The 62,024-nt window shown below is 35.7% G+C and overlaps 2 protein-coding genes across 19 annotated transcripts; both read left to right on the top strand.

Moving 5' to 3' along the window:
* Positions 1-4,502: 4,502 nt before the first annotated feature.
* On the top strand, positions 4,503-32,680 carry bark (protein bark beetle). Of its 3 annotated transcripts, none has more exons than XM_070107330.1 (13): positions 4,503-4,739; positions 15,290-16,310; positions 20,850-21,028; positions 21,090-27,352; positions 27,413-27,624; positions 27,687-28,042; positions 28,303-28,428; positions 28,650-28,676; positions 28,797-28,894; positions 28,971-29,214; positions 29,818-29,944; positions 30,015-30,236; positions 30,892-32,679. In XM_070107330.1, exons 2-13 carry the CDS (start codon positions 15,687-15,689, stop codon positions 32,008-32,010), a joined length of 9,597 nt encoding a protein of 3,198 aa, XP_069963431.1. In that variant the 5' UTR covers positions 4,503-4,739; positions 15,290-15,686; the 3' UTR covers positions 32,011-32,679. The 3 variants fall into 3 exon arrangements, with proteins under 3 accessions (XP_069963431.1, XP_014096974.2, XP_036214601.2); XM_014241499.3 differs by having other exon boundaries at positions 15,273-16,310; XM_036358708.2 differs by lacking the exon at positions 28,650-28,676 and having other exon boundaries at positions 15,273-16,310; positions 30,892-32,680.
* Positions 32,681-35,295: 2,615 nt separating this feature from the next.
* Reph (Regulator of eph expression) lies at positions 35,296-60,233 on the top strand. Of its 16 annotated transcripts, none has more exons than XM_070107328.1 (6): positions 35,296-36,151; positions 40,017-40,350; positions 48,608-48,695; positions 50,365-50,702; positions 50,806-51,393; positions 54,006-60,233. In XM_070107328.1, the coding sequence occupies exons 3-6, from the start codon at positions 48,686-48,688 to the stop codon at positions 54,222-54,224; spliced, it is 1,155 nt and encodes a 384-aa protein (XP_069963429.1). In that variant the 5' UTR covers positions 35,296-36,151; positions 40,017-40,350; positions 48,608-48,685; the 3' UTR covers positions 54,225-60,233. The 16 variants fall into 16 exon arrangements, 8 of the variants coding, with proteins under 8 accessions (XP_069963429.1, XP_069963430.1, XP_069963427.1 ...); XR_011395597.1 differs by lacking the exons at positions 35,296-36,151; positions 40,017-40,350 and adding exons at positions 37,181-37,523; positions 51,466-51,648 and having other exon boundaries at positions 54,423-60,233; XR_011395598.1 differs by lacking the exons at positions 35,296-36,151; positions 40,017-40,350 and adding exons at positions 37,181-37,523; positions 51,466-51,656 and having other exon boundaries at positions 54,423-60,233.
* Positions 60,234-62,024: the final 1,791 nt, after the last annotated feature.

Genomic DNA, 62,024 nt, shown 5'->3' with positions numbered 1-62,024 from the left:
GTTCAGTTTGTTTCTGCACCAATATAAAATACAATACGTCAATAAGATGGAAATCAAATCGAAAATCAACTATTTTGAATTAACAATTTAAATTTTAAAACATTTGACCGCTGAAATGCTAAGTATTAATCCCGAATTTTCGGATACCGAAATACCGATACCGAGATATCAGATATTATTAAGCAACAATTTAAATTTAAAATTATTGACCGCTGTAAATGTTAAGTATTAATCCCGAACTTACGGGATCCCGAAATATCAATCGTATGTTATAGTTTTAAATCAATTGACAGTCGAAAAAGGTCTAGTAATAATCCCATATTTCGGGATCCCGAATCACCAATCCCGAGCTATAAGATATTTTTAAGTAGCAATTTAATTTTAAAACAATTGGCAAACAAAAAAATTTTGGTTTTAATCACGTATTTTCGGGAGCCCGTGATATTAAAAAATAAAAATCCTAAGATATAAAAAATAATTGTAAATAATTTACACATATTCATATACAATACAAATATGTATGTCATGAGTATATATATATATTTTTTTTAAATTTGCAAACAGCCACCACTTAATCACGTACGCAGTTTCATCCAGCACACATTTATTTCTTCTGTTGACTTTACTCACACCCTGTCACACCAAGGCACGTATAATGTCATCAACACAATTAAAGTGAATTTAATGAAATAAAAATCCATCGTGCTTTGACAAAACTTGTGGTTTTTGCGAAAATCACTTGCACATGACGAATGTCAAGCAGTTATATGCAACATACATATATATACGTACATACATATGTATATATTCGAATACAAACACATAGTTGAATTGACAGTCAGTCCTTAAGCCACTTAGTTATTTGTTCATTTATTCACGTTTATCAAAAGGCAAAAAGTATTGTTGAACATATAGAGTATAGACTTTATTGACGGTTTCTCCCGCACCGCAGCGATGTGCTAGGCGATAGCATCTGCCACATGCAACATCAGCAACTGGCAGCGTACGAGTAATAATCAGCAGCAACAACAGCAGCATTGAATCAAAGCGACGTGTCATGCATACAATTAGTTGTGGAGTAGCACTTAGCAGTTATACATGTAGATGTCTGTATGTGTATGTGCATATTCATAAATTTATTAATGCATATATGTGCGAGTGTTAGCCTAGGCATTCTTGAAACTCGATGATCAATACCGTTTGTAAGCCACTTGCTTCAATATCCCACACTCAAGCAACAAAACTTTATACGAAATAAGCAGAAGTGTATATGTGTATGTGTGTACGTACGCATTAAGTTTATATTTAAATTTTATAAAGAAAAAATTTTATTAAGAAATAATAAGCGAACGATCTGCATATAAAGTGCTTACTAATGACAAGTACAAGTACAATACTTGGAAGCTCACCGAGACACACACCTATTATAGAGTTTTAATGCTCATACACATATCATATATGTATATATAATTTGTAAAGATGTATATAAGTATGTGCGTTAAAAATCAATATGTTTGTATGATTATATACACACTTTTATGTAGTAGTGCAGCCGTAAAGTATACGCCACACGTTCCGGTACTTAATCGTGCAAGTACGCGTTGCGGTTAACTCCTTTCCTAGATTTTGCAACTTTCCAGGTAAATTTTTGTACGATTTTTGCAAATTTATGCGTGACCTGTGGCTTCAAAATCAAAATAATTGGACTGGGCCGCAAACGCACTCTATTGAGTTATGTGTCAACCGAATTGATAGTAGAAGAAATCAAAATTTAAATTGAAAAAAAAATTAATGTAAATAAGTCGACTATAGAGGATTTCAGCTTGGCATTTCCGTTGTCGGATTTGTAGTTTCATGACGTCATACTGGCTTAGCAATTGTTTTACAACCTGTTTGGGCGCAAACCGTTTGAAAGGTTCAAATAAAGCTATTGTGGTATTTGTTGAACAATTTCTTGGGGATCTCTCTTCCAAAATGATATATAGAAAAATTTTAGACCAGTTTAAAAACAAAATTTTCTTCCTGATTTGACAACTACCTAAACGATACGTCCGAGTTCCCTACTAATCAATTCCCACAACAGCCGTTTCTGTGGTGCCGGAATTTGCTCGGATTTTATACGGTCAGGTGTTGTTATGTGGAAGATTTAACCCACTTTGAAACTGGCTTAAATATTCGCTATGACAAAAACAGCCTGCTACTAATTATTTTGCTTTTCAAGTGATCGCCAATTGAGAAGTCTTCCTAATGTTTAAGTTGTACTCGACTGTAGTATATATAGCATGGTTTTTCAGCAGCAAATCGGTATTCCCTTTCGTCTACCTGATGTCCAATAATGTGCTTAGCAGTTTTGAACTGATAGTAAGAAACGTGAGTTCCAAACTGCACTGAGTATCTTGACAGTATTTGGAATGGATGTTACATCTCTGAGTCCGATCCCTGAGTCTGAGTCCCAAATGATGATCCGGTTAAAGAAACATTCATAAGGTAATTTTGCTGTCTGTAGGTCCCGAAGGTACCTGGTACATTTCCAGGTTGTGGAACCTAATGCTAAGCACAATAAATTCGTATAAACTTATCTTGCATAAAACACACACTCTAAGGACTAGAGTTGAAATACTATATACAAAGCTTTACTCGGAATTTATTAGTCTATTAATTATTTTTTAGTACCACCTTGACTGCAGTTGGCTTTAAATGAGATCACCAAATGTACTCAATACTCCGATTTATAATAAAAGGATACTTAAAAGGTACCTGATATTCAAATAAGTTGATCTTGAAGGTTCAACCTGTCTTGTTTTAAAATAGCTAAGCAAAAGTATGTATTAAAATCAGTATACATTTTCACGAATGTGTCTATATGGATCCCATACTCACAAGTCTGAAAATGCGTAAACATCTTAGAACTTCTTTAAACAAGTTTAAGTGTGAACTACTTATTTGGTATAGATATTACTGGAAGTAATGAAATCCTGCGCACTTCTCCCGCTAAACTTTCTAACTTCCAACCTTCTTTGATTTTAATCGTCAGTTGGATTTCAAAGTATTCTCAATTCCTGAAAACTAATTATTTATGAGTAAGAAGAACTCACAAATAATTTTTTTGTCGTTTCGCTTTTCTTTTCTTACTTGACTTAAGTTATTCTACCGCTACAAATTTTTTATGTATTGTCTTTTTATACAATTTCAAACAGATCACAAAAACTATACTAAAATGTGTTGCCTACATTTAGGCGCCAGATTTAGTATTAATTTAAAAATAACGGAACTTTACCGACGCTATTCTTTTATATAATATTAATTAAGGAGTTATGACCTTCATCTAATCGCATATTCTTATTAATTATCGTAATCATATACAAGATTTATCCTACAGATCGTACTAGTGTTTTTTCAAGTTAGGTCCTTATAAGCTTCTCATTTTATGTAACGAAGGCCTCCTTTCTTTCTTTAAGAATACCAACTGATACAACATTAAAATTATTCGGTCTATTTTTGTTGTTGTAGCGGCTACTGAAACCCTGCTTAGTGGTTAGAAAATTAGTGTTTTCGAGGTCATCTAACGGAAGGTACGAGAAGTGAACTGTTTAGATAGGGTTGAACCAAAGCAACTCGATATATTTTATTTGAGCGAGCTTAGATGTACTTATCTTTTCATAATTTACTGATATCAGTAGGGTACCTTGGCCGGGTAAAATTCGAAACATTTAGAGTAATGCAAAATCAGCTGTCTTGGTAGCATTGGTTAACCTCTCTACCACTGTCGTCACGCATATTTTTATTTATATAATTTATAAGACTATATTTACTAATTGTCGTCTCAAGATTCCTAGTTTAAAATTATTGTTGCTTTTGTACAAGTATATATATGTTATAGGTTTGTAGTAGTCTCGAGAGAATATTCGTTATTAATTAGTAGGATAAGCTCTCTCAAGTTAAGGTTAAGGACATTTTCTATAACGTCGAACCATTTTTATAGGATTTCTTAAGCTAGATATTTTTTTCAAAACTCTTTTCTAAAACTTATAGAAATACCACAAATTCATATAAAACCGATCGTAAGGTAAATGAGCAAAAGTAAAGAGGAAGATTAAAAAGTTTTATGAAAGCACACATCGCTTACGATCACTAAATACAGCCACGAACCCAAAACTCGCAAGTAAAACTAAAACGCATGAAACACAGCTCTCAAAGCGCCAAAGAAACAAGTTAAGACAGCGCAAAGGTAAACAAAGTCTATGGAACACCGACTCGCAACACAAGCGCAACATGTGCGGGGAGCTAAAGCCGTTAACTGTTAACGCGATTCAAACACACACACATACAAACAAGTGCGCGCGGAGGTAAACTTTCAAAGAGCGCGCGCGCATAATAAAGCTCGCTCAAGCTACTTAGTTAGCGGCACAGTGGTGGCATTTGTCAACGGCTAGCAGCTAGTTAGCTAGCGGGCCAGCCGTATCGTCTTACCAGGTGTATGCGCGCGACACTCTCGCAGCGCCAGTCAGTTTGATTCTTGGTGCTGAGCGAGTTGGAAGCGTGTTGGTGGAACGACGGTCGGTTGAACGGTTGAAGTGTTGCATATAGACATTTGTGGTCACTTGTGGGGACCGCGCCTATTTTGCCAAATAAAATACTCGAAAACGTGCGAATTGCGCGCGGCCGATGCGTTAAAAGTGCGCACACGCTTGAATGAAAGTGAAAAGTGTGTGAAAATCACGGAATTTATGTGGAAAAATGTGGGTTTTTAACAAAGAAATGTGCTGAAAATTTGGCCAATTTTTTTCCGTTTTATTTCCCCAGCATTAGTGAAAATGTACATGTGTGTGTGAAAGCACTTGTTTGCAGTGGTATTAGTGAGTTGGTTAACATAACTTGCTAGCCAACTGACGTTTCTTACCCACACTAAGACGGCTGCAAGAGAGCTTATGATATGGCGAAGTCTTACAAAATATGGGAAGACGGTTGGAAAAAAGACGTTAATAACAACAGCAACAATAGCAACAACAAAAGCACATAACAATTTAAAGAAATACAGTAAAAACAACAAATGAGGGAAAATATCGAAGTTTAGCGCATAAAAATGTGAGAAAACAGTGAAGTTGGTGGAAGTTTAAGAATAAGTAGAAGAAGAGGAAGAAGTGGTAGAAAACAACATTTAGGTAATGGGTTGAAAACGTCGCGCTGCGTTGACAAAATACTGTTCTCTTTTGCATATAAAGCGAATGCGTGCAAACAGAATTGGATTATATGACAACAACAACGCAAATAGCAACAATAGCAACAACAACAACAATAGCAAATCACACAAATGACGGCAACACCCGCATATGCAAAACAAACACAATGAATGCGTTTTCAGTAAACACTGATTCATCTGTTGAGATTTGCGATAAAATAAAAGAGAAACAAATAAAAACAAAAACGAGTTTTATTGGAGTGAAGCTCGTAAAAAATGAACAATTAGAAGGGCAATAATAGAAAAAAATTGAAGTTGACCAAAAATATTCTGAAATAAAATTATGTAATGATATTAAGGAAAAATTCTTAAAAAGTAAAAATAAATTAAAATAAAATAATATTATAAAACAGAATAAATTAAAATGAAATAAAGTAAAAAAACAAGAAAAAAGCACTAAATTCGTCTGCACTGAAGCAATAATACCCTTCACAGGTGCATTATACTTGTATATATAAATAAATCTTTATTCTGATTTTGATCGCAAAATTTGTATGCCAGCTGTTATATGTAGTATAGGTCCGATGTGAACAATTTACTCAGAGATTGTACAGTTGCCTTAGATAATAATCAGTGTCAAATTTCGTGAAGATATCTTGTCAAATAAAAAGTTTTCCATGTAAGCACATGATTTTGATTAATCAATTTGTATGACAGCTATATGCTATAGTGATCCGATCTGAACAATTTAATCAGAGATTGTAGCGCTGCTTTGGATAATAAGATATGCGAAATTTTGTGAAGATATATTGTTAAATAAGAAAGTATTCCATATAACAACTTGTTTATGATGGATCAGTTTGTATGCCAGCTATATCTTATACTGGCACGATATCGGCGGTTTCGCCATATGAGTAGCTTCTTGGGGAGAAAAGAACGTGTGCAAAATTTCAGATCGATATCTCAAAAACTGAGGGACTAGTTTGCGTATATACAAGTGGACAGACAGACGGCCGAATCGTCACATCTCATCACGCTGTTAAATTATACATATGTGTATATATTCTATAGGGTATCTGACATAGTAAAAATAATAATTTGAAAAATTTATTAATATACAGAACGGTTCATGAAATGGTTTATTTGAAAAAATATATATATATTATATTAAAAAAGGCAGAAAGAGTTCACTTATACAGTTGCCTGAGCTGAATGATGAGTTTGGCACACATACTATTTAAAACAAGTGGCAACTGTTAACCAAACATGGGCGAAACTGATAAATGTCGTCCTCTAATCTCTATTAGTGGAATATAATAATCTCTTTTCATCCAGAAGAAATCTTGTTTAAATTGGGTGAGAATTTGCTTGGTCCACAGAAATTTGACAAAAAATTCTGTGAAATCGACTAAAACTTTTCTTAAGCTCTATATACTAAATATACTAAGTAAATTTTATTCATTATATATATGTTTATCGGCCGATATGGTTACATCTCTTCTTATCTTTTAGAAATGTTACGTTTGGCATCGATTATAAATGCATTCCATTCACAGCTTTCCTGAACTCTCATATAGCAAAAATAATTTTAAATATAATATCTGAAATCTAGAAATATTGATAGCACATCTTTTGAGATTATATACATTCGGCCAAATTTAACGATTTCTATTTTTTTTTTTTAATAATCTCATAAGAGAGTACTTGATAATTAATCAAAAGGCACTGCTACCACTATAAACATATTGCTATACGAAAATCGCTTCCAACGCAGAAAATTTAAGTTATGTAAATCAAAGATAATTCATAATTATAAAACAACAACAAAAACATATTGCATTCACGTTGCGCCTTTCTACAAAGTGAGTTTCTTTAAAGTCAATGCCTCGATCAAAAGGCGCCTTCGCCGCAGAGGCGCATTTTCCCTTCGAATGTTTTTGGGGCCAAAGGCAACGTAGCGCGAAATATGCCGCAGGCATTTATATATATACAAATATATATCAGATGTTTACATTTATATTCACTGCTTTGGACGCATTAGCGCGCGTTCAGTGCGCAATTAGTTAGCGCATAAACTAAAATCCATTGTTAATGTTACTGCTTATGATTCAGTAAATTTTTCCAAATGCGGCAACATTTCCGCACGTTCGTTGCGCTATTGCCACTGCAGAGTTTAGCGTTGCTAAAAACTAATAATGCACACGGCGATGCGCGGTGAAAGAGCATTGGCATCGCGGCGATAACAAGTGGCTGCACACGCGGTCGTGCGCAACCGCAACGGTGCAGCGTCGTGTTACTCAGCGCGCGTGCAGTTTGGGTGGCGGCACTGGTGACGGCGACGGTGACAAAGACCCGGCGGTGTAACAGATGTTTTGCGCGGTTTAATTGTGCCCAACTAACTGTAGCCAATAAACAGTCGATGAAGTAGAGAAAATAAAGAGGAATTTGTTGAGAAAAATTGTGAAGCTTTGCATTGCATTGCAAAATCAAGTGCGGTATATTTATATGTTTTAAATCTTAATTTTTGTACGCATAAAGTCCAAAGCAATAACTCAAGTAATGATTACTATTTCATACGAATGCTTCCTCAACATCGAATTTCGAAAAGAAGTTACTTGAATACTTGCCATTCTTCATATTTTTCTTCTAATACACTTAATTCTTAATTTTCCATTCGAAGTGTCTTCGCCAGCTTCTTAGCCAGCTGGTCATGCACCAAAAAGCAAATTGCATTATTATTTATTAAGTTGAAATTGCGAAAATGCAGAATAAAGTAGATAATATGGATACATAAGCGCATTGCACAGCTCACTGCATTACAATAAAAAATACAAAAACAAAAAATTGCTATAGAAAGAAGGAAATTAATTGTATATGCGAGCATATGTACTCACAAAGCCTGGCTAATCATAGTAGTTGTTGCAATTACTTGCAAAAAAAAAAATAAAAACTTACTGAGTGCACATTACTGAAGGAAAAGCTAAGCAAACGGAAATAGAATACATTAATATACATATAAAATATTAATTTATATTTAATATACGCATGACTGTGTATGAGATAACAATATCAGCCGCTAAAAGCGTTCTAAGCTAAAAGCACCCTGTAACAGGTGTAATGCGTTTAATTTGTATCAAGTTTAAAACGAATTCATGTATTCTTATTAGTGTGTGTGTATGTGTAATCGCAATGCCATTATGATTAATCATAGCGCAAATAATAAAGAAAAAACGCTAACTTCGGCTGCATCAAAGCTTTAATACCCTTCACAGTTGTATTTCTTATAGCAATTATATGGTATGTACGGGTATAACTAAATCTAAAAATGTAATCGGCAGCTATATGCTATAGTGTTTCGATATTAACAATATGTTTGGTTTATAGCTTTGCCTTTGAAAATAGTCCATTCCAAATTTCAAGAAATTATCTTGTCAACTCAAAAAAGTTTTCCATACAAGTATTAATTTCTGATTGGCTAGTTTGTATGGCAGCTAGATGTTATAAAGGATCGATATCAGCGGTTTCAACAAATGAGCAGCTTCTTGGGGAGAAAAGGACGTGTGAAAATTTTCAGATCGATAGCTCAAAACCTAAGGTACTAGTTCGCATATATATAAACTGGATAAATCGACTCAGTTCCTCACGCTCATCATTTATATAAATACTTTATAGAGCCTCCAACATTTGTTTCTGAGGCTTACAAACTTCGTGGTAAACTTGAAATACGCTGTTTAGGGTATAAAAAATGTTGACACAAAAATTACGCACACCAATGACAATAATTAAATAAATAAATACAAGTGACGACAAGGCAAAGCAGCAACAACTTTATAACAACAACAGCATCAACGGAAGTCGGAAAATCACTCTCTCACACAGGTCAGCAGCGATCAGAATAAGCAGAGGAAGTGCAAATTGCTGTGGCAACAACATCCAGCGGAAGTTGGCTACCAATTGCTGAAGCTAAGTGAACGAGAAAAAACTACGGAAAATAAAAAAATTAAAAAAATATTTTTTTTCAGCCACAAAAATGCAGGAAAAGTGCACTTTGTGAAAAGAAAGAAAATTTTCTTTAAATTATTTGGCTTTTCAATACATTTTTACGCTGCATGCATATGTATGTACACATTTATTTCTGCATTCCAAAGCGTATACAACACACACATTCTGCGGTCAATCACACAAATAAATAAAGAAACTATCTATGCGCATATGGTTTATTGAAAAATAAACGAAAAACAACTATTAGACGTCACCTTAGACAAGAAAGCTTCGAACTGTAGCGTATTGTTGTTGTTGTTGCTTGGCTTAGTCATACATTTAGTCGACGTTTTCTCAATGACGTTTTGGGTGATTCTTTAGAACTCACGTATGAATTTATTAGTGTATGTTTGTATAGGTATGTATATACATATGTATGCATTTGTGTGTGCATATGTCCACAGCGATTACCTCATTTCTCTTGTATGTATGCACTCGCTAACATTCTCCAAAAATGGCTATTATCTTTCACTCACTTATAACTATACATGTACTTGGTAATAGTTCTTTGTATTGTTGTTGTGCAGTTATCACTTCCATAACGGTATTGTCTACTGACCGTGGCTACACATTCACCTTTGCGCTAATGGCCACAACAAGCGCGTATGAGCATGCTTACATAAATGTGTGTGCCCAGCGTGTGCATATCGGCATGCTAGGCATGATAATCCCGAATTATAATTTTTTTCGGGATTTACATAAAAATGTTCAATAATTAAAATTTAGCGTTCTCCCATATCTTGGGTACTAATGGCAATTAATTGTACATAAGATCTCTTAATTACCTAATATAACATAACTAATAATTATTTATGCCTATCATGAATTTTGACCCCAACCATTGACCAAAAAGACATATACTTCTCAACAAGGTTACACTTCGATTCAAATGAGACAACTTAGACTTAAAATTCTTAAATTATTGTCATTTAGGTACCTAAACTAAATCCCGAAATTTCGGGGTTGACATTGACTACTAACTTGACTTATTTTCAGAAATCCCTAAACCATCACAATTTTAATCTGCAATACAATCCCGAAATTTCGGGATTGACATTGAGCACTTACTTCACAAATATTTAGAAATGTATTAGAAGTTCCTAAACCATTACTTTTTTAATCCCGAAATTTCGGAATTGACATTGACCGCTAACATGCGCATCGCTAGCATTCTACATACATGCATGCACACAAAACCAACTCGATATTGTCAATAAATTTGTTAAAATATATGTGGTTATTGAATTTTATTTATTGCTTGGTGTGTGCAACGGCTTTTGGGCGGTATCCGCTGCGGGTCAAATAGGTGCGCACAATATGATGATTTTTACAGTGTGACAAATTCAAATATGCAATGAGCAAATTTCAAATAAAGAAACTGCTGTGACGATTCTCTCTTTGGGGCTAGGATACCTAACTATGATTCAGTATACAGCTTTAAACGGCTCGAACTAAAATCGGTCACAGTTACTCATCGATATCGACACATTAGTTTAAGTAATAATTTTATAAATATGCTGCAATTGCTTTATAGCATGAGCCTGTCAAATGCACCTAGTTAATTTTCAATCCTTTAAAGGGGATTCTATAAGCTGGATCTACAATATGCTTTCTTACGAATACTTTATTAATAATACATATATATGCAGGAAGCTATATTGTTTCAGACGAGTTTCTAGAGTCTCATATAGGCCCTCTTTAAAAATATTATATGATTCCGATTCTGAGGACTGGCTCAGTAGCCGTCATTTTCTATTAAAATTTAAGTGCAAACAATTTTGTATACGCAAATATATGTGTGTATAATAAAGTCTGAAAGAGAAAAACTCGATTCTTTTTTTCGTACTTCCAGAATAAATTGTCAAAGTTAGACCGCTTAGGATTCAAGATTGGTTTAACCTCGTAAAAAAAATATATTTTGTATAGGATTATGTTACTTATAATTAGTTTTAGTTAGCTCATATCGTATTAACCCGATATTTGTTCGAGGGAATCTGGCAATGTGTGGTTTAACTTTAATTTTAACCGATTTTAAGCAGGCTTGGAACGGGTAACGGATTTTATAGAAACTCTATTTTATTGCAGAAATGCTTTCAAGCGTTTTTAACCTCTGGCGTAGGCGAACACAATTAAAGGGATTTTTCTTAAACAAGCCGATCTTTTCTTTCATTTTATGCCATCAACATGGCATATTAAGTTTGCCACCAAGTTTGTAACACCCTAAACGAAACGTCCAATACCCTACACAGTGTATATAAATGAACAAAGCACTAAATTGTGTTGATTTAGCCATATCCGTCTGTCTGTCCACCTGTACATCTGGCTGTATATATGGGAACTAGTCGCTCAGTTTTTTGAGATGTGAGCCTGAATTTTTGCATACGTGCTTTTGTCCTCAAGAAGCTGCTTATTTAACGAAACTACCGATATCGGACCACTATAGCATATAGCTGTCCCATAAACCAATCTATTAAAACTTTATCCTTGTATAGAAAAATTGTTATTGACGAGATATCTACACGAAAATTGAGAAATTTTCAAGACAAGACTACAATCGCCGAACAAATTGCTTAAAACTATATCATATACATATGTAGCTGCTATACAAACTGACCGATCAAAATCAAGATAAAGAGCTGTTTGTAACCTTTTATGCTAAAAGAAATGCACCTGTGAGGGTATTAAAGCTTCGGTGCAACCGAGTTTAAGATTTTGTCTTGTTTTTCACCAATATTTATCCCGCACAATCCCTCTGTAATTTACAAATAAAATAACAAAATATTTCAATGTGCAACGAAAAATGTATGTTCTGCCTCTATAAGCATTTGCATACAAATCTACAAGCGGACAAGAACATATACACACATCCACACAAACAAAAAACCAAACAATAGTGCCAGTGTTGTTGTTGTTATGCAACGTGCGGCAACAAATGTTCAACGCGTAGTTAAATGGTCAACCGGTTAAAAAAGTCACCATCTCCAACAACATTTTCCCTTTCACTCTCTACCCCTCTCCCACTACTCTTTCTCAGTCATTTAGTAGGTGTGTACAACAGCAGCAAGTTTCAGAATGACCGTTGATGGCCGCACGCATGTACTGGAAATTAACAAAGCATGCAGTTGGCCATGCAACACACAACTTTACAGTTATTCAAATGACATCAATAACAACAACAAACAGTCGCCACAGCAACATCATAAAAATTATAAATTTTAGAAAACAAAAAACAGAAAAACCCGCGCTTAAGAAATACGAATAAGAGTAAAAACTAGGTGAAAAGCGATGAAAACTCGTGTGGAAAGTAAAAAAGAAGAGCTCCAGAAATAATATTATCATGAGCTTACATATGTGTGTGTACCATATATATAATATATTTTCGTGTGTATGTAGCTATTAGTAAGATAGAATTGACTTTTTGAAACATTTTTAATGGCGTTTTTTGTTGTTGTATGCATCTGAAGCAATACTCATCGCTCCGGTGTTTGTTGTATCAGTTGTTGAAACAGTTATTTTTTCAGTCTTTGCTTTCATCGCGGCATCATTGAGAGTAAACAAAAACATATATACGCCATCTCATGCACATGCTTACTTATATATGTGAGTTTGTATGTGTTTAGTACAGTCTTGAAAGAAATTACATGCCAATAAATTTCTGTTATAACGGTAGAGAAATTAGCCCATAGCTCACAAACTACTAAACTTTTTTATTAAACTATGTTTATTTGCAATTTGCTTTATCTTTGAGCGTCACAAACACTCACTTCAACTGGCAATATATAACTAATCAATATGAAGTATTTTTAGTGGATCAGGAGATAGTAGTAGGCATGAAATGTGGCCTACAATTGGGAGCATTTTTTATTAAAGCATATGCACACACCATTTCTAAGCAAAGTTATTAACCTAATATAGCGATATTAAAGGTATTGAAATGGTTGTGATCTACTATGAGTAAATATTTTGAAGTTTAACTTCTTTATGACTATTCTTTCATTTTCTTGACTTTAATAATATAGTAGAAACGCCTTTTAACTTTAATAGGGTACGTAGCTATATATAAGTCTTGGAAATTTGCCTTGGGTGATTTTAATAAGACAAAAATCTATTATATAAGTTGCAAAGTCAATAGTACGATTGAACATAATTTTGCCATTTGGTGTTTTAGACAAAATTTTTTTCATAACAGCAGAGCTTAAGCTAATGAACTTATATCTTTGGTTAGTTACACTTTGTCATCAAGTATTTAATCCCTAATGTCTTTGAAAAATTTCAAATTTAGACAGCGATTACTAGGAAATAGAGAAATACTAACAATCTAGATATAATTATTTGATGGAAAGACCACATTATAAGCACCTGACTTACTCATTGTTTAAGCAAATTATATCAATGCTTTAAGCGCCATTAATATAGCTGATACCTCATTTCATCCAAATATCTTCGATGATTTGGTAACACTTTGCGGCCAGTATGCGGTAGATGTTCCTCAAATTACACACACTTCTTACAACTAGCACAAATTTTGGAATCCTCCTAACCCTACTCATCCAATTGGAATAGGTAGCTTTCCTATATCTAGTATATACGTACACCTAAAAGTAATATGACCTTGAGTACTGCTGGTAGCGATTTGAGGCAGAAATGTCAACTTCTTCTTCTCCTGGCCCCATACCTGTAGTGATTTTCTATGATAACTATCTGTCAAGGTTCTAATAGTTATATTTCGCTAAACAGACTTAACTGGGTTTCTTGACTGCGGTTCGTTTTAATTGGAACTAAAATAGAGAGTTCACGACCCGGGACTTATCTAAAGTTGATATTACGGTAGTAGAGAACTCAAAAGATACAAATATTTTCTACATAAAAAAGTGGTCTTCAAAATTTGAAAAATTCTAAAAATGTTTACGGTTTTGTGCTGGAGGTTTAGAATTTTTAATGGGCTGCTGCTATATAGGCACATAATTACAAAGTTGTGAATGCTTTTGGCCCAAAAAGGAAATTTCAATAATTTCCCTACTATTACTTTCTACATTAAAGGCACTTACTTACTTCAAATTATTATTACTCTATTTCTTACCACTCAACTACCGTTATTTCTGTGATTGTTATGCCAAAGCTATTAGCAACAAATAAGTTCTAACAAAACTTGATGGTCTTCTTCTGCATTTGCTACTTCTGCCACTTCTTTTAATAGTAAGTTTGTACCGTTATAGTATTTGTTGTTGCATTATAAAAACAAAAAACGCTGCTTTATTCAGCTGTTAGCGACTTTGGGGCCAACTAGTCAACAATGAAAGTAAATGGGAGTGATTCCCGCGCGCTCAAATTATATATTCTCTCCAAATGCCCATAAGAGTTAGCCGCCCAAGCACAAACACACATATATTTGTAGTTGTGCATAAAGAATAACAACAAACACACTGTGCGCCGCCGCCAGTTGGGGAGTTAAGTTTAACATTTCACTGATTGTTGTTGTTATTTGTATTTGCTTTTGTTGTTGCTCAAACGCTTGTATGGCGGCGCGCTGTGTGTTTCGTTGAATTTAGTTGCTCGTAACGGTTCTTTGCGTATAGACGTGTTTTCTGCTTTTTAGACCTATTCACTGCCAAACGCGGCAATACTTGGAGTGCTTAGTTGTTGTTGTTCTTTTTTTTTTTGTGTAAGTATAACGTATTGTTGTGACAGTTTATAGTGGAGTGTTGGCGCATGAATGAATGACCGCTTGCGTTGTTTTTGTGGGGAGTGGGGCGTAAAACAGTTAGTAGATAATGTGGAACGCCACTTTTGGCATTTCAATGTTTGGTCTACGATGACTAAATCGAACAGCTGATAAGCGTTTATCATTTTATATAAAAAAATAAAAATGTGTAAGAGAAATATTGGATACACACATACACATGCATATTAGTACGGGATTGTGATAAAATGTACGCCAAGGTTAATAGCGAGCGATTTGGAAAGGAAAAAATTTTAAATTAGTGCCTAAAATTATTAATTAAGTGTAATTGTTGCAATTAATAAAAAAAAAACATATATTTTTTGGTTTAAGAAAAAAATTAATTATAGCTAATTATAAGCGCAGTGCTACGATAGACTGCATGTGTAAGCGCGCAACGCTATGAAAACCAAAAGTTTTTATGAAAATTAGCTTCAAAAAATTAAAAAAATATATATATAATAAATTCGAAACAACAAAAAATGTGCAGTCAAGTGAATCATGCGCCCATAAAGAGGACGCCGCTTATGAATATGTGCTGCCAGCAAGTGTAAAAAATGCAAATAAAATATTGCAGCAATAAATTCCAAGAAGTGAGAGTAAATTTAGTGCAATAAAGCAGCAATAAATACAACAAAGCTAGTTTAAGACTACCACGAACGGCATAAGTAATACTGCGAAAATTTTCAATAAAAAAATACAAACAAAAAACTATATATACAACAAAGAATAATAACAACAACAAAAATGTGCGCTGCTACACGCAGCAAACACGTACACAACGCGCTCATGCCACCACACCGCGCGCAACACAATGCGCGTCCACCTGGTTACGTGAAAAGACACTACAGTCGACAACATGCCACACTGCCTTCACCACTGACTTCTTGCTTATATGCCACCACCCTCATATTCAGTATTGTTGCACTATTGGGTGCAAGCGCCTCGGCACAGTTGCAAGGCAACACACTTGTTGGCGCTGCCAACGCACGCGGCGCTGACGCTGCTAGTGATGTGAGCGATGAATTCGAATTCGCCAGTCTCGATGGCGCCGGCACACAACTACTCACCCCTCTGCAGCCAGCGCCGAGCACAGTGGCGCCGCAGTGGCCTTTAAAGGTGGTGGATATAGTGGAACCTGCGCCAGCGCAGCCAGTGATGTCATCGCCAGCGCTCTCGGCCAGCAGTTATACTGAGTTGCAGGGTGGTGAAATCACCGGCGAACGAACATTGCGTTACAGTGAGAGTCCTTTTGTGGCGCGCCAGCACATCGAGGTGGCTAAGGGCGCGCGTTTGATTATCGAGCCGGGTGTGCGTGTGGAATTTGCGCCGACTGTGGGTATAACTGTGCGCGGCATACTGCATGCAGTGGTGAGTAGAGTTTAAATTTTTTATTTTGTTATTGTTTTTTAAGAAAAGAAAGTTAAAAATGTGAATATATAAGGGAAATATGGAAAATATTTTGTTGTGAGCATTTTTTTTTTATAATAAACTTGGTTGAATATTTTTCAAAAGTACTGTATGATAGTACAAAATTTACCTTAAGTTATCCGAGTGTAAACAATTTAAAGGCAATCTTTATATAGGCACTAAAATTCGTTAAGAAAAAATCATTCAGAACTGAATATTTTTGTTGAGATCAACTTTTTTGAGATGAGACCGTTCAAACTTCTTCCAAATGGCATACTATCCTTAAAGGCCACTTCGAAAAATAGTATAAATATAAGCTGAGACCTCAGCTTAGTGATAATAAAAACTTATGCAGTCCATAACTTTAAATCTTTTTTCTCTAAAAACAGCTGACAAGTGCTTCTAAATCAGCGAACCTCGCATCCACGTGAAATTTATACAATTATTAAATATTATTATCTTAGAAGCGTTTTTACAAATTTATTATATCTAAAAAAATATTCTGTGCCACAAAATTCAAACAATTTCACCTGTACTTCCACCTGTTGTCATACAATTTTCGTAAAGCTTAACTGTTCAAACACAATCCGATTATTCATACGCGCCAGTAATACCAATGACAACAAAGATATCGATTCATACATGAAAGTGTGAATAAAGTGCAACCAGTCACTAAAGGCAAACATTGACAAAGTTCCACAAAAAAAAAATTGCACCACTAACTGGCAAATAATTTATTGAATAATCGCAAAAGCAAGTTGGCGCTATCGCTAACCGCTTATCAGGCGATAGGACGGCCGATAAAAAGCAGTGGGAATACACACATACATTAATACATAAACATTTAAATAACGGTACATAGGTACTAGTCATGTGTGAGGAGAGCAGATAAAACTTGGGGTTGACACAACAAAATTAACCGTGGTCCGAGGTTTGATAAATTCATTTATATTAGACGTATTCGATTGGTCGCTCGCCGTGGTGCGGTCTGCTCTCTGTAAAAAAATTTCAGATTAAAGTAACAACAAACTTATCCGGTTAAATATTATGCAAAGGAGTATATAGATACCTCTTTAGAATATTATAAACCCTTGCTATTTCATCTCTACTTCATTATACCAGTGTATGAGATTTATACCAGTTGTTTGATCGATTCGCAGCTTTCCACGACTTGACTGTAAATGTTTCATGTATTTCTTTTTCGAAAATTTTAACCGGTCCAAAGGCAAATTTTTGTATTAGTTGTAATAAACCTGATTTACCTTTAAGTAGAAAAAACTGCATGCTCTAACCGTACGCACTGAATTTTTTTAATAACACAAAAAATAAGTTAGGTATCTATGTTTTCTCAGATTTACCGGTTTAGACCATTTCTCATATTTTAAGTGCTGGGGCTTTTGGCCCATTGTAGCATACATATTGAATTGTATATGATGCAAAACTGAGTGAGGTTGACATAAATATTACTCCGACTAAATAAAATACTTCCAATGGGATGAGTTCCTGCTGAGAAGGAGAAAAATGTGAAATCCAAGAAAATAATGGAAATTAAAAATGAGAAAACTCCGTACTGGTTATGATTGCTTCTAACGAAATGTTATATGCTCTAAGCAAATATTAAAATGACGTTTTATTTAACAACAAAGGGACAATGTCGAACGAAGTTCTGTATAGTAGTTGAGACTAAAGAGCTGAGCGATTGCAGAGCTTTCAATTAATACAATTTTGTATTTTTTGTGAGCTGAATCCTGATAGATGGGCTTAGCATTATAATAATTAACCTCTACTGGTTAAGTAAAAGGTTAGCTTGAAATCAAAATGTGCTGATTCATATATACATATATGTATGTTCACCCCAGCTGCTTCTGAGATTTGTGGGGTGCGCTTTTTTTAACTGACATTCATCTATTTAGTTTCTTAACTTCTAAGCTGCGTTGAAGGACTGGTGGAAGTTATAACTATATTTTTTGAAATTAGCCGTTGAGGGAGGACCTGTGTTAGAAAAACATATTGCTATGATTTTTTATATCGTCACCAATGAAATTTGAACCCACAACGCTATCTTCAGATCGTTATCGACGTATCACCATATCAAATAGATTAAAATTTCAAAACCTTATACAAATTCGAGAATCACAAACAGAGCTTTCAGTTCTACAGTTATACATACATTTGATTTATTATCTCTATAGATAATGCTCAAAATATGGGGTAACTTTGTATTGCAAGCGCAATGTGGCCCGATTGATAATGAAACATGTAAGCAAACAGAACAGGTGCAAGCGATAAAGACAACATTACATACACACGCTTACACAAACAATTTGCACGTACTGCGTGTGATACTGCGAAAAAGGTAAACAAAGCGCTGTTCCAACAAAGCACAAGCCCATGCAAAGCGTGTCTGCGCACTTGCGCACGACGATGTCAAAAGACCAATTTTTTGGGTGGGGTAGGCCAAAAATGAAAGCAACAACAAGAACAAGCCTAATAAGGCAGTGCGTAAAGTAGATGCGATCAGACAATTGCTGAAGAGCCATTAAGCATTTGGATAGCCGTGGCTTAGGTTAGGGTCAATGGCTATTTGACGCAAGCGCAATTTTCAGAGTTGTCCAATTAAAAAGTCGCAAATGTCGACTTTGGCTTTGAGTCACGACGTTCATTACGCTTACACGAACACACACAACAATAATAGCAAATATTATTTGACCGTTCAGCGCACAAACGGAAGTTGCTCTGATTGTCTGCTATGCGTTTGCTGTTGTTGTTGCTGACGGCGGCGTCGTTGACTCTAGCGTTGACTGTGACACGCCCCGTCATACGCCGTTCGGTTGCTTTACAACGTGCCTATGCTTTATTGCCCATTTCGTGGCCTATTAGCGCGCCTATCTGCTTCCTTAGCTACATTTTTGTGCATTAAATCATTTGATGCGGTCGCTTGATGCTTCTTTCATTGTTGTTATTAGTATTTTTATTTATTTTTCTGTTATTAATTTTGTTGTTATTTTTTCACTGGCGAATGTCTTGACAGACGGCCACTGGGTCGCGTTGGGTTAATTAGATTAGTTGTTTGCTCGGTTGTTGGATTTTTGTTGTTGTTGTTCTTTACATAGTTGTATTTTGTAGGAGTTGGTTGATGTGTCAATGTGTTTGACGCTTCAATTTAATGAGTGAATGAGTAAAAGCGTATGTTTGTATGTATGGTTGCATGAATGAAAGGCAAATTAAAGTTGACCCTTGTTGTTATTATTTATTTTTATTGTTATTAGCTGTTGTTCATGACACAGTATATGAAAATTTATTTAAATTAGCAAAAATATAGCATCTTAAATTATATAACAGAAAATATTGTAATATTAACTTTTGAAGGTGGAAAATTATCAACAATTAACAGCATTATATTTATACTATGAAAGAATGGTATCAAAAACATTTTAATTTAAAAAATTTTATTTTAATTTAAAAAAAAATTTATTTGAATTTTTATTATATTTTTTGTTGAATATTTTTTGCTTTTTATTTAAAATTTTATGTAAAAATTTAATTTTTCATTTTATTTTATTTTCATAATTCAGCTGATTTTAAACAAATTATCAAAAATAAATTTTATTTAAAAAAAAAAAATTTTTTTATTAAAAAATTAATTAAAAATTTTTTTTTTTAATTTTTATTAAATTTTTGGTTGAATATTTGCTAAAAATTTTAATTTTTCATGTTATATATATTTTTCAAAATCCAGATGATTTTAAAGAAATCTTCAAAAACATTTAAATAAAATTTACGTCGGCTAAACCGAAGCTATAATACCCTTCATTGGTGCATTTCTACAAGTATAGCATAGAACTTCATTTTGAATTCGTTCGGTTAGTTTGTATGGCCTGTATGCTATAGTGGTCCGATCTGAACAATATGTTCAGAAAGTGTACCGACACCTTAAGTTGTAATCTCTCCAAAATCGTGGAATTATCTTGTCGTATAAAAAAGTTTTCAATACAGAGACTTCAGTTTGTATGGCAGCTATATCCTTCAGCTTCTTGGCAAAAAAGTACGTATGTAAAATTTCATATCGATATCTCAAAAACTAGGAGTGACTAGTTGCATATATGCAGGCAGAAAGACGGACAAATATATAAATTTAAAGGGTCTCCGACATTTACTTCTGGGTGTTACAAACTTCGTGGCAAACTGTTCAAAACTTCAACATTTGGCTCAGTGTATTTTCTTCTACTAAAGCTTACTTTACTTTATTCTTTGAGTTAGACCTACTGGCCTACCATTAAACTCCATGTCTTACTGAAAGATAATCGAGCAATTATCTCGAAGCTTTGAAATTTCTCATAAAACATATGGTATATATATTAAGGCGTTCTTCAACGGTAGTGTTAATAGCCATCAAGCTTCCAATCTATTATACTATCATCCAAATGTTTAAACTATGGGTGTTTTTGGTTTCTTGCTTATTTTGTCCTCTATTTTATACTTATTTTATTTATGTTCTAGGGAACACCAACATCACGTATTACATTGATAGCACAAGCGAAGCCCATAGCTACCCAAACAGATATTATAGATGCCGAGGTGCGAGGCGCACGCCTAGTCGATGGACCAACACCTTTAGAGGGTCGCCTACAGCTCTATCACAAAGGTTCATGGCGCGATGTCTGCACAAATTCGAGAAAGTGAGTAGCTTCAAGATTTTCCATATCTATAACAATATATATTTTCTCCCAACTCCAACAGTTGGACGCTCGTGGACTATGCGGTCGCGTGTCGTCAAATGGGTTATGCTGGCGGACGATTTTGGAATTGGGTTGAACGCACACCAGGCTATCACCCACGTTTGCTGTACGAACATCCGCGTTGCAAAGGTGGCGAAAATTCGCTAATGAATTGCGCCTGGACATCACGTCAGCTGGGCTCTGGTGTATGCGACTATCACAATGATATCGGCATACAATGTCAACCGCTGTACAATGCGCCACGCGATAATTGGCGTGGACTCTATTTTCACAACGCGCCTTCAACTAAAACGCTCGGCTATAACAATATCGTTTACACTGCCTTGTCACAGTCCACATTACGTTATGTCGATATCAAACTTGCCGGTGTTGGGCGGGACTATAGCGTCAAGTCCGCTTTGGAAGTTATTGGTCTGCCGCCTGTCATGCAACATGTAGTGATCAGCCATTCGGCTTACACTGGTTTCAATGCCACCTTACCGCATGGAGGTTTCATCTTGCAAAATGTGACTGTGCAGAAAAATAATGGTATCGGTGTTTTTGTCAACTCCAGTCAGGGTATGGTACAGTTGGACGGTTGCAATATTATGGGGAACGTAGCGGATGGTGTAAAGTATGTGGGACATGATTTGCGTGCGAATGAACGTATGGATCGTGCCACCATTTATGACTTTTGCACATTGCCTACAACCTCCGGTCAGACCTATCCCATATCGCTGTCCTTCACGCAAAAATACTATGCCGGCTCGGAAAAAGTGTGCGGTAAATACTTCTTCACACGTCCAGGATATTTGCTTACGGTGCACTTTGAGTCCTTTGTGTTGCGCAACAATGAGACCGCCACAGTGGAGATCTTCGACGGTACTTCGGAAACGGATCGGGTGCTTTTTGCGTGGAAAGCGCGTAACTACACGCGTCCGCAAAGTGTGACGAGCAATCGTGAGAAGCTCTTCATGCGTATACATGCAGACGCTCGTCAGGAAGTGAATGGCTTTATACGAATTACCACAGATGATACACGAGCATATGACCTACGTATTGCGAACTCTATTGTCGAGGATAATGGCGGACGTGGCATTGCGATCGATAATATACGTTCCAAACTGCATGTGCATGGCAGTTTCGTCTCGGGCAACGGTCATGTGTCGGGTGTGCATGTAACCAGCGGCGCCGGAGATGTGAATATCACGAGCAGCAACATCACACTCAATCAGGGTGGCGGTGTGAACATCACTTATTATGGCGGCAATCGTAATATATCACGTAGCGCCATACAAGCGAATAAAGGTTATGGCTTGGCAGTATGGCTGAACGATACAAGTGCACCGGACCGTATAGAGTATATACCCTTCAACCAAACGACGACAGTGGAATACTCACAAATCGGCGGTAATTTGGAGACAGGTGTGCTGCACGGGAATTACTGTCTACCCATTTGGGTCAATATCACGGGTAACAGCTTCAACGGCAGTTTACACAACGATGTACTAGTGGAGTCCTGTTGGCGTTTCACTGCCAACAAACAGCCGAATATGCAGTTACAAATCGGACACAACACCTTCGACTATAGCCAGAAAAACTCGATCTTTCTCAGCCCTGCACTCAACCTACAAGGCAAAATCGAGTTCAATCACTTCCGCCTGGGCTCTTATGGTGCAATTTTTATACGCAATGACTACATATTTCAGGAGTTCAATTTCATGCCTGTTCGTCTGCTTATACAGAGTAACTTCTTTCGACGTAACAGCGGCGTTTATGTCGTCTCATTGGGCTTATCGCCCTACAGTACACGCGATCTCCAGTCGCTACTGTTTACACGTAATTTCGTGCGAGATAATAAGATCACTGAGCCCTTTGGACCGCTGATCGAAGGTAGTGAGGGTAGCGATGGTTCCGGACGTCTCAACCCGCGTTGCCGTGTCGCTGCTGCAGTTGTGGTTGCCTCCAGCAATGTAGACATCTTTCGCAACATACTACACAACTTGGACTCCTCCTATGAGGTGGGCTCACAGCTGAGTGATCAGAGTCAGATAATCAACGCCACCTACAATTGGTTGGGTCATTCGGATGAGAATAAGATATTTGCGCGTCTCTTCCATCGCAACAATCGTTATAATTTGGCTAAGATACAGTATATACCCTATCTCTTGCATAGCTCCAATCCGGGTTCTACGACAATGATCACAATGTCTACGCTGGTGCCACGTTTCTCGCAAGAGGGTTCTGATTTAATTGGCGGTGAAATTGATGGTCAAGAAATACTCTCCACTGGCACTTATCGTGTAACGAACGACATCAACATACGTCCAGGAGGCAAGCTTACGTTGCAACCCGGTGTTACGCTCAAGTTTGAGCCCAGTGTCGGTATGATGGTCGCAGGCAAATTAGAGGCGCGCGGGCGTCGCCCAGACGATATATTCTTTACGCTTAAGCGTGAGACTGTTATCGCCATGGATAATTCAACTGACGTAGAGCAACTTGATGTTGATATTATTGATGTTGAAACTGAGTCGATTATAGAGAAGAATGAGCCACCGCGTGTTCCAGTGCGTCTCGTTGGAGGAGCTGGTGATTACGAAGGTCGTTTGCAAGTCTACTTAGATGGACGTTGGGGCACAGTCTGCGACTACGGTTGGACGGTGTTAAATGCGGCGCTTGTGTGTCATCATCTCGGCTATACCCTCAATCCACGTGATTGGCGACTACACCGCTCACAAATGCCTACAGTGGGCGTGACAGAAGATGTGATTGTATCGAATGTGCGTTGCACTGAACATGATCTCGATATAACCAAGTGTCGCGCAGAGTACTCAACACGTGGTGAGTTCGAGAATTCATGCACACATGAAAATGATGTGGGTATGCGTTGTTATGAGGGCGCTTGGGCCGGTGTACGCTTCAGCATGTTAGCCGAACGCGCTGACCTACAGTATCTGACTATTGAGCAGGCAGGGCTCTTCGATTACACCACAAATATTTTCAAGCCCGCTATACAAATGGACTTTGCACGACATAATCTAGAGAATGTGCGTGTGGTAGATAATTTGCAAGACGGCCTTGGTGTTGTCTATGCAGACCTTTATGGTGGCAAGTCGGTAAATAATATTAAGAATTGTGAGTTCATAGGCAATCGTGGTAATGGCATCAGCTTGAAGCAGTTGGATTTGCGCATACAGGGTTCGATTATAAAAAATAATCGCGATAGCGGCATCTCACATGATCCGGTCATTTCGGCGATCGAACAGAGTGAGCTGGGTGGTTGGTTTCAAATGGCTGTGGACTTCAACACCTTTGAGGCTGACTACGATCCTTATGTATTGCCACGTGATGAAGGACAAATTGACTTGGACACCTGGCAAAATAAATATATACGTACAGCGCCTGTGCGTGGTGAATCGATCAGTCGCAAAATTGTTGTGCGTTGCCCCGCCGGTTATGTGCTGGGCATACAACTGCTTAATCCCGTACAAAATCTCTCCACGGAGCACATCACAATACTCGATTCGCAAACGGAAAACAGGCGTTCTGCTTTGTGGGTACTCAAACGTGATCTCAATGTATTTCCCACAACTAGCAGCAGTTATGGCATTATCATCTACTACGAGAGCGGTACGAATGCTTTGGGTGGTGCTGTACTGCGTCTCTCTACCGTCACAGCACCAATGCAAAATATACGCAACAGAGTGGTAAGTGGTCCGGTGCCCACGCTTAGCATACGCTCCACTAAGATACAGAAGAACTTTCGTGGCATCGCGGCTTACTACTACAATCGTTATGTGGGCGATAACGGCGAGTATTACCTACGTAAAGCAAATGAGTCTATCAAAATTATGAACTCGGAAATCAGCTCGAACTTCCGCGAGGCTATATTGGTTAAGTCACCGTTCTGGGATGTACAATACAGCAACATCTCCGAGGTTACTATACATGTGAACAGCACGATGATCACACAGAATGGACATGGTATTAGGCAGCTCTCGAAAGATTTGCGTTCATCGAATAATCTATTCCATTATGTAGTGCAAGATACGACAGTCGAGGATAATTCCTTCGGTGGCTTTCAGGTCGCATTGCCTTACGTTTGGCAGTACAACGAGAATTTCACGCATAGCGTCTACTTCGGTAATAGCACCTGGCAGCGCAATCGCAACTTTTTCGTCGACGTCAGCGGTCATTATACGGTCTTTAACATAACCTCAAATGTATTTCTAAACAATCAGTGTCCGCGTAGTCTGATAACACTCGACGGCATGGAGAAGCGCATCAAGTTCGATTATAATCGCATCGAGAGTAACAATGCCAAATTTATTATGGAGCTGCGCGCGGACAGTCTGAGCGAGATACTGGGTGAGGTGCCGGCGCTGATCGCCTACAATACCATAAATGGCAATAGCATCGACTCGATGACGGGCAATTTCCGTAATGCGCCCATGCGCAATTACCGTCCACGTAAAGTACGTCCGCAGAATCGTTTACCCAGCGCCGTTGTGCGTTTGGACGGCATACAAAATGTGAAGCTGTTTCGTAACTTAATCGCAGAGAATCAAATGGACTACAATCTAGTGGCGGGCGTACGTTCTGCGCGCTTAAATAACTACTTTTATGCTACGGAGAATTGGTGGGGCTCGAAGGATGCTAAGTACATTGAGTCGAAAATATTTGACTTCGATACGTGGAATGATCACGCGGACGTCATTTATCAGCCTTTCCTCATTGAGGACACCTTCGACGCAAGTGTCTCGCTAATCGATGAACACGACGAAGTTATTGATCTCAACAATTGGACGGGTGGTCGTATATACAAAGATTTGTCATTACCCAAACGTCCTGAACCATATCGCATACTCTCCGATATCACTGTCATGCCCGGTGCCACAGTTTCTATACAGCACGGCGTACAACTTGAGTTCGAACCGAATGTAGGTATACTGGTATTGGGCACACTCTTGGCTACTGGTTATCGTGAGTCTGAAATTATAATGCGTCCCTTTGTGAATGCCTCGCATGAGTCGTACACAATGATTACAAAACGTGCCATTGAAGATCTCAGTCAATCGCAGGCATACGATTCCATACGACTTTGCACAAGCGCACAGAACTGTACGACAAACCCACAGCTGTCCTTAGGCGGCATCAACGAAGGCTTTCTCGAATATTTCAACCACACTACACTGCAATGGGTACCGATCTGTGATAGCCGCTTCACCGAACGTAATGCGCAGGTTGTTTGTCGTGAGCTCGGCTTTGATCCGCTCAATGTCTATTATGGACACGATCGACGCATTGAGTATCACACAAATTCACTGACACGCATTTGGACTTGGGTGCAACCGTTGGAGTGTCGTGGTGACGAGTTGCGTATGGAGGATTGCGCTGAACGTTTAAATGGACAAGTTTATGGACGTAGACACGAATGCCGCTGGGATGATGTTTTCGTATTCGTGAGTTGCAACAGCGCGCCCGAAGATCTCGTTTACTGGGGTGGCATACGTTTTGCGAACTCAGACTTTGAGGAGAATCAATATGGTCATCGTTTTCATGATAGTCTCTCACATGGACCCATCAATAATAAGCAGAGTCATTTGGAATATATACGTATTGAGAATGCTGGCATTTTGCATAATCAGAAATCGGCCGCAATACAAGCGATACACAAGAATCCGACAATACGTTCGGTGACTATCGTGAACTCCGCACATCACGGTGTCAATTATATAGCACCTAGTGGCACTATGAACCTCAACTTCTTGAATATCAGCAATGCTTTTGGCGCTGGCATCAATATACTCTCGTTGACCGGCGAGGGTCGTGAAAGTGATGAGTCCAGCTTTACACCACTTAAAGATTTGGATATTCCTTATAAACTTTTCTCGCTCGTTGATATCTGTGATCCCCAAAAGGTGCTCACCGTGGAGGAACGTATTTTAGTCTATTATAAGTATGATAATAATCCAGTGAATTGTGTGAAGATATTCACTTCACTTTATCGTGCCAAACCGATGGGCTTCCGTTTACTGCAATCGAATTTATTTAATCACTCGAAGGAATATGGACGCACCGATGTAATACGACTCTTCGATGGCGATATCTATAATGTGACTTCACGTTTTCTTGGCAAAATCGAATGGGACAGCGACAATCAGCGTAAGTTCTTCAAGACTGAGAGCCCCACTTTGAGCTTACAGCTGATTGCGAGTGGTGCGCCAGAATATCATGGTTTCATAGCGGAAATTGTAACGGTACCGATATCGACTTTGGGACAATGTGAGTACAAAAGACTTTAAATGCAATAAAACACTGTTTTTATTATTTTCTTCTTGGCAGTCCGCGATGCTCAACACAATGTCACCTATACACACATATCGAACGCTGTGAAGGGTGCTGTTACTTATTCGTCCGCCGGTGAGGTTACACCCACTCTTACGCTCACCTCGAATCGCATCCAGGGTAATTGCCATCAACTATATGGTAATTTTTCCACATGCAAGTCAGCGCTCAGCATTGATGTGCAGAATATGCATTCACTTTATTTTATGGTAAGTCGATAGTTACAAACGAAACTCTCTCTCTCTGCTACTAACTGTATTACTATTTCCAGAACAACTTGATAATGCATAATCAGGGCGGTCTGAGCATACGCGCCGACTCACGCGGTTCAGCCACTTCACTACGCGGTTTCATTCATCACAATCTATTCTATGGCAATCGCAATCGTCCGGCATTGTATGTCGAGGGTCGTCAGTCGTCGCCGTATCAAGAGATCGAGTTGTATCGTAATTATTTTGCTCAGAACAAAGCTGGCTTCGAAGATGTCATCAAGCTGCGTCAAGTTGTCTCGAATTTTAGTTACAATTTCGTACATAGCAATGTAGGTGGCCGAATTGTCGAGATATCGGGCTTTGAGAAAGTTCGTTTGCCCATCTATCAGACCACGTCGCACAATGGTTTTTATAGGTAAATGACAGAAATGAAATTTTGATTGAGATTTCGATCGTAATGTATACCTTCTGAGATCATCAGCTAGTTTTGTAGTTACGCCACAATATAGGCAACAATTTACGCTAGGCCTTAGGTAACCTCTCGTGATATAGTCGTAGATATACATATATAGATATTCTCAGAGGGTACGAACTTAAGTCTTTTAAATACTACAAAAATTCATACACATTGCATAGTTCTTGCGGGATTATAAACAAAAATTATTTTCTTCATAGCAATGTTGCCACAAACTGGATGGGTCGCGCTACAATTGTCGCCGGCACTGCGGGTCAACAGTATGTCGACAATATATTTGAGAATCCCGAAAACGATTATGAAATGATAACCGTTAATAACTCAATGTAAGTAAATTATACCTCCTTTTGTACTATTATACATATCTCAAAAGTTTCTTTGATTTTTCTAACCCCCAAACAAATATTTATGTATAAGCCCACTTTGAACTTATCTATTCTATTTTTTAACCTCGTTTTTATAATAACTATCCACTACATATGTACGTGCCTGAACTATGTATGCATGCTACGTAAAAACACACACTCACCCGTTACTCTAACTGTAGTTTGAATGTTGATTATGTGATCAATAGGTAAGTGAAAGCAAATTGAAAAAGAAAAAGCAAAATAAAATATTCTCATTAAAAAAAAAAAAAAATTTTATAACTTTTTACTTTTCTCTTTATTTATTATTCTCTCTTTCCTCTCATTAGCACCATTGAACTGTGGCGCTCAAAGATCGATGCTAGACACAACTATTGGAGCTACAATAATACGATATCGGTGCAGTCGCGCATACGCGATAAATCAGGTATGCATCCCAACGTTACATGAAGTTTTGAAAATAATACACAAACTACTTTTTTTTTAATATCCGTTACTTGCAGATGATCCTTTGCTGCTCGAGGTGCAAGCGGTGCCATTCCAAATGAACAATCTCACCATACTCGATGGCAAGTGTCCGCCCGGTTGGTCGTTAGTGCATGATACTTGCTTCATTTATGTGGGCGCACCTTTGACCTTCCATGAGGCACGCGCTTTCTGTCGCAGCGAGAACTCGACGATGCCTTTCATACGTACCGACAGCGCAACGTTGTGGAAATATTTACAGGGTCAAATGAGACACTTAAAGTAAGTAAAATGTAAACTTTTCGAAGACCTCTATGTAATAAATTTTTAACTTTTTTGAAGCTACAAAGTGAATGCTAAGTATAAACTTTTGTTATTCTGCGAAAGTTTTCGTCTGCCAGTTTTGAGCAGAACTCTTGAACAGCTATTTATCGCCTGCTTTTCTCTTTTTTCGAACGCTTTTTTGAAACAGGGCAAACTAGTGCTCATTTCTGTTAGAGAAAGCTTACGTAGTCAGCTAGTTTTAAGAATATTCCTTGAGAAGATCAGACACAAAAAAACCATTCCCTAAGCTACGGTCTTGGGGCTCAAAGGTAATAAATCGCCATTGTCTAAGTCCGTACTCCGTTGCAACTTCGATATATTAAGATATCACTGGATCTACTAAAACTCAGCAGCTCTTCAATAGATTCACTAAATTATACAAATGTTTGAAATTTTATATCAAGATTGACGACTTTTGTAATCCTTCATCAATATTATAGGTATAATAAATATTATTTTGAAGACGTCACTTTAGCTGGAGAGACATAAATTTCTTTTACAACTTTAGTTTGCTCTTTAACAAAAAAAGAACAATTTTCATCCTCAAAACCTTATTTACAGATACCCCGAAAAGGTGTGGATACAAGATTTCGATCACATCGATCGTTGCACGAGTTTCGCTTTCACCACCACCGAGGTTGAGGATTGCAGCAATGAGATGGGTTTCATTTGCGAAACAGATCCAAGGGTATGCCGCATTTTAGAAAAATTTGGCGTTTAAAGATATTTCTCTATCAACTGCACTTTTCCTCTTTCAGGTCATTATCGATCCGCTCTCTTGGCGCGCCGATATCTTCGCGATCAGCATCATTTCTGCTTTCATTTTGGCCATAATATTACTAATTTTGGTCGCCGTCTGTTGGTATGCCAAGTCGAAGCATCGTCACGTGCAACGTTTACAGCGCAGGAATAGTATACGACAGAGCTTACGTAGCTTGAATAGCATTGATCCGCAGGGATCGTTGCGTCGTCGAAACTTTGTATGATTATATGTTTATTAATTTAATTTTATTTCACAATTTTTTATTATATTTTATAATTTAGTTTAAGTATAGATTATTTTTTTATTTATTCACGATTTTAAGTTTGTTTAAGTAAAGTAAGCTTTAAGGGACCTCTATAAGACTATTTAGAAGATAGATTAATTTCGAATTTAATTTCTCACAAATAATAGATAACAGACTTCTGTAGAGCTACCTTCTACATTCTAGAAATCTCTCGAACTCAATAATCCCTTAATAGTTCCTTGAGATCATGTCTGTCAACTATTTCTGGTTGAAACTTTGTGGTAATGTCTTAACCTAACATTGATATGTTAGTTGGTATCTGAGCAGCTCTCTCTATAGCTTCCTGTTTCATTAATTTCTCTAGTCCCAAAAAGCGACGACAGATCATCAGGTTATTGTAAGGCGCGGCATAGCACTGAAGACTGGTCTGAATAAGGGTTAGCTCACACAGTTTGAAGTTTAATGTATTTTAATTTTTAATAATTCTTGAGACTTGTTACGTAAATTATGGGATTATACTTTAGACCTTATTTTGTATAAATCTATATTTCTTTCCATTAAGTTTTTATTTAACCTTTTATTTCCCTCACTTTTACTTTCTTCCCCATGACTCTCTTTATTTTATTAGAATATGTCCACGTCGACGGGCACGCTCTCTAAACAACTGGGGCAAGACTATAAAATGATGGCCAACGGCTCTATCGATTCAATGGACAAAAGTGTACTCAGCTCTGATGGCAGCTTTGAGGCGTATGAAAATCAAACGGCGCATCCCAGCGAATATCAAAAACCGAACTACAACGAATATGTGAGTCAAAACGTGTTGAAAAGCGCTAATAAATCAAGTGAACCATATAAAGTGGCGACGATTGGCTCGATTTCGAAAGCATCCACGGCGCGTGGACGTACACGACCAACAGACACATTCGAGCTTTCCTACCGCAATGAAGGCTTCCGCGACAACTCTACTTACGCCAGCACGCTGAACAACTCGGTGGCCACTAGCATAGCCGAAGATACGCCCATCATACACCAGACCGATGTGGAGGATGGCAACTCGGATTACTACGGCAATGCCAGTACATTACCCTTACATAGTGGAGGTAATGAGAGTCTCTCATTCCTACATGAGCTCAAACAAAATCTACCACCACCCGCCTACAATAAACCGAAGGCGCAGGGACACAGTAGTTTTCTACCAAGCGGCAGTGGGAAAGGCAATGGTAAAATGCGTCCCACCAGCAGCTCACAGCATAGCAATGACTCACATACGAGTACGTTGCCGTATGAGCAAAAAATTGATAATTTAAATTTCACACCCACCCCTCAAAAGGCTGAAGAAATGCCTTTATACCGGCATGAAGCCGCCGATATCAGCGGACTGCCAACACCGCCACCAGACATGCGTCGTCCGGATTCCTACTACACCGCAGTGCGTAGCAGTAAAGCCCAACCTCAGTTGTCCCGTATGGCAGCGGCGCCGCAGACAACAAGGGCGCTGGTTTCGGCGAAGCAGCCGAGTGCGACGACACAGAAATTGACTGGCAAGAGCCCAGTGCAGGTTCACAACCAAAATGGCAAGCGTCCAAAGACTGTTTATCAAACTGCCAGTCCGGAGCCGACGGCATATCATCGCTCCCGATCGGAGGCGCTGTTAGAGACAGATTTCGACGATGAATCGCCGAGCATGGTGCCGCTCAATACGAATAGTCGCAGCTATAGTCAACCACTGGAGACGGCTATGTAGACGTTGCGCGGTGCGAAGTAACGAAGTAACGAACAGCCGACGATATCGAACGTAGTTTAGTATATAAAGTTATAAGTAACGCATCATCACAAAACACAAACGATAAAATCACACATGACGCACCTCTTTTTTACCGTTATCATAATTTATTATAAGAAATATATGCAGCTAATTTTTAAGCGCTTGAGAAACAAACTAAAAAATAACTTTTTTATAGGATAAATATTATTATAAGCCTTTCGATCTGCATACGTTCAACGACTCTATATGCCTTAATGCTACTATAGCTAGCCGAATTACTGTTAAGCGAGTAAATAAAGTAGGTGAGAAAAAAAAATTAAAAATATTTGCGCTTTTGCGAGAAGAGATTAATATAAAAAATCAGATATATTAAAAATAAAATATATAAAAATTAAAACAAAAAATAATTTAATGTTAGCTTACATATAAAAATCACTTTCGTTTTAATCGAAAACTCATTTCAGTTCTTAAGTTACTATTGATCCATCCATTAGACATAAGTGGTCCTATTTTAAGTTTATATGTATTAAAGTATAGACAGTTCATGTACATACATTAGACACTTGTAATTAATTAAATTAACGACTTTTTATTAATTTTATATAAATTTACTATTGCTAAAATAATATGCCTAGTATTTTGTTTAAAATTACAACAGTGTTCAATAAAGTGTTTAAAATGAATCCAAAAAAACTGCTTTTATTAAATTAAACAATTTTTGATTCCAATTTCACCACAGCACAAATTAAAACTACTTTTAGTAAGATAAGGTAAGAAGACAGCGACTCTAGCTACCTACCTGCCTAGTAAGATAGTTTCAAGGCCAGTGCAATGTTTCTCAAACTGTGACAAACGTTAGTACAGTGGCGGCAAAATGCAAACAATTTGGATATATAAGGAAGTCTGTTTAATGGCGATAATAAAACGGCTAATGGGAAAAATTTGCTAAGTCATAGTCATTAGAGCTGTTATGTTATATGCTAGCAAATCTAGTGGCATGGCGTTTACGAGCCTTAAGGTTTAAAATATTCAGCCGAATAAATAAATAAATTATAAACCCGAAACTAAAACTGCAATATCCTACAGAAATAATTTTTAACAGTTTATCCATTGCAGTAAGAAGACTTTTCGGCTCCAAAAACGAAACAAATACAAGCAAAAATACACAAAGACATTATTGATATCGCCGGACTAATACTTCATTTCAAACTAGAACGACTTCGACCAAATATTGCATTAGAAGGTACTAAGTGAGTTAGTAACCATCGACATATGAGCTATAAAAACCAAAGAAAACTACGAATTCGATCACACAGATGCTCAATCAAGGGTAACCAATAGTGGAATGAACGCATTTCACTAGGCTTATATACTACATATAAGATTATTAATGATGCTTTAAACATAACTACATATAATTAGTCGATACTTTTGGTCTAGATCTTTCAAACCAATTGTTGGGGTGTTATGATAAGAAGACACAATTACAATATTTTTACAGAACTTAGAAACAGTTAATTATGTTAATTCAAAAAGGTCAACATAGTATGCGAGATTATTCATTTTAATTATTAGGAGTCTAAAAGCGATATTCATAAGCGCCAAGGACATGCACTGTTATTCAAGAAAATCTTCTAAAAAGGATAAAATTATCGCCAAATTCACTCCACTTTTGAAAACTTTACTAATATAAAATATGTATTATCATTAAGAACAGACTCACCTGTTTAAAATGCAGAATTCATTCGTTCTCCGCGAAGACAACACAATATTTCACATTTACACAATATTAACTGAAATGAAAAAAATTCATTAATAAATTATTTGATTATTATAAAAAACAAAAAATAATTATTATCCTTATCTTACATACATTTAACTAAGAATTATTTTATAATATGTTATATTTTTATTCTGATTTTCATATCAATTATAGTAATTTGGATTTTGTAAAATCATATGTAGGATGCTTTTTTTCAAATTAACCGCTTTTATAACGGAAACTTGTTAGGCAGTAACCTTCTTATTTGCGCACCACTGTACAGTTTAAAAGCTACTGTATTAGTTTACGCCCGCTTTACCTCCAAACTGTCAGTTTGGCATTCAAGTATTTTCCGTGCCTTTTAAACAAACCAAACAAAATAAAAAACTAAGCCTGGAGATTTCCATATCGGTGACAATTACTTACGATTTACTGTGTATATAATCATACTGCTCTACTTTGGACTAGAGTGGTAAAGACAGATTTCGTTACATTTTATGACAACCAAAATAAAGAAAATTTCGAAAGGTAACTTGTCCCAGTTCCATCTAAGTATTGTAGAATCGTATCACTACGAGTAGCTACTAATCTTTAAGATGTATGTGACTACCCCTAAAAAAGTTTATAAAAATTATTTATAAGACTTTCCGGTCTGTGTTGTAAGTAGATCCGACTGAATTGAGAACGAACAAACTATCACCTCTCATGTTAGCATAGACTCTGCCGGAAATATTCCTCCTACAATCACTAATTGGGAACACCTGACAAAAGACAACCACTTCGAACAATTTTTACCAACCGAATACCAAAGTTATAGAAATATATGATCTAACCATAAAAAATACGCGAAAATCTATATTTGACTTTTAAATATAAGCGCTGTAATGATAATATAATGCTTATCGTAAAAATTTCCAGACAAGAACATATCAACGTTCTAAATATTTCACCTCAACGTACGTTTAATTGGATATCTATGCACTGAGAGAAATTTTTCCAATTCTGTTCTGAAAGGAAAAAATACTTTTTGAAGCCCCTGTATTTTGTCCATAGCACCGCAAAAGTTGCGCACGGCGTCAGCTTGAGAAAATGCAGTTCTTTATTGTTTTTTAAGTATGCGAGAGAGTTGTGGCTGCATGCACCCGGCGTAGAGCATAAGCATAGCGTAGCACGACCAGAGCAATGCTCGGCGCTGATGAGCGCCATAAAGCACGCGCCACACACTGCTGGCGCTGTTTTACAATGAAAGCGTAAAATTGTTTTTTTCTTTTTGTAAATGATTCTCTTTTACACTTCCTTACCACCGGTAAGAGCGCTTACGTTGTCTGCAAGCGCGCAGCCAAAATAAAGTGATCTAAAGAGCGCACAATGTTTTTTGTTAATTTACTTTGTATATTTTTACTTGCGCTGTCGCTAAACGGCCGCTCTACACAATTCAGCGCCGTAGTTGGAAAAAAATCTCCAACAATATACTGTTCATACTTCGATTCCGCTGCCAGTCATCGGTGAAAACAAAACGCCAACAGTACCTACTATCACTACCAGCACGAATAGTCCGTCCGCGGTACTACTACTACTACTACTAATACTACTACTGGTCAATATAATTTGTACTACCGCAGCGAGTTGCTTGTTGACTTGTCCCACTATTCACCTACCACCCGCGCGCGTTGCGAAACTGGAAAATTAGAAACAATAAATACTAAGAAAACGAGCCTAATTTCAACGACAGATAGTCTGCAACGTCGTCGAAAAAACAAGTATTCCGGCAATCGCGCTGCCTATTCGTGGGCATTTATGTACTTAAACTCGGGCCGTAGGCGTTAAGACATCAAAGTGCGCTTGAGTGTTTGATACCAAATAGTATGATGTGTAAAACAATTGAGTAATATATTTGTGTGTGTATGCGCGTGTGTTCATACGAAAAGCGATAGTAGTGAGCGCGATTCCTAGTGAAACCAGAAAGTAGTCAAACCACCAAAAGTTCGAGTAGCCGACAGCGCTACGATTCAGTGAATGCTGCTGGAAGAGGAACAAATAAAACTAAAAGTAACAAAAAAATTAAATCAAACAAGAATTACTAAAACCGCTGCGGCAGTGAAGGCGGCAGCAATACAGCCCACAACAACAACAAACTTACGAGTAGTAAGCGTAGTAGTAGCGACAATCACTCTAGCCACAGCAGCCGCGACACCAAAGTGCTAGTACTGTTGCGGCTGTTGTTGAAGGCGGAAGAGTGTGGTAATAATAGAGAATAGGTGATGTTTTCGTGACCCGCGTTAGACGCGTATATGCGCTGCGTACAGAACGAGCACGATAAAAAAAAATTAATAGCAGTCAAAGCTAGTAAAGATTAAGGTACGGAATAAGTGCAATAAAAATAAACATAAAACATTAATACAGCAAGTAACAGCAATAAAAGCAATTAAAGCTAGCGTTGGCCAAAAAGTTAAGCCCGCGTCGGCAGCGCAAAATTAGTAAACGTAGCCAGCAAAGAAAACAATACGAAAAATAAACGAAAAGTAGTAACTTAAGAACCAAGAGTAGTAGTTAGGGCAACAAGAACATCAAAAAGAATAAGTCAACTACGGCGCTCTGTAGCGTTAACGTAGAGCGTAGCGTTGGAGCAGCGCGCACAGCGAGCAGCGGGTAAGTACTAGTTTAAGCAATGTAACGTTATGTATAAAGTCGGCGCGCTACGCCGGGATAGGATATATGTACTACAGGCGGAATGCGCGCTGTCAGTTTATGTTTATTGGTGCTTACTATTTTATTTATTTTACAACGTTATCTTTTTTCCAGCTTCCGCAGCTGAATGCGTATTTGTAGTGTTCATTTTTTGTGCTTTCACATACAAATTTAATGTATATGCACCTAGCTTTATTAATTTCTTATAAATATTTTTGGCAATAAAAGCAGCGCTATAAGGCTTAAGCACGCGCCGCATCTTACAAAATGCAGAAAGAGCCAAAAAAGAAAAAAAATAACTTAAACTGACGCGGCAGATCAGCGCTGAAGGTTAGACTTGCTTTATTTGCATAGAAAACTCTAGCGCCTTTATATTATATTACACTTTTCGAAGTACTTACCGTACATATTATATGTATATAAACACATTTATTTGTACATAATAAAGTAAATACTCGAACTTTATGAAGTAGCGCTCAGCCGTAGTATAGTAGCGTATACGCGCACAACGCAACGCGCTGGGGGACGGAGTGCGCTCTTTCTTGGCGCTCATCTTTCATATACTGGTTACCTTCATCTACATCTTCCGCTTTAACATTTTCGTCATTTGCTGTCGCTGCTGCTGACGCTGATTGTTCTTGTGGTGTGTGTGTGTGTCTCATTCTTATTGTATATACTTTTGTGTCTCTTCTATTTGCAAACGCTTTGAAATTATCGTATACGCTTTGCCTCCTTATTTGTTATTTCATTTCAATTATTTTTTTCACCCTTTTTTTTTGTGTACTGCTCTCAACTTATCAACATCTTTGCCGTTGTTGCCTTTGTCATCATCATCATTATCATCAGCAGCGCACTTTGGCAAAACGGCTGAGCAATCAAGTGTGTGGGCACGTACGCGTATATAAATATTTATAGGCTTGTAAAAGAATATAAATAAGCTTGTACTATGTGCTTGGTATATAAAAGAGCGGACAAGCTCAATGAGCACTTTGAAGATAGTGAAGAGAGCGCGCGTAGGCCTGTCTGCTGTTTTACTATACTGGTAAGTGTAGCGAGTGACGAGTGGGTGGGTGGCTTTGGCTGTGTACTCTCACCCAGCTCCTAAGATTATAATATATTATTAGTCACTTGCTCTCAGTGTGCAGCGATGCTTACCAACTTATTCTACGGAATATTTTAAAGCTTTTCTTTTTTAATAATAGCGAGTTAAAATTCTTTTAATTAGTGAATCTAGAGAACTACTCATAATTTTTAATTGAATTCTTTTTCAGAAAATTTCAAACAAGTAGCAACTCTTCTTAAAAAGTTCGCCAACATACATGTTTTTATAAATTTTTACCTTATAGCGCAAATTGTCAAAAGGATTGTACTTTAAAATTTTTTTGTAAAAAAATAATAAAATATATGGCAACCATTTCCGTTTAGTTTTCAACTGTTAGCCTTGCTAAGCATTTAAAATTTCGTTTTCATATTCAAATAATAAATATATATATTAAATTATAAGGTGGATTTCAAATTGTTTGGGAGGGAAGCAGAAATGTTATCAAAATTTTACCACAAAATCGTGCGAAACGTCAAGAAGAGGTAAAATTTAATTGCATGGAACCACCTCCTAAATGTAGGCAACGTTTATACAACATTTTTGCAGCAATAGTAGTAAACGTAGTCCACTATTAGGCGCACACTTAAACTAGTTGCTATTGAAGCAAGAAATATTTTAATTTATTAAATTTGCTTACGATTACCAATTTTATGTAATTTTCGAACACTTATTACACACAATTTAAAAAAATTATAAACAATAACAAAAACGCTATAAATTAATATTTTTATTTGTTTTTAAAGTTTTTCAAATTAAAATGTTTTTTAATATTAAAGAATTTCTATCATTTATTAAGATAAGCACAAACACAACCATTCAATCTGGCAGCATGCTGGAAGATGAACATTTTACAGAAAGCTAAAAACAGCAACAAAAATATTGCATCAACCAAGAAGCAAACGTCAACGCGTTTGAGAGCCATTAAGTGGCACACACACCCAGCAACGCGCTCAACACTCTCGCGCTACTCATGTAGCAAGTTCTACTGACAACTCTTTGCGCAACGCCAGCTAACAAATGTGACGCCAAGCTGCACTCGTAATTCACTTTTACGCGAAGCAGCAACAACACAATAAATGTTGTTTGTTGTAGCTATTGGCATGCATGGACACCATTCATGCGCTTGGTGGAGCAATGCGTGCAGCCATTGTGCCATGCATCCAGAGCAGTAAGCGCAACAACAAAGCGCCGTCGCTGTGTGTACTACAGAAAAGAGTGTAGTATATGCAAGCGCCTGCTTACATACATACATATAAGTCATAAAAGTATGTATGTATGTATAACTAGGCGCTTCCAAAACTCTTGTGGCTGGTTGGTTTTTGGTCTTTTGTGTCTTGGCGCTCACTGCTAATGCTGCGCTTTTACTCTGTGGCCAACGCGCCTTACACTCACCGGGCGCCACACTAAACTTTTGCTTTTGCTAATGGAGGCAATTCGTTTTTCAGTTTCAATTTCGTTTTCGGTTTCAGTTCCCTTTTGCAGCTTCAACAGGACACACAGAGCGGACACCAAAGCGCCGCAGTTGTTCGCACGTTTTACTACTACTAACTTGCTACATAACACAGCCAGCTCTGCCAATACTAAATTGTATATGGATACATACATATATGTGGAAATATATATGCTAGCGCGTCACATAAAGTATATGGCATAGCGCGCTGGGGCTGGCTGTGAGTGATTGTTACTGTGAAACAGTGATTTTAAGTGCGCCATCGTCAGCGCAACGCGTTGGTCCATTCCGTCAATGCAGCGTATAGCGCGCGTTTGTTTGTGTGTGCTGTTGCGCGAGTGCAGTGCAGTCCCTACTGTCAGTTCGACCAGTCAGTGAAGTGCAGTGCAGTGTAGAGTGCCATAAGAATAAGCCATAACCATAGGAGCCGACGGCATCCTAGCTGTATTCAGTGCCACATAGTTGAGTCTCAACATTTTGGTAGCATCGTCACTGGACGTCAGCAACGCCAATGTCAGTACTTCAAGCAGGACAGTGCCATAATCTTAGAGGCGCAGCCAAGAATACACATTACTGCCAGCAGTAGTAGTAGCAGCAGGCGCAAGCGTTTCATGAATTGCAGTAAGTGCGCCAGTTACATTGACGTTTCACAAAATATTTAAGGATTTCTGTAATTTTTTTTTTTGTTACGCGCAACTTCTACAAATTATTTTCTTCTCTTTTTGGTTCCCTTAATATTTTTTCCATGCGCGCTGCTCACCGCTTTACACATTATTGTTGACAGCGCTGCTGCCGCGTCAAACAGCTATGTAATTCATATATTGTATTTTTACGCTCCATATACATAACTATGGCGCTCTCGTTTTTTAAGTGCGCTGTCGCCAATTTATGCGGCGAGCTTTAGCGCGTCTATGTATAGCACAAAAAATGTTTGCAGACAAAACGTTAGCGGTTATGTCAGCGCGTTAATTTCTTTTGGATAGCGCTGGCCTTCATCATCTTCATTGTCGCTGTCCGCGTCATCGTAAGCGTTGCCTCGCGCCTTGCAGTTATGAGTACGCAAAAAGTGAGCGCGTTATAGAAATCATGTGTAAAGAGTGAAAGGGTAAAGCAGAGTGGCAATGAAGAAGAGCGTGAGAGCGCGCAGGCGAGTTTTGGTAAATATAAATACGTGCGGACAGAAAATGTGCGAATAATTTGTGTAAAAGTGCAAAAATCTTCGCAAAAATAGAAATGAAAATCAAATTGCTCGCGATGCGGAGGGAATGTTGAAAAACGGCAAGTTAATAATTGGTGCATATATTGTGCATATCGAATGTAAGTGCTATATTTAAGTGGTTTGTGGAAAGGAAAATTAAAATAATTTTTTTTAGTAATAAACACATTTTCGTATTTAATTGAGTTCCAATCAATAAATAACAATTGTCAGTTATTATTTCTGTATTTAATTGAAAATTATTTCTGTGTAAATATAGCTTGTAATTAATGAATATCTTAAAAAAAACTTTTTTTTAGTTTATAATGTATAATTTTTTTTATTATATATTTTTAAATATATAAAAAGCGTCCAGCTCAAATTGCTGATTAAGCTTTGAAAACTCCACAAATTAGAATATAATTTCATTTAATATGTAATTGAATACTAATCACTGCTGCTCTAATGAACTCATTACTTAACCAATTAACGTTAAAGACTACCGAAACTGCTTCTAATACATATTTCACTATTGAATTGGACTAATACAAGTATAAAAATAAATGTTAAGCGTATAAACAGCTCGATGTTTTAGAGCTTAATTGAGTCATTAAGCAATTTTTACTCAAAAATATAACCAATTTACTAATTAAGAGTCAACAATAATTAAAAAAAAAGTTATAATTTAGATAATTAATTTTTAACTATTTAACGCATAATTTACTAATCAAAAAATTCCAATTAAACGTCGACACATATAATAAGATTAATTAATTTAGGATTAATCAGAGATTAGCTGAAGACCGGCCTTATCGCTGGCCATTTAAGCACCAAAGAGTATTATCAATTATAATTTTCAATATAAATAAGAATAATTAAATTGTAACTTTAACAAAAAAAAGTATTAGCAACTCAATTCACAAATGATTAATTTATTTTTCTGCTTATTTGATTGATTTAATCAATAAGAAATTTAGTAAATTTTGCCAATTTTGAACTATAACTGAAGTAATTGACTCGTATATTTGAGGTATTCTGATTTATGCAATGATTGCTAATCATTTTCCGATAAATGGAGGCGAAAAACTGTAAGACTATTAATCTTTAAACTGTAAGAATATTAATCAATTTGTTTTATGAAAAACGAAATTGAATGATAGTATCTCATTTACTAAAGCAAGCTCATTTTAGTAAACGAAAGTTAGAATTTATTGCGACAATTCGTTAAATATAGGAAGTATTTTAAACTTATTAAGCATTGGCTTCAACTAATATTCATTGACTGCAGTGATTGTAGAAAAGATTAACGAAAAATTATTATTTACTAAATATATTTTTGATCGCAATGATCATGGAAACAAGTTGAGTTAAATACCATGAGTTACGGCAATTAATAAAATAATTATTTGTTAAGCGATTACGACATAATTCAATTGAATAACAAGTCTCTCAATTAACACATAAAAGATAAAAAGAAATCTTTAAAAAGATTTTCTTACGACTAATTCAATTTTGAACCAGTAATATAAAAAATTAAGAAAAAATGTATGCTATTAGGTGTGAAATAGATAGAAAGTGAACTAAGTGACCAAATTTGTTCCATCTTATCTTGTGAATGAATCACTTATCGACTTTTAAACCGGCAGCTTGTTGCAATAAAATTTTTCAACCAAATACAGGTGGCATGCAAGTGCATTTTCTGAATGATTGACTGACAGCTAGCGCTTGATATTCGCACTGCAGCGAACTGAGACTGTGTTAGGTGATTAAAGTGCATAACGCTACATATACGGAGCGTAGTAAAATACTAGCCGTCGTAATATGGTACGTGCGTGAGCGCAGCAAATAGTTGGCAGTTGTTTAAGGCAGCCTATAGCTATTGTGCTATAATTAGATATATGGTACCACAAAGCAATAAAAAAGAAGCAATGCAAAAACAAATACTATTATTCACAAAGTGCAGCAGAGCGCCGCAAAACAACACTTTTCTTACATTACCCAGACACTTCCAGTGCATTGTTGCTGTACGCGCTCTTCTTCTTGTATTGGAATTGTAGTGTTGTATATTGCGCTTGGTACTATGCGCTACCCAGTCGCTGCCGCCGCTAACGCGCACAAATATTTGCACAACCATAGTGTCTACATATGAATGGCGCAAGAAGTAGGCAATGATCGGCGTGCGCGCTGTGGACGTCGTCTAAGCAACACAAGGGCAATTTTTTGTTGCAAATATTAGCAAAAGCGAATCAATAGATACAGCACCGCGCTAGGCAAAAGCAAGACGGGGCAATGCAGGCGCAGCGCAGCAGCGCGCTTGGAACGCGTCAAAATACAGACTTGCTTGTAGACAGACAATAGGACAAGTAGGCAAGCAAAGCAAAGTTGAAAAGTAAGAACAAAAAGATACAAGTATAGCAGCAGTTCTAAGTGGCGCTAAACGAAGTCTAGTTGTTGGACAAAGTGATTGAGTGCAATGCAGGCGGCTGCAGGCGGTAGTAGAATTTAACGAAAGACGCTGAAAATGGTAAAAGGTATACGCGCATATCAGCATATTACTATGCAGGCAACACACTTTTAAATGTGAAAAAATTAGCAGCGTGTCGCAAAGAATCAATGTGAAGTGAGATGTGTTAATTAGCTACACTCGACGCGTTCATTTTATTAACGAAATATTAATAAGCAATTAACGAAACTATGTTATAGCTACGATAGCGTTTACTACACACAAAATGTTGACACCCAACAGCGCTTACTACTGCGTGCGTAACGCGCGCTTGTCATTTCATACGCACGCGAGTTCACGCATACCGCTACTACTTTGAGAGCGCACACTAATTGTGACATCAATGCTAAAGTCTACGCATATCAATGATTTTTTTGCTTGCCCTTTGTGTTTGTTGTTGTATGTTTTATTGCTATATTTGGCGTAGCGTAAGATCCTGCGTATTACGCGCTGCATAACACACACACACACACACGCCGCATTAAACTTTTGCCCACGCATGTTGCACGCCTCATAAAAGCGAAAACAAATACACGCATTGGAAACGAAACGAAAATTTCACTACCAAACAGGCAAAAATAACAATAGAACATACAACAACGCTTCGGCTTTAAACGACAGAAATGCTATGTGCAAACACGAGTGAGCAAGCTTTTATTACTACCACTTGCGCCCGACATGCTTCATACTTACATTTATACGCACGAACTGTCAAACGTTCAGTTAAATTTGACAAACGCTTGTTTAGTTGTCACACTCTGGTGAGTGCTTGCGTCAGCCCGCCTCATCACAAGTTTGCACGCCAGTCCGTCCGTCCGACTGACTGTCGGCGCATCAGTTCAAAGCCTGCTTTGTCAAGTCTACAACTTTGCACACTTGAACATTACATTACATACACATAACTGTTCATAGCGGAAATTTACAAAGAGCACGCGCGTGCAACACCAATGCGTACCCGTAAGCAACGAATTCCGCCTACTGCTACCTGCGCCACTCCAGCTTATATTGCGCCTGCATTAAGCATTCCCGTTTGTTAGCTGCGCTTTCCCTGTAATCGTTTCGTTTGGCCCACGTCCTCATCACCCATAGCTCGAACGTAGTGTGCACCCTCCGGAAAATGCCCACCTACACACACCGAGACAAGCCGATTAAAAACGAAGTTCGTTCGTTTTTACACCTTGGCGCGCGTAATTACAGCCTTCTGGCACTCTCGCACGTTTGCGTGTGTACTCGTATTCTCGCTTTTGCGAGTAAGTTGTTGTACGCTACAACAAAACCCACACGCCTACACACACGAATCGTACTAATAGTACTCATACACCTAAGTGGCTATCCGTTTTACTAGTCTAGGTGCCGTTGTCGTACTCGTAGAACGTACATTTACTCGTACTTATAAACACTGGCGAGTGTGTACTCCACAAGCGTACTCGTAATCCCGAGCTTATGTACATACACCACAAACATATACATATATTTAAATTGACTTTTTTTGAGAGCAGTTTGTATGTTTTAAAGTGGTGTCAGGGGTTCTTAAATTTTCATCACTTTTTATTATTACATTTTTCTAAAATCAATGTTTTAAGTAGTAGGAAATGTTAAGCAGGCTGGAACAAGAGAGCGACGGTTACCGAAAGTAGAATTGTATACTGTGAGCCCGAAACTTTTGTTCCTTCTGTTAAAGCTCACAATATCGGTACCGCGTGGATATTATTTTATGTCAGTCTAAATTTTATATTTAACTGGTCCAAAGTCTTCGAATAATACCAAAAAAATCGTCATCAACCGTATTACTTGCCCAAGTGGCTATGTGGCTAAGGTTCTCCAGAAGTGGCCCTTAAAGCCTATGACTTCGTTCTATACAAAACTAAGTACAAACTTCTCTTATCTCTAATTCTAATTGCATTGCGTGGACATAAGAATTTTCCTATACTTATCTGGATCCCTCAAAATAGGTCAAGGGCAGCGATTTTCTTTCAATGTTCAAATTCATAATTGTATAGCTTAACTTTAAAGCCTTGGACATAAAATGGAAATAAACGATGCACAAAAAAAATCTGTCTGAATCAGAAAAAATATTATATTCGCCTACATATTTTCAACTTATAAAACTACAATAGTAAAATCACCAATATTAAAACTTCTATTTGGTTTTTAGTACCATTGGAAGCTCTGTTGATCTACAATTTTGTTTTATGGTTACCCAAAATAGCGGCGAATCACGAAATTATTCATATTTAGCTGGACAGTTTTTGAGTAGATACGAGCTCTATCCGAAACTTTGAGAGCAACTAAGTCGTCACTGAAAAACTTCTGACTTTTGTCTGTGAAATATTTCCAATCATCCAACAACCAATGTAGAGTTGAAAAGTCCCTGAGACTACACTTAAAGCATAAAGAAATTATTCAAAAGCTAAACTGTACAATTTTATTTTCAATACCGGAGACATTAGTGAACTAACTACGTACGGCGGCTCTAACAAGAGCTTCAGGAAATTTTCGTTGTTTCGAGAGAATCACCACGACCTTCGAAACTACGTAACCGGAACAGTCCACCGATTTATATGCTGACGAGAATTGTCAACTCGGCAACAATTTTCGTTAAAATTTGGACAGCGTTTTCTACTGCTAGAACAATAAGTGGGGCCCCTTATCCAACGATATATCAAGTTATTACGTATTTTAAAGTACTGACCTTTACACTACCTTAAGAGCCTGCCCAATGTAACTTTATGTATTTAGCTCCGCTGCTATAGATCGTAAGATCCGTGTCGATAGCTGTTGGTAGTAACGGTAATACTAAATTTGTTTTTATATATATCTTTATCAAAATGTGTTATGGCAAAAAATTAAAAATAAATATGTGAAAATTCTCTACTCTTCTAAACCCGTTTCTCTATCCCCTTCTTAAAATTTTCACTCCCTACCAGAACTACAAACTGCTGAATGGGCATTGTGACCATGCACAACACTTTCGATAATCGATTACCCTCGCATTGTACATACTTCCGGCATTAATGCTACGCTTGCAAAAACAATCGCTAATCGACGGTGCGCTACTCGAAGCCGTACACATATGCTACACGTTTTGTTTCAGCAAATGTTGTTTTTGTGTTTTTTCGTTTTTCCTGTGCTTTACTTTGCAACGAACTGAGCGCCGCAAGACGAAAACAAAATTGCATTGACGCATTTCCAGTCTGTTTCCATTCTGTTTTGTTTTCGATGAATTAAAAGCGTAAACCCGGCACAACACCGACCCGCACGAAGGCCAACGAACAAGCTGCAACCCGCAACATGTCAAGCGACACAGCGTGATGCGAGACGTAGTAGATAGCAGGCGGATTGAAGCGTTTGTGATGCGCTTGCGTCAAGAGAACGAGCTAGCGAGTGAGCATGGAACAGAATGAGTGAAGAGAGCGTACGCGCTATAGATAGCAGACTAACGCGTGCCGAAGGACTTTTACGTAGTTTACGTTACGTTTTTACTATGTAGGCGTATGTGCGAATGACAGTGGTGGCCATGAGCGTGAATGTCTGCTGATGCTTGTACAAATGCTGGTGAAGGTGTGCTAGCGCGGGTGGTAATCGCATTGGTGCGCGCGTGTGTGCATGTGTGAGTATGAGTACGCGATTTGTATTGTACGCGCGCGCGCGCCTATAAATCGGCAACGTTTTGCTGTCATAGACACAACGTAGCAAAAATACATACTTAGACGGGATGTTTGCTGGCTTGCATGCGAGAGCAGCGTTGCATAGTTTTTCAATTAGTTTGAGAAAGGTGCTTGCCGGCGACAGGCGTTAAGGCAAAGGCGTGCGTGCGTGTTTGTTGTGTTCAAGCTTTCATATCTGTTGTATATATGTGTATATATGTGCGTTTTGAGTCTCTACTGGTTATGCTATTTATATGCGCGCATATATATACCAGACGGGCATGAAGATAAATTTAAATTTTTGAAAACTAACAACTTTGCGAAAAAGCGGTGGATAATGCGGGTGCCGCGTCAATTGTGATTCGTGCGCAATCATGTAAAGGTTGCCAAAAATTTAGACGAATTTCGAAAAATAATATTTTTAGTGAAAATTTTGTGCTTTTGCAATATTACAACAACAAAGTGCCCGCAGTGTGCTTCGCGTGAAAATCGCCCTTACCTTTGCATGTGTATATTTATTTTATTGGCTTCCGCGTTGCAAAAAGAAACGCACTTGAGAAATGCGTTTGGCAGGATTCGTCGTTAGTCGCCTATCGTTGTCGTGCACGTCGTAGCAATAAAATCGATATTTCCTTGCTGTATCTTACGGCGAAAGGTGCGCAGCAGCAGCGACGACGATAGCTGCAGACGCAGCGCTGGCAGCGACGCGCCAACGCTGCACCTCTCATAAAACTAACAACAATTAAACGTATAACGGTATAAACGCTAGCTACGAATTGAAGTTGAGGAAGCAGCAAACGCCGGCGCTATCAGCGCGCTGTCAGCGCTAACGCTTGCGTCTACATTGGCGCTGTGGTTTGTGCTGCAAGCGTTCACAACTGTGTTAATGCGACGACTACGACGACTAGAAATATGTCTGCCACAATGGCGATAGCGATGGCGTTGCCGAAGACGATGTCGTTCTTGACTGCGCATTCGTTGTTGGCGTATCCGTGTCTCGTTGATTCGTGCCGCTCGGCTATAAACACAATCACAACCAACACCAGCACCAGCGCAACAACAACTACAACTAATACTACAGCTACTACTACTATGCTGTCATATAGTACATGCGCGCCGTTGTTATTGTTGTTTTTATTATTGTTGCTACCGTCTGCAGTCATAGCATATGCCGTAAAAAATATAAACGTGACTCGTACGACATTGATGTTGGCGACGGCGGCAGCGGCAGCGACGTTCTAAATGCAGCTGCATTTGTATATAAAGTCATAAAGTCAGCAAGCAAGTTAGCGGACGGCGGAAAGTGTGTGCGCATCGAAAAAAATACACAAAAAAATAAACTAAATTGTCTATGGTTCGGCAAGCGGCGTTCGGCGCTGCTAATTTAACAAAAAATAAACGCCGCGCTCAGTGGAAAACCGCAACGCGTTAGCGCTTTGTACGCGCCGCAGCAGTCATCATACTCGAAAAACACTGAGTTTATATTGTGTTAAAAATAATAATGATAAAGTTTGTTAGGCAAAAGAGTCGCGAGCATTCAGTTAAAGCATCAAAAAGTTTTTTTAAGAAAAAGGTGAGCGGCCGCCGCACAGTTGTAAGCAGACATAGCCAGCGAAAAAGTGCTCCTACATGCACAGAAAACTACATACACTCATACACACACAGGCACATCGGCAGGCGCGCGCGTGTGAACGCTCCCCACACACACATACACCCGCACCAGCTAGTAAGCGCGCTAGCCAGTTTGCCGTCTATACGGTTGTTGTTGTCGCTCTTATCGCTGTCGTAGTCGTGAACGCCGTATCCGTCGCCGTTTTTAGTGTCTACTTCTTTGCTTCCTTTGCCTTTTCCACAACATTCTTTTGCCATTTCTTTTAGCGTTCTTATAGTTTTCGCTGCGCTTTTCTCTTCACCTTTTTCATTTTCTCCTCTGTTCGCTAAATGAAATTGTTTTGCGAACGCATCCCTGTCGCTCAAGTCCGGAAATTCCGTCGCGCACCAATACAATTATAATTGTTAGTTATAAAAGAAAAAACAAAAACAAAAGCAGCAACGAAAAAACACATACATATTTGTACTTGTCTGTATGTGTGTGTAGTTATTTTACTAGCAACGATTTATATATGTGTGTGTGTGCTTTCAATTTATGTATACTACACGATTTAAATATATATATATATATATATATGTGTTTCGATGTATAACTGTATGTGTTTGTATTGTTTTCAGGGCGAGTCGAATGATTCCGGTACCGAATCTGATGGTGACGTCCTAGATGTTGACAAGCATCGCCCTTTAGACTTGGACATGGAAACCAGTGAGTCTTGAATACATATCTTGAAAATTATGAAACAAAAATGAAAAATAATATAAATTTTATATGTGAGCCCGTGTTGCAGTGGTAAAGAGTAAAACCCCAGGCGAGAAAATTAGATTTGATTTAGAGACAGACTTTATGTAGAACATTTCAACTCAGATTAAGCTAGGTTTGGTAATAGGAAGAGTAGAGGTAAGAAGTCCGAAAACCACACTATATCATTCCAGAAACCCATAATTAAGAGGAAAGATAAATAAAACAAAACAAAAGTTCGGGTTCTAAATCCAAACAAAGGAAATTTACACAGAAAAAGTAGTATCTACCGAAAGGGGTTTGAAGGAAGTAACTGGTAGATAAATCCACCATCTTGGCTGTGAAGCATATTAAGGGGTATTTTGTCCGTAGTCGACCGTGACCTTGGCACATACTAAATAAAGTTAAATTTACCGGTTAAAGCCCACATCAATGAAGTCAACTTTTTTAAAATAGACACTATACAAACTAGATTAGGAAAGCTGTCGAACAGAGTAAGATCTCAACCGCAATGTGACTAGGTACAATTGCAGATACACCGAGATGACTTTCCTAGTTAGACAGCTTATTTCCAATGAAATTTTCATTGGTATCTGCGTATACTATCACACAGAACAGCCGAACACTGATAACTCAGTTCAATATAAGTTCGCTTTACAAGCACTGCGCTCTACCGCTCTCACCTAAAATATTTACTATACCCTAACTATTAAATCAGATATTTATAACCAGAGAAAACACCACATATCTGAACGACAAATCCATGTCTTCCGTTGACTAAACCAATGAAAGCTCAAAAGCTTTTGTAAAATTCTTGCTAACCTTAAGTTTCTGTCTTCTTCTGTCTGTGAGCAGATTCAGCGACAACTGATTCGGTATCAATTGTCTCTATCATACTCCGCAATCGAAAGCAACAGGCCAAGGTCAAAATGAGTTTCACTAATTTCAATGCGAAGTCATATCAATTTTAGTAACAGCTGATGAGCTTGTCACGGAAAATACTCTCGGAGTGCAAGACTGTGCTAGAGTTTGATAGGCTTCTTATGGACTAAATCCACAATAGGCTGGAAATTGCTCCCGAAAAACATAAAAAGTACTACAAGTTAGAAGGTAGTATAACCATGGCTTGATTCTTGATGTAAAATACTAATTCGAAAGCTCCTTTAGCAACTGGCTTAACTTTCCAAGGTAAAAATTTATCATAGAAAATCCAGTCGGATATTTAGTTCTGACAATGGTCAGGTTAAGACTCATGGATCCACCAAATATTTTTGCAATATTTCTCATAGACAAACGTTATCTAATACTCTGTATTCAGAGAGTTTTAAACATTGTCAATTGATAGATGTTGAGATGTGCTTTAGACTTAGTGATGTAGCCTTTGAAAAGACAGACTAGAGCACTTCGTTCTCTCAAACATATTAAGTTTACTAAGAAGGATGGTGATCTGTCTGCATTAGTTTCGGTTTTTTTAAGTAAATTACGGGAAAACATTTACTTTTTGATGAGTTGCGAATTTCTTGTGCACATCCATCCACCAACTCGCTAACTCACTATCGTTAGCTTATTTAAGACTCGTGAAATAAAACTTACTTATTGTATAAAATACCTAATCACATTTCTCTTCTCTCTTTAGGCTTAAGCTCCTGCGCCGATGTGAATTCGCCAACAACAGACACCGCCTGCTCTTCGTCAGCGTCTTCTGCGATGATGTGTCAATCCCACCTTTTATACGATCAACACAGCTCCGAAGAGGAACTGGAAGTGATCAATGGCCCATCATCGGTAGCGGCCGCCGAAGCGGCATCCAATGTATTGGTGGTGCGTGGCACCACCTCATCACTCATATCGGAGCGTGGCTCGTCGTCGCTGGAGCCCGAAGAGCTATTCGGCGAAGCATCGACATCGAAACGTTCCAGCTCAACTTTGGTTGAGAACCGCAAACGATCTCTGGCGCATAGCTCCGATGATGACGTAAGTTGCTAATGTAATTATTGCAAATTTCCGAAATGTGCATGAACTAATAACGGTGTGTTTGGTTTTTTTTTATTGTTTTTGCTGGTATTTGGACGTTTAGCAGCTGAGAAACTTCTTGGAACCAGTATTGACACCAGTGAATTTTCGCACATCACCACCATTGGAAGCTTTCAAGCCAAACCGCAGCCACAAATATCGCTCCACAACGCCACTGATACTATCGGAGGCGCGTTGCGGCATCGAAAATATTAAATTATGTGATAATAGTGTTAATGACGAAAATGGTGAGGCTGCTGCTGGCGGCGCGTCGTCATGTGCCGCAACAGCGGCGTCGAGTGCGTCTAGCGGCAATGCCGCACAGGCCGGCGGTGCATGCGCTGCCAGCGGCGGCGGCGACAACAGTTCAACGAGTGTGATTAAGGTGTGCGCCTCATCGCTGAAGATGAGCAATAGCAGCCATCATATCTATCAGCCGCAACCCAAATATAATTTCCACTATAATAGTTCGCGCAGTAGTCCCGCATCGACGACCGGTCTCGATGCGATGGAGGTGCGCTCGGTTAGTCCACCGGCGAAACTCTTCCATTCGGCTAGATCACCACACCGCCGACCGATACGCACACAACACGCCACACAGAGGCTACAGCGACCACATCGGCCGTGTTTAGATTTTGATAAAATGCAGCAAGTAAGTCTCTAATGCAGCGCCAAATCAAAGACTTTTTACTTCTCACTAATTACAAGTAAATGTACCTAAAAGCTCGCATTACCCATAACGAAAACATGAAAAAAAGAAAACGAAACGATGGCTAGAATGATAATTACAGAGAGAGAGAGGGAGGAAGAGTGTGAAGGAGGGAGCGAGAGAGAGAGAGAGATTGAAGATTTTACAATGAAAATGAAAATGAATTCGATGAAAATTATGTTTATGGCGGTTTTGATGGTAAATATGTATGTATGTTTTGTACAGCAAAAACAAAAATTAAAAAAAATATATACCGCTAAATAATTTTATGTTTAAGAAAGTAACCAAAACAAAATTGAAAGCGAAGAAATGAGCGCAAAAAGTCAGTAACAATGAAAGCTAAGTGGTGGCCCTGCGAAAGCGCGCAGTTTTTAAAAGCTTAAGAAAAGCACAATAATTGACAGCGAAAAAAAGCAACTGAAAGTAAGCCCTATAAAGCAAAAACAAAAGAAATAACCAAATTACAACCACAACAATAGCCCGAACTATACAAATCCCCATAATTTATCGTAAAGAACAGACTTTTAGAAACATAAAATCAAAACCAACTACACAGCACGCAAACACTTAACTTAAATGTATGTGAAAATGTACTTTGTAAGTGCGTAAATTTGTGGTCCCTGCTTTTTTTTTTGGTTTTTTTATAATTTTTTCTTTCCATAACGCTATGTAAACGTTTTAGGTCTAAATTCTATTAAGTAACATCACTCGATTTTATTTAAAAATATGATCTCGCCACTTTTTAGTAACAGGGTTGCCAAATTGCAGACATGTTTATGCTAGCTATTAAGATTGGGTGTAATTTTATGTAAAAAGGTGTATTCGGTGTAATTAACCAGCCTATACATATATATAGTATGGCCAACTCGTAATTCGATCGCAAGCAAATCTAAAAGTATAAAAACATTTCTAAAAGAGTTCCCATTTCAGTACACAGATACGTGGAAAAAAACTTCTTTAAAAATGCTAAAATTTCTTCGAAACCAATTTAAAGCTTGTCAAACCAATCAGTAATGGCGTAAATATCGTTCGTAAATTCTAAATATTCGACACAATTATTGAATTCAATATTTTTAACATCAAAGATTATATAAAACTCTTTAAGGAAGATTCCAAAGAACGATATTAATGTTTAATCTCGAGACAAAAATTACGCATTTTATGTGGATTTCGCAAGCGAAGTTCAAAACATAGACCAAGTAGCATAAATTTTTGCCTGTACAGAAAGAATATACAGGTTACGTTCAGGCTCTTCTTTGTAACCCTGTGACATTCTTAGTTCAACTAGGGTTGTACTAAGCTTTCTCTGAGGAATTTGTTAACATTTAGAAATGTTCTGGAGGCAAATGTCTACAGCTAAATCAACAACTTAGTGATAAGGAGAAAGCTATTCTGCTTATATTCGTATACTTGTATGCATATAAAATAGAACTCTTTGAAAGAACCTCTTTAATAAAAGCTCAAAAATGTCACAACGTTTAAATGAAATCCATTAATTACGATAAATCAAATAATAAAATGGCGTATGAAATAATGAGCGCAAAATAAATAACGCCTAAAACTATGCATAGAGATGAGATTTTTGAATACTATATTAGATAAGGCCTTGATAGACCCTACATTTATGTTCATGACTCAAGATTACCATGAAACACAGCGCAGCGTAAAAAAGTGGATATAGAAAACAAAATCTTTAGCTCAACAAGCAATTTTGTAGGCGTTGCTTTCTATATAAAGGTTTCAGAGAGACATATCAGAAAGAGAGTTGGAGGGCAGATACCAAGCTTAAATAATATGTATAGAGACGTGAAAAAATGCCACAATTATATATTTTTCAATATTAAACACATAAATAAATTTTTAAAAATTTTAAAATATTAGATATAGATATCTATTATGGGTACTATGTAAGAATTGTATTAGACATTCGTGATTTGAAGCGATTATATGGATACTACATAATATTGATGTAAAAACTACATTTATGTTCGATTCGCTACTCTCCAATGTTTGCTGAAACGCTGACAGTTTTACTAGTAGCGAGTTTAGGCATCTCATATGAACAAGCGGCAAAAAAACACTCGCTAAATTAATAAACAGAAGCAACAACAAGAGTTGGCCTGATATTTTCAACGCATGGAACATACGTTTGACAACTGAGATGTTACCAGCGTCGTTAAATATCTTCAGCATATTTTTTATGAGTTGGTCATACTTTTGCCACACGCTTAAAAAAATTATATTAAAATGCAGAAGTTTTAGCTTTTGGCAACCTTGTTTATGATTTTTAAAATTTCTTTTGAAATTTAAGGCATTTTTCATAATTTTGAATGAAGAAAGAATAATTTTTTTTCTTGGACTTGAAGAAAAGACAGCTGTTTTTTATGAAATTATAGCATTTTAAAAATTTGATCTCGTTTATTATTGTAGGCTATAAAATAAGTTTTTACTGTTTTTTATTGTTGTATACCCTAAGTAAAGGCCACAAATGCATCACGTTTTTGAGAAATTATTGTTGAGTTGCATTTTGTTCAAATAATTTAGTATTTCCGCAGGCAGACAAACGAAGAAAGAACAATAAAAATGTTAAAAAGCAAAAACGACAGCACAACAACAATAAACAACTCATTACTAATAAATCTTTACAACAAAAGCAAAAGCAAAAACAAGAGACAGCGAAAACAATAAACCTAAAACTTAACAGAGGAAACCGAAAAACAACAACGCATAAATTTAAAAAGAAAGAAAACAAAAATAAAAACAAAAACAAATAAGCAGGCAAAACAGAACATTGAATAAAAGGCAGTGCGCATGCGCACACACGCTGCATATTAAAATCAAATCAAATACAACTAAAGTATATTAAAAAAAAACAACAAAAAATAAATATAATAACTACAACAACAATACAAAAACCATTATACATACATACATAGAAACAATAAAAATTTTGAAATACATTTTTGTAATAGGTGAGATAAAGTATACATATGAAGAGAAGGAAAAAGACGAAGGGAAGCAGGCGGAGATGAATGAGGAGCACAAAGAGAAGGCGAACAAGTAGGCGCAAGCGAAAGCAAGGATCAAGAAGGCGCGTACAATTATAGAAAAAAGAAAGAGCAACTGGCGCTGTAGGAGTGAGTAGGAGAAGGAGAAAAAGATGGCGAGAGCGAGAGAGAATGAAAGACACAATGCAAGTTGGAGAGGCCGCAGTAAAATTGTTTAAAATACAAAAAAAATATATACATGCATACATACAACAAATAGAAGAAGAAGCGTACATATTTTTTCACCATTTTAAATTACAACAAAAAAAGCAACAACAAAAACAATATATTGAGCAAACAATATTAATTACAAATTAAGCAAATTAATGTAAAAACAGTGTGAAGACAGAATTGGTAAAAGGTAATAATTAATTAAGCAGAAGGTAGAATGGCAGAAAGCAAAAATTCAAACATAAATAAAGCGGAAACAGAAAGAAAGTATACAAAAAGCAAAAAAAAAAAAAAAAACTAAAAGAAACAGTTAATTAAAGGGGCGAAGGAGCAAATTCAGCAATTAAGGCAGAAGGGGACTTTATATTAGAATAAAACTAAAAAAAGGCAAAAATATAAAAACAACAAAAAAAAAACAAAAACAATTTGTAAATATTGTATTTGTGCAGTAAAACAAAATAATAATAGACATAAAGATAGCATACCGAAAAATATTAAAAAACTTGCAGCGATGAAAACAGAAAGCAAAAATAAGAAATAAGAAATAAGCAGTAAAATACTAGTAAAAAGAAAAATAAACACACATACAAACCAATAAACAACTCAAGCCGAAAAAATAACTGATTCAAATAATTAATGCTAAAAACAAATAAATAAAACAAGAAAAAAATACTTACAAAATTAAACAAAAAATAAAATTAAAATAAACAAAACAACAACAAAAACAAAAATTGCAGTTATATATACAAAAAAAAACCTAAAACAACAACAACAATTTAGCAACAAAACTCAATGTATTTTAATAAATGGCATACAAAGCATGAATGGCAATTGTCTTACAACGTCTAATAGCGTAGTAATATGTATGTAAAATGAGTCAAAAACAGAGAACAAGAGCGCAAAGCAAAAGTAAAAAAACAAAAAAAGCAAATGTAAGCAGCGAAATAAATTTAAAATATTTACAAAAAACAGAACAGCAAACAGGTGAGCAAAAAAAATATAATAAAATAATATTGATAGAAAAACAATAAGAAACCAAAAATAAAAACAACAATTCAAGAAAAGCCCACGAGGACTTTGTACAATTTTATACAGTAAACAAAGCAGTAAACGAACCTAAACAAATTGCAGCCAGAAATAGACTAGCATCTCAAGACAGCGAAAACAGCCCACATTAAAAAAAATAAAAATAATAAAAAACACACACACACTCACGCACGCAATCATATACGCAAACTGATATAGACCAACTACTAATACAAAAATAATAATTTTTTTCCAACAACAAAAGTCGCGAAAAATAGCATTAAAAATTATATAAACAAAGCAAAAAAATCCTATTAGTTTAGTAAATATGCAGGCATTTAACAATAACAAAAGTAAAAACATAGCAGCAAACCAAAAAATTTTACTGAAAACGCAAACCTAATACTTAGAATACAGTGAAACAGGTAAATGCAACTCTGTTGTGCTAATTAGTGCTGGCTAAAATCAATTAAACTTAAAAAACTACATGTTTTGTTTACAAAAATTATCAATTATCGATATGTTTCGATTTCAAAACCAATAATTGTTAATCGATATACCGATATCGATATATTAGTGCATAAATATCTGTATTAGCTGATGCAAATAGTTAAAAAAACATTGAAAAACGAATTTTCTTTCATACCAATAGTTGTCATCGATACACTGATATCAAGATTTTTGTATCGATAATTTTTAATGATTAATTTCAGAATGCAAATCCATTTACACTTCATTTTGAAATTTTTAAATATTCATAATCTTACTCTTCGATATCGATCATTTAAAGTCCATATTTTTTTCTAATGAAAATTTTTTATCTTGAAAATTTAGTGAAATGTGGCTATCAATCCGCAAAAATTTAATTTTTGAATTATATTATCGATAAGTTTGCGCTTCAATATCTCTAACAATCTATATTTCTTACTAATGTCGTATTAATTAAAAAATTTGGTATATCGATAAAAAAACGATAACAGTTATATCAATATTATCTTAAGAATTCAATTCAATGTGGACCTCGGTCCACAAAATAAATTTTTTGAGTCATATGAAGCGATAAAATATCGATATTTTTGCGTTTCGATATAAATAATTTGTAATTCATATTTCTACCATAATTAATGTCGTATGAATTAAAAAATTTGGTATAGAAATGAATTGAATTGATGTATGATGAAGAATTAATGTAAATAATATATAATCGATATAATTTTCTTTATTATCTTGACAATGCAATGAAATGTGGACATCAATCCACATAACATCATTATTGATCAAGCGATAAATATCGATATTCTTATGTTCCGATATCAATCATTTGTAAACCCTCTTTCCAGACTAATGTAGTAAAAATTGGTATATCGATAAAAAAGATAATATATCAATCGATATCAATAATATGTAGTCGATATTGTCGATATTATATTTCCTCAAGAAATATTTAGTAAACCCTACTTCTTTAAAAATGTGCTAATTAGATTAACAGAGTTGTATTTACCAAAAATGTGCTACTACTAAAATTTTTAACAGAAATTATCAATATCCTACGAAAAAAAAAATTAAAATAGAAATCAGTTACTTATAAACAAAAATTAAATTCAATACACTCAATAATATGTTTACTCTTTAAGATTTGAATTGCTCGAACAATAAACCAAACTATGTATATTAAATTAAGTAACGTAACTCGGAAAATTAACAAAAACGCCAGTATAAACAAGTCTGGAAAAGAAAAATGAGTAAGAAATACTTGTATCAAACAATATAAATTCATGTTTTACAGCAGCGAATAATTGCTTGCAACTCAAAAATACTAAGCTACAAATAAATCGGTTTTGGTGAGCACTTTTTAAGTGGAAAATTACAAATTTAATAAATTAATCATATCGAAAACTTTTAATTACTTAAAAGCCAACACCAAAATTTTACTTTTATTAAATATTTGTATTTTTTATTATGATTTTATTAAATATTTATTCATACAAAATTTATTTATTTATTCATGTCTAAATAATTTAGGTGAACCCATTTTAGTTTTATTTTCCACGACCTCTTTCACGATTTATTTTCAAAGCATGACAGAAGAGCAGCATAAGATTTTGATTCTGAAAGCATCCGAAAAATCAAAGAAATTTCAAGAATAACCTACAGCTTCAGGGAAGAACAGGAGTTTTTCTTAATTTTAATATGTCACATAAGCAGTACTTGCGGTGTTTCAGACCCAAATGTTCTACCTTTTTTTTTTTAAAAGATTATATCGTCATCAAATTACTCTTGGGAGAAAATGATGCCTGAAAAGTCCAACACATGAAAATAAACATCTTTGCAGGCGATTTCTATGGTGACTATTGGATCGTAACTAGTTTCATAATGCCTTTAAAAATATCGAACTACTGTCGCAAGTAACACTATGACTGTTGCTCCTAACCCTAGACTTTCTGAAAAGAGTATTATGTTGAGCGTTTTTTAAATTCCTCACTTTCAATATTTGCCTACCAATCCCGCGCTATTTCTTAACTTAAATGCCATGAAACTTTCGCAAACATTACAACCAACCAGTAACTGACTCGTATACGATTACTGTTTTCAAATCACTTTCTTCTCTAGCATGGCAAAAGTCGCTTATTTCTTAAAAATATATGATTATGATATCTGAAGCTTATTTCTTAAAAATATATGATTATGATATCTGAAGCTTATTTCTTAAAAATATTACTTGAAAAAAGTTGGCAGATCGAGTTGCTACAGGGAAGCATGCGTCTAGTTGACATCTTTCGCCCAGTACTCTCAAAATATAGCTATTATGACATCACTTTAGCTGCTTTCACTCAAAATTTGTGTGTTTGACAAGCCTAGATTTTGGTCACCGGCAATTTTGCATTGAATTTTATTATATCAATTATTTGTGTTATTTATTTAAATTATTTCAAGCACTCTCTTTGCCGCGAGGAGACTTTTTATGTTTCAATTTTGTGCTGAAAAAGTGCATTTTAATCACGTGGTCGTACATTTTTTGTTAGCAAATTGTGCAATGCTCTCTGTTTTACTGTAATTTTTATTATTATTATTGTAATAAATTTATTAATTAAAAAAATTTTTTTAACCAAATAATTGTGTAATTAGTAAAAATGTGTCAATATTGAAGAAAAAAAAATATATATATTATACTGTTTTGTAACTGTTTTAATGCAACAAAAAACAGCAGAAAATTAATAATTTTATATAAAACTAAAATATATGCTTGCAAGCGTGTATTTATGTCAAAAAATAATTTTCAAAAAATGTAAAAATAATTATTTTACTTATTTGTTGCAACTACATGCAAACATAGTTGGTATATATCAAAATAAATTGCTAAATTATTATGATTACGAATATTAAGACAAAAAGAACTTACAACTACCGCTACTACTAATACATACAAAGCTCAACCACCCCACCCCGTATAACCCGCTTAGAAAAAAGTAATACAATTTTAAATGCTAAAAATTACAACAACAACAAACTTACACCTTAACCAAGAAATGCATCTGAATTTATACAAACATAAATACACATACATACAAACAACGTATCAACAGAAAAAGTAAACAAAAACAAAAACAAAATCAAGCGACCCCCAAAACTGTGGAAAAATATAAATTAATGCAAGAAAAAAGCATATTTTACGGTAACAGCGAAAAGTACGCCTACAAAGCGTTCGAAAAAACGCTTAAAGCGCTACATACACACACATACACATGTAAAATATGTATGTGTGTACACAAAAAAGGCGTAAATGGTCAAGGGTGTACAGCGACAGTGACGCACGAAAGTCAGCAGACACGTTGATGCAGAAAATAAATTACAAAAAAAACAAAATTTTTTAAAAAATAATAAAAAATATTCAAATTCATGTATATACATACATACATAGAGACGTGCGCGCGGCGCGTGACCAGCGTCGCACGTGAATGTGAGAGAATTTTTAATTTACTTAGGTATTTGAACATTGAATATCATTGACTGAGAAAATACGTATAGTTCGTAAGCATAAGAAGTACTTATACATACATAGAAAAGCAAAAACAAAAACATTATTATTATGACTATAAGTATATATAATATATAAATATGTATGAAGCAACACAAATTTCAATAAAGTCAAGATACAAAGCAAAAACAAAAACAAAAGCATAAAATAACTTCATAACTAAGAGTAAATGCTGAAAAACGGTAAAAAATAAAACAAAACAAAACAAATAATTAAATGGGAGCGAGAATTAAATGATGAAAATTAAACAAAAAATTTGCATAAGTGTAAAATCGTAAATTATTCATAAGACAAATTTAAGAGAACTGCAGTAAAAACCAATTTACGAACGTAGGCAGATAAGTAATGAATAATGTAAACACAAACGAAACACATTCTCATCTAAATATTGTACATATAAATAAGTACAAGTGCAAGAAGATTAAATAAAACAAAAATAATGAAAGTAAATAAAGACAAATTTAAAGGATGCTCTGCAATAGCAATAAGTCCTTTGCATTTTATTTTTTATTCTTTGAAGTTATGGGATTTGGGAATTAGAAAAACAAACAATTAACAATTATTTTAAAAAAATAAAGAATAAACTATATAAATAAATTATACAAAAATATAAATTATAAAAAAATAAAAGTTAAATAAGCATACAATAAATAAAAATAATATTTTTAATCTAAACAGAATAAAAAACGATTGGAAAAATTTATGACTCTGAAAAATTTCCGATTGCCTAAAAAAAATAAAATTAGAAAAATAAATATAAAATAATAAAAAAACAAATATTATAAAAAAATAATCAGAAGGATAATAAAATAAAAAACAAGAAATAAATTAAAAAATTATAAATATAAAAATTTGCTTCAAAAAATATTAGAAAATAAATTATAAAACCATTAAAATTAAAAACAAATATTTAAAAAAATTTATTAAAGATTAAAAATATATATATTTTTTTTTAATTAAAAAAATAAATTAATAAAATAATTTTAAAAAAATTAGTAACAAAATTATAAATAAAAAATATTTTAAAAATTTTGTTTTAATTTCAAGATGATAAAAATATAAAAAACAAGAAATAAAATTTTAAAAAATGCTTAAAAAAATAAAATTTTAAAAATTTAATTTAAAAGCATATATAAAAAATATTTAAAAAATGTATAAAAAATATATAAAATAATATATAAAAAAATTATAAACTTAAAACAGGTTAAAAAATATTTATAAAAAAATTTAAAAAAAATAATAAAAATATTGAAAAAGGAAAAAAATTTTAAAAAAAATAATAAAAATATTGAAAAAGGAAAAAAAAATTAAAAAAAAAATAATAAAAAATTTATAAAATTTATAAATAAAAATTTATAAAAAAATTAACAAAACACATAAAAAATTAACTAAAAAAAATATATATAAAAATTTATAAAAAAATTAACAAAAAAAAAAATTATAAAATATTTTAAAAGAAAGTTTAAGAAACAACATAATTAATTTCAAAAAGACAATAAAATTTAGAACAAAAAAATAAAAAAAAAATTTTAAAAAATTTATAAAAAAATTATAAAAAAGTTATAAAATAATTTAAAAAAAAGGTATAACAGATTTAAAAAAAATTGCAAAAGCAAAAAATTTTTTTTTAATTTCAAAAAGATAATTTTATTATTAAAAAGCAAAAATAAAAAAAATTAAATTAAATAAAAAAAAATTTCAAACATTATCTGACAATAGAAACAAAAATAAACAATGGCATAAATTGTTAACCTCGCCACTGATAAAAATTTCCGATTGCTGATTGTAAAAAACAACGTAAATTAGTAAATAAATTACACAACATGCAAGTATGTATGTATTATAAAAAAATTTTTTTAAAATTTAAAAAAGGTAAAAAAATTCAAAAATAAATTATACAACATATCAAATAAATTTTAAAAATTTTTAAAAAATTTTAAAAAAGTTATAAAAAAATCAAATAATAAATAAATAATGAAAATATAGTTAAAAAAACCAGAACTAAAATATATTCCAAAAAAATTTTTGAAATTAAATTAAAAACTAAAATTTAATACAAAAAAATATATAAAACAAAAATAAAAAATTAATAAAAATAAATATATGAGTATATAAATAAAAAACAAAAAATTAATAAAAAAAAAAAATGGAAAGCAAAATTTAATTCACTCTGATACAGATAAAATATATTTGGAGTAAGCGCTTAGTTTTAACTTACGCTGACGAGCTAAAGTATTGGACTTAAAAATTAAAACTGCAAAATAGGTTTTCCTAAATACAGAAAGCTCCGAAAT

This window comes from Bactrocera oleae, chromosome 3, assembly GCF_042242935.1.
Source record: "Bactrocera oleae isolate idBacOlea1 chromosome 3, idBacOlea1, whole genome shotgun sequence".
Lineage (NCBI taxonomy): Eukaryota > Metazoa > Arthropoda > Insecta > Diptera > Tephritidae > Bactrocera > Bactrocera oleae.
Note: the sequence above shows the minus strand (reverse complement) of the source record. Positions and strands in the feature narration are given on the sequence as shown.

Coding starts and splice junctions, on each gene's coding strand:
- bark (XM_070107330.1), top strand. CDS start 15,687: ATGTGCGCTGCTACACGCAGCAAACACGTACACAACGCGCTCATGCCA. Junction 21,029..21,089: donor GTCTGCACAAATTCGAGAAA/GTGAGTAGCTTC, acceptor CAACTCCAACAG/TTGGACGCTCGTGGACTATG. Junction 28,677..28,796: donor GTTGATTATGTGATCAATAG/GTAAGTGAAAGC, acceptor TCCTCTCATTAG/CACCATTGAACTGTGGCGCT.
- Reph (XM_070107323.1), top strand. CDS start 37,428: ATGTGCTTGGTATATAAAAGAGCGGACAAGCTCAATGAGCACTTTGAA. Junction 50,703..50,805: donor CGCATAGCTCCGATGATGAC/GTAAGTTGCTAA, acceptor TTGGACGTTTAG/CAGCTGAGAAACTTCTTGGA. Junction 51,394..54,005: donor ATTTTGATAAAATGCAGCAA/GTAAGTCTCTAA, acceptor GTATTTCCGCAG/GCAGACAAACGAAGAAAGAA.